The sequence below is a fragment of the Dipodomys merriami genome, unplaced genomic scaffold (genome assembly GCF_024711535.1).
Source record: "Dipodomys merriami isolate MVZ:Mamm:240054 unplaced genomic scaffold, mDipMer1.0.p SCAF_164, whole genome shotgun sequence".
Taxonomy (NCBI): Eukaryota; Metazoa; Chordata; class Mammalia; order Rodentia; family Heteromyidae; genus Dipodomys; species Dipodomys merriami.
In genome coordinates this window covers 2020483-2081430 of record NW_027202982.1, presented here as the reverse complement: position 1 = coordinate 2081430, position 60948 = coordinate 2020483, and the positions used below count along the sequence as shown (strand labels likewise).

The 60948-nt window shown below is 43.1% G+C and overlaps 1 long non-coding RNA gene across 1 annotated transcript; it reads right to left on the bottom strand.

Annotated features, from left to right (window-relative positions):
• Window positions 1-9076: 9076 nt before the first annotated feature.
• On the bottom strand, window positions 9077-26499 carry LOC138828795 (uncharacterized). Its single transcript, XR_011372364.1, has 3 exons — window positions 26415-26499; window positions 24555-24710; window positions 9077-9424 (listed from the first exon to the last, which is right to left on the bottom strand). It is a non-coding gene; the product is annotated as an uncharacterized lncRNA (long non-coding RNA).
• Window positions 26500-60948: the final 34449 nt, after the last annotated feature.

Here is a 60948-nt window from a genome sequence, read left to right as displayed (position 1 = left end):
CTATGGAAGAGGTGATATTGATCAAGATGCATAGTACTTACAAACTGATGTGTTAAATTGAATCTCCTTTGTACAACTGCTTAACTATAGAAAAAATTGAATTTAAAAATGCCTATCACAGCATTATACATATCAACAAAAAAACGACAGCTAACAACTGGATACGATAAAAATGATGCATCATCAGCAATGAACAGGGAAGAAGTGGTGATTCTGTCACAGCATAAACTTTAAAAGACATTATTCTGAGCAAAGGAATCAGACCAAGAACATTTCCTTATGCAATTCTTTTAAGATCTGATTTCCTCATAGTCTAACCATAAACACTGTCTTTGGTGAATAAAGACTAAAAAGATAGCTGTAAACAAACCGATGTAAACATGACCCGATGTCATCCCAAGCTCTGAACTTGCAGAGGCCTCACAGCTGTGCTTCCTCTGGAAGCTTCACCCAGCACAGGGCTGAAGGACCGGTCCCTGCAGCACCTGCTGACCTGCTTCTCTGCAGGCGCACTCACAGGCCAAAAGGTCACCGGGCCCGGACTGCGGGGCCTGCCAAAGAACCACTCACCTTCACCTTCCCGCCCCTCCCAATGCCCTTCCAAGCGCCTCAATCCCCCAGGTCCGGGGCTTTTCCCGAGCAAGCCTTGGGAATCCAGGCTCTCCACCTTCTTCCCGGGTGGGACAGGAACTCCGGATCCTCCTCCTCTTCTTCAGGAGTCCCAGGATTACAGGTGGGGCCAGGCCACAGCGAGCAGACAGCCTGGTATGTTCTGCTTTCTGCTGGCCCGGTCCACGCGCCGCCCCCGTACCCCTTGGCCCATGCGCAGATCCAAAGCATTGGAAATTCCCGCGCAGAAAAAGCTCACTATGGTGTGCGGGGGCGGGACAGGAAGGGGAATCCAGGGAGAGATGCTATGACTATGATGTAAGGTGGGGATGTGTCCCCGTGAAGCCCCGCCCCTAGCTTTCTTTCTCTGTGCCTGGTGCTGGGGTGAGGGTGGGGGCAAACTCTGGAGTGAGCTGTGATGTGAGGCATGGGGGGGGTCGTGTCCTAGTGAGTGCCGGCCCACTCTCCCTGCTGAGAGCTCCCGTGCCCCTCCCACCCGACACACCCCTCCCACCTACCCGGCCTGGGGGAGCTTCTTCCTGGAGTTGGAAAGTAGCATCTTGCTAGCCTTCCTGGCTGTTCTCCTCCCTCTCCAATCCTGGTGCCTCTGGCCTCAGCTAGATGGCCTGTCCCCCAAATACTAATATTGATCTGATAACAAGGATACTTTTTCTTTTTTGGACAGCACTGGGATTTGAACTAAGGGCCTTGCACTTATTAGCCTACAAGTTGAGCCATGTACCCAGTCTCTTTTGCTTTAGTTATTTTTCAGGAAGACCTTATGGCTGGCCTGTACCATGATAATTCTACTAATGCTTTTCTCAAAGATGGGAGGTTTTTTGTTTATATGGGGTCTTGCTAGCTTCTTTTAAAAATTATTTTTATTTTTATTTTTTGGCAAGATTGACCTTGAATCATGCATATCCTGCTGATCTCCATCTACTACTATTGTATTGCAGGCATGAGCCACCACATGCACTTAAAAAAAAAAAAAAGAAAGTTTGGCTTAAAAAATATTTTTATTGTAAAGATACTGTATAGAGGGGTTTACACTAAGCTAATGACTACATTTTCTATGGAGCATTTTTACCCCCTCTTTATTTTTCTCCTACCATCCCTTCTTACCCCACTTCTTTCCTCCCCACCACCCAAGTTGTAAAGTTCATTTTCAATATAGTGTCTTATACATATTTATCCTTATTTCAGCATTTTGTTATTTCCCTACCCCACTCCAAATTATAAAAATGTATATACAAGATGCAAGACACCGGAATCGAATGCAGTGAAAAATGGGGATATACTGTGGGGGACGAACATACAAATGAAACAAAAAAAAATCATGTAGTCTATTATAATTACATTAAAAACAACAACAAAGATAAAACCTTTTGTGTCTCTCTCTTTCGCTTAGAATCATCTTATATGGTTATATGTATAGTTTTTGATCTTTTCTGTTTGTCCTAGACATACACTAGTTATTGCACATAAGGGAAACAATGGGACCTATGTTTCTTTAGGCCTGGCTTACTTCACTTAATATTCTTTCCAAGTCTTTCCATTCCTAACAAATGGGGTAATGTCATTCTTTCTGACAGAGGCACAGAATTCCATTGTATATCTATTCCACCACATTTTCTTGATCCATTCATCTATTGATGGGCGTCTGGGTTGGTTCCATATTTAGTTATAGTGAATAATGCTGCGATAAACAGAGTTGTGCTAGTAGACTTACTATGGCCTCGTTTGTTCTCTTTTGGGAAAATGCCTAAAAGTGGGATTGTTGGGCCACAGGGGAGCTCTATGTGGAGTCTTTTGAGGAACTTCCATATTGCTTTCCAAAGTGGTTGAACAAGTTTACACTCCCACCAACAATGCAGTAGGGTTCCCTTCTGGCCACATCCCCTCCATCATCTGTTGTTATTAGATTACTTGATAATAGCCATTCTAACTGGGGTAAGGTGGAATCTCAATGTTGTAATGATTTGCATTTCTTTTATAGCTAGAGAAGTTGAATATTTCTTCATGTGTCTATTGGCCTTTTTATTTTCTCTTCAGATACTTTTTAAGTCATAAGATGTCTTCAGGTCTGGAGAAGTGTGGCTTTCTGCACTGTTTACAAGTTTGTTTTGTTTGTTTGTTTTTTTGGTCAGTCCTGGGGCTTGAAATCTGGGCCTGGGTTGCTGTCCTTGAGCCTTTCAGCTCAAGGCTAGTACTCTACCACTTGAGCCACAGTATCACTTCTGGCTTTTTCTGAGTAGTTTATTGGAGATAAGAATTTCACAGACTTTCCTGGCCAGGCTGCTTTTCAACTTCAATACAAGGATCTGAGCCCCCTCACTAGCTAGGGTAACATGCCTGAGCCACTGGCACCTGGCTTTGGATTTTACTATTTTATGTTTGAGTCTCATTACCTGTCTGTAATGCACTGGAATGAGTGATTTTTTTTTTCCTGTTCCTGGTGCTTTAACTCTTGGGCCTTGGCCCAGTACCCAAGGTTCTTTTGCTCAAGAGTAGCACTCAACACTTGAGCCACAGTACCACTTCTGGATTTTTTCTGAGTAGTTAATTGGAGATAAGAGTTTCACAGACTTTCCTGCCTAAGATCTAGGTCTATTGAATAGCCAGGATTGCAAGTGTACTAAGGCCCTGGCGCACAGCTGAATCTCCCTATTTTAAGCCTCATATTGTAGCTTAGACAGTAGGTATATGCCCCAAGAGCCAACATCTCCCAATTTTCTGCCAGTGCTGGCCTGGAACCCTGATCTTGACAATCTGAGCCTCCCAAGTAGCTAGGATTATAGGTGTGAGCTGCCAGTGCCTTAGATTCAAGGTCTGATATAACTGTTTAGAGTCCTGCTTGTCTTCTTACATAGGACAGTATTTCAGTAACAACTATCTTTTTCTCCCACTTCTGCACAATAAAGGAGGGATTGCAATAAAACTCAAGTGTGTTTTCCCCCTCTCACTGAGGAGGTTGAAACCAACTGCTTTTTCATGGTGTTGGCAGACTTGTATATTTACCATAAGGTGAGACTTCTGATAGAATGCCTGGAAAGGAAAATACCACCTCTAGGAAATTTTCAGGGATGTTCCAGTGGCAGATTAGGCTGTGATCAGATTCTAGAGAAATTGAGATTCAATCTCAAAGTTTCTATCACCAAGTAGAATGATATTTTCATTCATTCAGTACAGTGTTTAGGATAACCAAATTCCTAGATATTTTCTCAAGAAATAGCAAAGCCACTTAGACTCAAAGCTTTTACTTTCCAGCAAATAACTACATGGAAGGGGATGCTAGTGAATGGGAATGCTAGCTAGTGCTTTGGAAAATTGAGAGAGTACCTAATAATTAGATTTAGATGACTTTGGAGAAGGTGCAAAGAGGAATATAGGAATGTTGCACAAGAGATAGAGGAATGTGGAATGTTGAATGGAGGTATGACAGAAAAGCACTTCTGTGTTGTAGTTCATGTGCAGGAGGTCAGGATTGAATGAAAAGTTCACCTCTAGCTGGGTTCTGGTGGCTCACATCTGAAATCCTAGCTACTCAGGAGGATGAGCTCTGAGGACCTGGTTCAAAGCCAGCCCTGGCAGGAAAGTGAGACAGGTCTAATTAACCATCAGAAAACCAAGTGACACTGTGGCTCTAAGTAGTGGAGTTCTAGCCTTGTGTGGACAGTCTTAGAGAAATTCAAGAATAGGACGAGAGAGAAAGGTAATGGAAGGGAGAGAGGAGAGGAAGATGAGGGGAAGAGGAAGTAGAGGAGGAGATGGTATAGGTTAGAAGAGGAGGGAAGAGAGATGATGGGGGAAAGGAGGAAAAAGGGGTGAGAGTGAAGTGAACGAAATGGAGAATAAGAAATAATGCACAGACCTCAAGCCCCAGCTCTAGCACGCACTCACATACACACACTCAACTAAAGAAAAAGGGAAAAATCTGATAAATAGTACTTCCCTCCCATCCATCCTCTTCACTTAACACTGGCCCCAACTCGAACACTCCATGGAATTCAGGATTCTTCAGCTCCCTTCATTTCTACTGTCATTTCTCCTTTAGTATTACTGTGTACCCTGTCATTCACCATGTACCCATCTTTGCCATCTTGTGACTCTCATTGCTTCTCTCACTAGAATCCCATCCATTCTTTGAGGGAATCACTGCTACTCAAATATCCCTGAGCTGGACCAATGAAGCCCCAGCCTTCCTCCTGCTGAAAATCTCATCAGTCTGCTCTGCAGGCTCAGCCTCCTATTCCCAGTGCATACGTAGCAAAGGCCATGTCTGCCCAACTCCTCCCCATCACATGCTTGTCACGTAAAGGCAGAATCAGCCCTCCACATAACCTCTCTGTGCAAAGCTAATGTCCTGGCTGAAGCAACACAAATATGGCAGTGGTGAAGGATCATATCTAATCTTCCTGAATTTCTGTTGATATGAGAATGCAGTTATCCCAGGCAGGATATGTCTACAGGCAGAGTCCATCCAGGCCCCATCAATCCACAAGTACCACTATATCTCCATGGCTTCTCAGGTTTCCTGTTCCATCATATATTTCACCAGGTTTAGCTGAACCAAAGGGAGTATATTTTAATATATACACTTTGTGATTCCAAAAATGGACTCTTGGTGTTCAGCATGATTGACTATTGAACATCAGCTCCCTCATCAGCACGCTGGTTCTCCCAGCAGAAAAATTAGGGTCTATTCTTCCATGAGGCCAATAGTCTTTCCCTGTGAACTGCCAAGGTAAAGCACCATGTGCAAAGCCTGGTTCTCTTGGGAAGGCGTGTCAGCTGGTGACCTCTCTGGGGAATCACTGGCTCTCTACCAAGATAAGCTAACACTCAGTGCTGACCCTCTTGTACAGTGCACATGTCCCTCCCTCTCTCCCTATCAATTTGTATACCAGCCCACCACCCCCTTTCTCCCACAACCATTTATAAGGTGTCCCTCACACAGCTGTGCCTCACATATAAGTACACAAATCCCTTTCATAACAACACAGAAACCAAAGTATGCCACAGCAGACTAACAAAGTCAAATTCACTTCCTGATGCTGGAGGCTCTGCCTGTCATCCTAACTGTCCCAGCAGCCTGTATGGGAACTAGAACACTCACTCCATCTTCACTTAACTAGAAAAATGCAGGCCTGGAGCTATCATGTAGTGGTAGTGTAATAAAAAGCAGTTCCAAAGGCATCTGCCTCCCCCCACATGCTGAACTCATTGTTCCCCTGTGCCTAGCTGTAGCAGGAGGTAGGGGGGTGGGGTCAAGAAGGGATGGGACAGTGAACTTCGTGGGGCCAGGGCATGAGTGGAGGTTGAAACTGTTAGAGCTGTTGGAGTGGGGGAGGGGCCCAGGCTATATATTGTCTGTCTGTGCTGAGGAGGAGGGGCTGGGGAGAGACAGACAGCAAGAGGCTCCTATCAGAACAGAGCAGATCAGGGCTGGCCTGTGAAGAGGCTTGCGGCCTGTGGACAGGACACTGCAGAGGCAGATAAAGGAGGAGGAAGGAATAAAAAGGAAAAGCTTTCCCCTTTGGAGGTTTGCAGACTGACTATTTGGAGGTTTGCAAGTCTGGAGGTGTGATTAAAGTGATAGTTAACCAGCCATGACCATGCAAGCTGAAAAAGAGAAAGTGTGAGAGAGGGAGGGGAAACCAGAGAGAGTCAGAGTCAGATTCAAGAGCAGGAAGAGAAGGAGAGAGAGTGGAAGTGTGCGTGAAAGGAACAAGAAGTGGGATAGGGGAAGCAGAATAGGCGAAGGTATGGGGAGAAAGGAAACAAGGGAAGAGAATGGTAGAGGAGGGAATGTGGGGAAAGGGAAGAGAGGAAGGAGAAAGAAAAGGAAACAGAATAAGAAAAAATGACTGAGGTCAATCCCCCCAGTACCAGCACAAGGATACACACAAGAACAAAAAGGGAAAAAAGGCATGGAGGCATCATGGATATCAAATGAACTACCTTCCACCCACCCTCTTCACCGAACACTGGTCCATGTGGAATTCAGGAGTCCTCAGCTCCCTTCATAACCTGGCTCCTGTCATTTCTCCTTTAGATTTAGTGTGCATCCTGTCAATTACCAGGTACCCATCTTTGTCCTCTTGTGGCCCTCAGTGCTTCTCTCACCAGAATCCCATCTCATTCTGTTTGCTGAGCTCTGCACCCCAAATAGCCCTGACCTGGACTCCTCATTCACCAGGAGCCCCAAGCCCATCTCTTGCTGCAAATGTCAAGTCTTCTCTGCAGGCCCAGCCTCCTGATCCCAGTGTACACATTACAAAGGCCTACCTCCTCCATTCCACACTTGTCACCAAAGGCAGCATCAGCCCTCAACAACTGCCTCTGTGTGCAGACCTAATGTCCCTGGCTGAATCAACACTAATAACCCAGAGGTGGAGGATCACATCCAATCTTACCCAACTTCTGCTCATGTCCAGATGCAGTCATCCCAGGCAGGGTCCATCCTATATCTCCATACTTTCTTAGGTTTCTTACTACTTCACAGATTTCTCCACCTCTAGCTGAGAGGAAGGAAAACTATTTTAATTCATACATTTCTGTGATTCAAAAATGAGCTCTGGATGTTCAGAATGCTGCTCCCCAGCACTCTGATACCCCAAGAACAAAAACAGGACTCTGCTATTCTTCCATGAGGCTTAGAGTCTTCTCATGGGAACTGAAGGGGAGAGGAAGCACCATGCCCAATGTCGGGGAAAGGGATGTTACCTGGGAGACTCTGGGAACTCACAGAATCTCTACCCAGATAGGACATCACTCAGTGTTCACAACCTTCATTTGTGCACGTCCTTCTCATCTTGTGTATTCGGCACAGCAGCCCACCACACCTTTCCTTCACCAACCATTTTCAAGGTGTCCCTCACACCCCTCAGATAACTACACAAATCACTTTTGTCACATCAGAGAAGCCATCCTGTGCTATGCCAGTATAAGAAGATCAAAGTGTTGCTGATGGTGGTGGATCATGCCTGTAATCCTAACTCCTCCAGAAGCTAACACCTAGAGATCACAGTTAAAGCCAACCTGAGCAGACTTCATTTTAAATTAACTAGAAAAATCTTGGCTTGGAGGTGTGACTCAAGTGGTACAGCACCGGTTATGAACATGCAAACTCAAAGAGAAAGATCTAGAGAGGCAGGAGAGAAAAACACAGATTCATGAGGACAGATGAAGGTAGAAGGGAAGAGAAGAGGAAAAGAAGAGGATCGAGAAGAGGAAAAGTAGAAGAGGGAAAGCAGAGAATGGTCTGGAGGGAAGTTAGCTGGAAAAGGGGGGAACGGAAATGCGGAGAAAGAAGAGCTTTGACACAGAAAGAAAATCACTCAGTTCCAGTGCTGGGACCAGCACACACTCACAAATATATACCCACAATAAACAAAAAGAAAAAAAGGAAAGGACTGAGAAAATATGGAAATTAACACGATTTCCCTTCCCACCCACTCTCTTCAGTGGAATTCCATGTGGAATTCAGGAGTCCTTAGCTTCCTCCTCTCAGCTCTCCTTCCACATCAGTGTCAACCTTGTCTATCAGGAAGGTGCCCATCCTTTGCCCTCTTTTGGTACGCACTGCTTCTTTTCAATGGAATACAATCTCATCCTGTTAGCTGTGTTCTGTTCCCCAAATAACCCTGAGCTGGATCATTGATCCAACAGGAGTCATCGCCCACCTGCTGTTGCAAATCACATCAGTCTGCTTTGCAGGCTCAGCCTCCTGACCCCTGGGCACACATAGCAAAGATCAGGTGTGCCCAACCCTTCCCCATTACATACTTGTCAGCCGAAGCAGCATCAGACCAAAGCACTTGCTATGTGGAAATCTAATGCCCCTGGCGAAGCGAACATAAATAATCCAGTGATGGATCATATCCAAACATACCGAATTTCTGCTCATGTCCTGATGCAGTCATATCAAGCAGGGTAAATCCACAGGCACCAATATATCTCCATACTCTCTCATGTATCTTGCTGCTCTTTCCATGGATTGTCCACCTGGAGCTGAAAGGAAGGGAAATGTTTTAATTCGTATAGTTTATGGAACTAAAAATGGGCTCTGGATGTTCAGAAGTGTCTAATATTTTAGACTCAGGTCTCGCAGTAGTCTTGATCCCCTAGGGGAACAAAATGTACTTTGCTATTTATCATGAGGCTTAGAGACTTCAGCAGAGAAAAGCCAGGAAAACAGAAGCACCATGTTGAAGCATGGTGCCCTGGAGTAGGGGAGACACCTGGGGGGCCTCTGAGGGGACTCCTAGAATCTCAACTAAGATATCCCAACACTCAGTGCAGACACTCTTGAACAATATACATGCCTTGCCTCCCTGTCAATTCTACACACCATCCCACCATGCCCTTCCTTCAACAACCATTTGTAAATTGTCCCTCACAGAGCTGTCCCCCAGATAAGTACATAAATCCCTTTTTCCACATTAGAAAAACCAACCTGTGTCTCACCAGATGAACAATGTCAAAAGTCCTGCCAGGTATGGATGGCTCTAGTCTGAAATCCTAACTATTCCAGAACTTCACACCCAGAACAGTGCACTTAAAGCCAGCAAGAACAGACCATAGAAATGCAGGCTTGGAGGTTGGAATCAAGTGGTAGAGCACCTGTGATGCACATGCAAACTGAAAGAGAAAGACAGGAGACACAGAAGCAGAGGCAGAGAGACAGATTCATTCAAATTTCTGCTCATGTGCAGACACAGTCATCCCAGGCCTGGTCCATCCACAAACACCACTATATCTCCATGCTTTTTCAGGTCTCTTGTTTCTTCACAGGTTTGTCCACCTCTACCTGAAAGGAAAGAAAATTAGCTTAATTCACACATTTTTCCAGTGTAATCAGGGACTCTGTTTGCTCAGAATATTCTCAAATTTGAAACTCAGCTCCCTCAGCACTCTGATTCCCCTTAGAGAAATGTGGACTCCCAGGGCAGTTGCAATTGTAAGTAATCTGTATAGGAAAAAGGGTCTTTAAAATTTACTGTTTTTATTTTACTGTAAGTCTGAAATAAGAGATTTTTGGATGATGGCATTATGTTAGAATGGCAATTAGGTTTAGAGAGAACACACAAGAAACAGCTTGAGGCCAACTTTCAGCTTACTTTTCAACATTTAAAAGTCAGCTCCCTGTCAGCTCTCCTCTCACTGGAAGGAATGCTAGCTGGGGAATCCCCTAGCACTTGTCACTCAGCCTGGCTATGCTGGACTGAGACCTCTGCTGGGGATACTGGGTACACAGCAGTGTGAACATTCTGCATGACTCCCTCCCCTCCTGCAGATCTTCAATTCCACACCTCTCTGCTTTTCCACACCTTAGTGCTGTGGCTGAGTTCTACACCTCTTTCTCTGGAACAGCTTTGTTCTTAAGCTGTGGACATTACTTTGGGGGCCTTCAAACAGTAGCAGAGTTTGTGAAAAATGGTGACTATCCTGTGAGCCACGCTCTTCCAGCCCCATCACTTATTCCAGCTGGAGGCTATGGCCTCCCCCTGTGCCTGTCCAGAGGGAAGGGCATTTTCCACCAAGTGCCAACTCTCTAGTCTGCTCAGCCAGCTAAAAGAATCCTGGCCCCAGGTTAAGCTAGTACTGGAGCTGTGTGGGGAGCAGAGGGGAAGGACAGGCAGACTGGCACTTTGGCCTCTCTTCAGGCAACTGTTTGTCATCATTTTGCAATTGAATTTCTGAAGACAAACTGAATGTGTTAAGTTGTGCAGCTAAGCTGACTCTCCTTCATGGACAGAGGGCTGGTGGAAAGTGCCTGAGGAGTTGAGGTACAGTGGAATAGCCAAAGGCATCATTTTCCACTCCACACTTCTGGCACTCCCTTTTGAGTTTTCTTGGATGACCAGATAGGTACCCATGGCTTCATTGAACGCTCTGTCCTGGATTGCCTTTTCAATGTCAGCAATGTTGTAACCCATGTCCCATAGGACTGTGACACTAATGGGGTCCAACTTTCTGGGCAGTGGCTCATCAAGAAGCAGGCCAAACCCCACACCTACAGCCAGCCATGGCCATGGGTTTCTGATTGACATCCACAGTCAGCAGTTTGGAAAGGAGATAATGTCTCTTTGCAGATAGATAAAGGAGAGCTGTGTAACTGGCCTCAAGGATGTGTACCCATGTCTGCCATCTTCCTCCCCTCAAACAGCAACTTTCCTGTTGTCCTCACATACAGAAGCATACCTAGGATCCAAATGTCCTCTTTATAGGCATCATACATTTTGTATAGGAACATTTCTAGAAGTCTGAATATCAAGGCTCCACAAAACCCCTTTAGCAATTGCCCCAGCAACACCCTGATGCTCAGCCCCAAATTACTGACTTTGGCATTGCATTTGCCATCCACAGGATGTTCCTGTGTGTGAATCTATTCTTGTGAGGGTAGTGCACAGCACTCACCATCTCCTTGAACAGCCTCCTGGCTTCAAGGTGGTGACAGGAGGATTTGCCAGTCCACCCTGTCCTATACTGGCTGTTGTTACACATTTTGTCATGACTCAATTTCAAGGCCTTTTGAGTCAGGGTAGGGTGGAGATACTGCCTCTTGTCTCCTGAAGTGTTAGTCATTTGGTTTGGACTTTAAATGACATCAAGCTGAAATTATTTACATTGTTTCAAAACCAAACAAATTGATGTTCACATGTTTTTTGGTCATGTGTGGGACTTGAACTCAGGGCCTGGGCAGTATCCTTGAGCTCTAATGCTCAACCACTTTGAGCCACAATGTCACTTACAGTTTCCGGGGTTAACTGAAGATAAGTGTCTCATGGGCTTTCTACTCAGGGTGGCTTTGAATCTAGAACCTCAGGTCTCAGTCCCATAAGGAACTAGCATTACAGATGTGAGCCACCAGTACCTGGCACAAATAGGATTTTAAAAAGATGCCAAGTTTTAACCTTAGACAAGACCATGAGGTCTGAAGGGCTGAGACCTTATCACGACTTCTGCTTGGTAGTTCAAGTTCCTGTCTGCCATTGCTCTGTGAAGGACTCTATGTGTTTCTGAGTTAGCCCACGGCAATCTTTTTATTCCGTATTTTATTTCATTTTTAAAAGGTTTCAGTGACATTATTTTCCAAATATGTTTATGGAACAGCCACCATTGTCAACGGCTGGAAGTGGAACATTTCCCAGGGTGTTATTTTTAATAAGTCATTACTAACCATTATGATGCAGCATGGAACTCGTAATGGCTCTTGAAGGAAGGTGGAATCTTTCCTAATTAGGTTTTTATTATCTGTAAGTAATTGTACAGGACTGGGAATGTGGGTTAGTGGTCGAGTGCTCACCTAGCATGCACAAATCTCTGGATTTGATTCCTCAGTTTCATATACATAGAAAAGCCAGAAGTGGAACTGTGGCTCAAGTGGTAGAGTGCCTCAAGCAAAAGAAGCTCAGAGACAGTGCCAAGGCCAAGTTCAAGACCCAGGACTGACAAAAACACAGGAAGGGGTAAATGATCTGAATAGAAATTTCAAAAAATAAGAAATGCGGGAGTTCCGGGAAGATGGCAGAGGAGAAGCTGGAATCTGAACAAGCACTCACATAGAAAGCAGTTTTAGAGTTCCAGTGAACAGTCCTAAGCCAGAGAATCACACCAAGTGTGCCATCACAGAACAGAGAGTTAGACAAGAGAGGGGAAGCCAAGGCAAAAAGACACATCTGAGCGCCTGCCAGCAGCTGCCGCTGCGGCGGCAAGGTCGCGGCGGCGACCACCGCCGTGGGGTCATACCTGAGACACAGAGAGTCCGGGAGGAAGGAGCCAGATGCAGGGGACTAGCGGATTCTACTCAACCCCAACAAGAACTGACAAGGAAAAGACATCTTCATCCTGCAGTTTGCAGACCAGAGACAACCCAGGATCCAAGATTCGGCGTGAGTACAAGCCCGACGTCCTCACTCCTTCTCAGGGAGCAGAGAGGGGAAGGCCACCCCTCCCCCCCCCAGCACCGGTGATCTCCATCTTGGATACCGACAAAGCTCGGAGGAGCTGCTAGCTCCAGCTCAGGCCTTGGAATAAAACGAGTCATTTAGCAGGTCACAAGAACTTAACAGCAAAGTGACCTGCCAGACTCAGCTCCATCCAGGGAAAAGTCACCCAGCTCAGGCGTCAGCCATTGGAGTGGCTTTCCCCACTGGGTAACCAGAGCCAGAAGCTGCCCCTCCCTCTAGCAGCCACCACAATCAATTGAAAAACAGAAACCCTGAGAATGGCTCCAGGCTGGGCGCTGTGAGTTTTATCACAAAATAGCCCCAGGGATAAGCTACTGTTTGTTGAAAGGCCTCAACTCTACCCAGAACCTAGCCTCATCACTGCATCCCCCTCTTTTGTGATTCTCAAAGCTGATCAACCTCCCAGAAAACTAACCTGGGAAGGGGATCTCAAAATCTTGGGTAAAGCAGAGCATTTTTCTGCCTCTTCCAACAAACCGACTTAAGAAACAAATCAAGCCACAGGACCTCAAGCTGACCAGAGACTCCAACAAGAGTCTGGCTACAGACAAAAGGGAGATACAGGATTCTTCCCACATACACAAAAAAAAATAAATAAATAAAAGGACTTTTTTTTTTCTTCTTCTTCTTTTCTTTTTTTCGTTTGTTTTTTGTTTTTTTGTTACCATATATATATATATATATATATATATATATATATATATATAATTATTTTCTCTTCTAAAACTTTTATTAATATTTAATTTTTGCCTCTTCTGAAAAAATAATTGTTTTCCACTAGCTTTTTTTTTCTCCTCTTATAATTTTTATTTTAGGAATATGTGAATGAGCTTTTTTCTTTCTCTTCTTCTCTTCTTTCTCTTTTTCTTTCTTTCTTAATCATCTTTTTTTTTTGTCTAGCGCTACTGAACTTCTGATCTTTTCTTCTCCATTTCCCATCCTTAAAGTTTTTCACATCTCCTCTATGTCCCTCCCTTTCTGTCAACATATTCACATTCCTCTCTAAAGAGATGGTCTTTTAATCTCTATAATAACATTAATTTTTACGTTTCTATTTTTTTTCTGGTCTCTTTTCATTCCCCTTTCCGTCTCTTCCTTTTCTCTCTCTCTCTACTTGCATCCTACCCAACCCATTTCCTGCATTATGATTAGGACATAGTTAACTCTCCTTGTGCCTCCCCACACCAATCTATTCCTATTTTTTACCCACATCTCTCCCTAATCCTAATAATTTCAGGTTTTCCAAATTCTTTTCTGCAATACGAAGTCCTTTAACATATAGTTGTTCAATGTTGAATAGATGTATCTGTTGAACTAGATGCTATCTGTAGACTATTGACTGTACAAATGCAAACTTTGGTTGAGGGTTGCCTTAAGATAGTGTTCTAGCACAAAACTGGTGCTATCTTCATCTCAAATGGGCACAGTAAGCCGGAAAAACACAAGAAAAATGGCAAATTCGGGTATCTCAATTCCCAGTCCTGATAATCAGGGATTAGAACAGATAAAGAATAATCCAGAGGAGAGTTCCCAAATAGCTCTACAAACACTACTAGCAAACATGATAAATGAGAAGTTTGACAATGTACAAAGGACTCTGTATGAGTGTGATAGGGAGAGAGAGGAGGCATCCCAGAAGTTTATACAGGAATAACATAAGCGTGAGGAAGCTACTCAAAAACTGATACAGGATTTGCGTGAACAACTTGAGAATACTCAAAGAGAAAGGGAGGAATGGCGTGAGCTGGCAAAGAACACTCAAAGAGAACTGCAGGAATCCCAAGAAGGGGAAGAAAGAGAACTGCAGGAATCCCACAGACGGGAGGAAGCTAATCAAAGAGTAATTCAGGAATTGAGAGACCAGGTAGAGAATACACAAAGATCACTAAAGGCATTCATGGAATCCATTAAAAAAGAGCTGAAGGAAGTCAGGGAGACCACAAAGGGAATGCTGAATGGAACCCAACAGAAGGAATGGGAGTCCAAAGAAACCATAACCAATCAACTAAGTGATCTGAGAACAAACACAGAAAACCAAATTAAGGAAGTAAAGAAATTCATACAAGACCTAAAACAGAGCTTCAACAAAGAACTTGAAGCCATCAAAGCTGACCAATTAAAAGGAAAAGAGATAAAAAAGAAAGTAGAGAGTCTTGACAGCAGGTTAGACCATGCAGAAGATCGAATCTCAGGGATTGAAGACAGCCTAGATATTATAGAGAAAGTACATGCAACCATCTAAGACAAGTCCAAGAAATATGATAGGTCTATCCAACACCTGGAAGACACCATCAGAAGGCCCAATCTAAGGATAATGGGTGTAGAGGAGCACCTAGAAACATAAGTTAATGGTCTAGGAAATTTGTTCAACAGGATCCTAGCAGAGAACTTCCCAAACATACAAAAAGATAGGCCTATTCAGATAAAAGAAGCTTTTAGAACCCCAAATAGACCAGACCAGAATAGGACAACCCACCGTCACATTATAATCCACACAGGATCAACTCAGACCAAGGAAATGATCCTTAAAGCTGTCAAGGAGAAAAGGTTAATCACCTATAAAGGGACACCAATTAGAATTACCTCAGATTTCTCAGCAGAGACAATCAAAGCAAGAAGAGCCTGGAATGACGTATGCCATGCCCTAAAAGCAAACAACTATCAACCATGAATACTGTACCCAGCTAAACTCTCCTTCATAACTGAAGGCCAAATAAAAACCTTCCATAGCAAAGAAAAATTGAAACAATACATCTCCACCAAACAAGCCCTACAAAAGATTCCTTAAGATGTCCTACACATAGAAAACCAACAAGACCGCAACAAAGGCCCAGAAACTGCACCCAAACTGAGAATCCAAGAACCTTAGGAAGAACCCAGTTTTCACAGCCCCCAAGAAGGTGGATAACATGGCAGGAACTCCCAAATACCTCTCAGTCCTATCTCTTAACGTTAACGGACTGAACTCTCCAATTAAGCGACATAGACTGTCTAGATGGATTAAAAAAAAAGACCCTTCTATCTGCTGCCTGCAGGAGTCACATCTTGCCTGTAAAAACAAACACATTTTCAATGTTAAAGGCTGGAACAAATTCTACCAAGCAAACGGCCCTCATAAACAGGCGGGAGTTGCAATCCTAATATCAGATAAAATAGACTTCAAATTAAAATTCGTGAGAAGAGATAAAGAAGGTCGCTACATACTAATTAAAGGATTTCTCCTTCAGGAGGATATTACAATTCTAAATATCTATTCGCCAAACAATGGAGCACCCAAATTTATCAAAGAAACACTACTTTCGCTCAAATCCCATATAGATCCAAAGACATTAATTGTTGGGGATTTTAACACACCACTCTACCCACTAGATAGATCAACTCGGCAAAAACTCAACAGAGAAACCGCAGATCTAAACAGCTGCATAGGTCAACTAGATTTAAAAGACATTTACCGAACATTTCAACCAGCAGCATCAGAATACACGTTCTTCTAAGCAGCACATGGAACGTTTTCTAAAATAGACCACATTTTAGGCCACAAAGCAAACTTGTCTAAATTCAGAAAAATTGAAGTTATACCTTGCATTCTCTCTGACCACAAGGGAATAAAATTAGAACTCAACACCAAAAGCCACCAAAGAAAGTCTGGTATCACATGGAGGCTGAACAACACACTGCTGAATCACGAGTGGGTCATGGAAGAGATTAGAAAGGAAATTCAAATGTTCATGCTATTCAACAAAAATGAACACACAAATTACCAGCTCCTCTGGGACACAGCAAAAGCAGTACTCAGAGGCAAGTTTATAGCTCTGAGCTCCTACATCAACAAATTGGAGAGATCTGAAACTAACAATTTAATGACACATCTGAACCTCCTTGATAAAGAGCAGCAAGATAAACCCCAATCCAATAGACGGAAAGAAATAATCAAAATTAAATCAGAATTAAATGAATTAGTATCCAAAAAAAACTATAGAAAGAATCAACAAAACAAAGAGTTCGTTCTTCGAAAAACTTAACAAAATTGACAGACCCTTAGCAAACCTTATCAGAAAAAGAGAGAACACACCCAATTTAATAAACTCAGAGATGAGAATGGAAACATCACCATGGAAACAACCAAGATTCAGAACATTATAAGGGAATACTTCTCAAAACTTTATGCTAATAAGTTTGAGAACTTGACAGAAATGGACCTTTTCCTAGCAAATATTGACATGCCAAAACTAAATCAAGATGAGTTAAACGAGCTTAACAGGCCCATATCAAGCATTGAAATAGAAACTGCAATAAGAGACCTACCAGCTAAGAAAAGTCCAGGAGGAGATGGTTTTACAGCGGAATTTTACAAGGCCTTCAAAGCAGAGCTCACACCAATACTTCTCCAACTCTTCAATGAAATTGAAAGAGAAAGCTCACTACCGAACACATTCTATGAAGCCATCATAACCCTCATCCCAAAACCAGGCAGGGACTCCTCAAAGAAAGAGTACTATAGACCCATTTCTTTGATGAACATTGATGCAAAACTTCTCAACAAAATTTTCGCCAATCGACTTCAACAATTTATCCACAAATCATACACCATGATCAAACAGGATTCTTTTCAGGGATGCAAAGCTGGTTCAATGTATGCAAATCAATTAATATTATTCATCACATCAACAGGAGCAACAATAAGAACCACATAGTAATCTCAGTAGATGCAGAAAAAGCATTTGAGAAGATCCAACACCCCTTTATGATGAAGGTTTTGGAAAAATTAGGAATCCATGGAACATTCCTCAATACAATAAAGGCTGTATATGACAAACCTACAGCCAGCATTATATTCAATGGTGAAAAACTAAAGCCATTTCCTCTTAACTCAGGAACAAGACAAGGATGCCCACTCTCTCCACTTCTCTTCAATCTAGTATTAGAATGCCTAGCTACAGCAATAAGATAAGATGCAGACATAAAGGGGATCCAAATAGGGAAAGAAAAAATAAAACTCTCCCTCTTTGCAGGTGACATGATCTTGTATTTAAAGAATCCCATAGACTCCACTCCCAAATTACTCAAGGTGATTCAAAACTTTGGCAATGTAGCAGGTTATAATATTAACCCCCCAAAATCAATGGCTTTTCTGTATGCCAACAATGAGAAAAGTGTGGCTGAAATTAGGAAAGCAACTCCATTTGTAATAGTCCCACAAAAAATAAAATAACTAGGAATTAACTTACCTAAAGAATTTAAGGACCTCTACGATGAAAACTTTAAAATCTTGAAAAAGGAAATCAACACTGAACTTAAAAAATGGCAAAACCTCCCATGCTCCTGGATTGGCAAGATTAACATCGTGAAAATGGCAATACTTCCCAAGGCTATCTACAAATTCAACCCGATACCTATCAAAATTCCACCCTCATTCTTCAAGGAAATAGAAGAGGCAATCCAAAAATTCATATGGAACAATAAAAGACCCCGAATAGCAAAAACGCTCCTCAATGGAAAGAACACTGCTGGAGGAATATCAATACCAAATTTCTAACTCTACTATAAAGCCATAGTAATCAAAACAGCTTGGTATTGGCATAAGAAAAGACCTCAGGACCAATGGAATAGAATTGAAAACCCAGAAATGAACCTACAGACCTATAGCCATCTTATCTTCGATAAGGAAACTAAAACAATAGAATGGAAGAAAGACAGCCTCTTCAGTAAATGGTGCTGGCAAAACTGGTTAACTACATGTAGAAAACTAAAACTAGATCCTTATATATCACCCTGCACCAGAATCAACTCCAAATGGATCAAAGACCTTGAACTCAAAGCAGACACTCTGAAAACATTACAGGATGGAATAGGAGAAATCTAGGTCTCTTAGCTCAGGACCAAATTTTCTGAATAGAGACCCGGAAACACAACAAATCAAAGAAAGGTTGGACAAATGGGATTGCATAATGTTGCAGAGCTTCTGCAGGGCAAATGACATAGCTAGCAAGATCAATAGAATGCCCACCGATTGGGAGAAGATCTTTACTAGCCATACAACAGACAAGGGTCTCAAATCTAAAATATATTTGAACTCAAAAAATTAAACCACCCAACAACAAATCCTCAAAGAAAAAACTGCCCAATAAATCAGTGGGCGAAAGACTTAAAGAGAATCTTCTCTGAAGAAGAAAGGATGGCCAATAGACACATGAAGAAATGTTCAACATCCCTAGCCATAAAAGAAATGCAAATCAAAACAACATTGAGATATCACCTCACTCCAGTTAGAACAGCAAAAATCAAGAACTCTAACAACAACAGATGCTGGAGGGGATGTGGACAGAAAGGAACCTTACTTCATTGTTGGTGGGAATGTCAACTTGTTCAACCACTTTGGAAAGCAGTATGGAGGTTCCTCAAAAGACTTCACATAGATCTCCCCTATGATCCAGCAATCCCACTTTTGGGCATTTACCCAAATGTTTACAAACAAGACCACACTGAAGCTACCAGCACAACTATGTTTATTGCAGCATTATTTACCATAGCTAAGATATGGAACCAACCCAGATGCCCCTCAGTAGATGAATGGATCAAGAAAATGTGGTATATATACACAATGGAATTCTATGCCTCCATCAGAAAGAATGACATTTCCCCATTTGTTAGGAAATGGAAAGGTTTGGAAAAAATTATATTAAGTGAAGTAAGCCAGGCCCAAAGAAGCATAGGTCCCATGGTTTCCCTTATTTGCAATGTCTAGTATAGGTATGAGTCAAGCGGAAAAGGTCAGATAATGTGATTTTCGGAAAATGAACCCTTAAATATGTTTTTTAATGATTTCGTTTCTTTCATGCATGTGTTTCTAACGCATTTATAAGATTATTTCTTTGTTGCTTTGTATGTCCCTCCCCCACAGTGTAACTCCCGCTTTCACTATATTTGATGTCAGTATAACATGTGGAGGAGATGGGGACAAACAAGTGGTTTAAGGTTTCAGGTGGACCTGTTGCAACAATGAGAAGTACAAAATGTCATGTCAAAACCAGCTTTACAATGTCGGTGTGGGGGCAGGAGTGGGGTATGATTGGGTGGAGGGGAGGGGGGAGGCTGGGAAGGGAGGTGAAGGTAAACAAAGGAGGAGGCTGCAATGCTTGGTAAGAAATGTATGCATTATCCTGCCCATGTAATTGTAACCCCTCTGTACAGTATGTTCTCAAATAAAATAAAATAAAATAAAACAAAAAAAAAGAAATGCAAATAGCCAAAAATATATGAAAAAAATGTCCAGTGTCTTTAGCCATGCTGGAAAACTTTTTAAAAAAATCAAAACGATAGAAAGATAACATATGCTGGCTATGATGTAGAGAGACAGATTGTAAATTGATACAAGCATTATGGTAAACAATTTGAAGGTCTCTAAATAAATACATGAGCTCACGTACAATTATACTATGTCTATTTCAAGATTATTTATACCAGCTTGGCTATAGAATCAGTCTAAATGTCTATCAATGGAGAAATTGGTAATGATCTTTCTCTTTCACACACATATATACATGCACACACACACACACAAAGGAGAATTTTCCAGGCATAACAGTGATTGGAAAGCTATCATTTGGAGCACAATGGAGGCAACGATTAAGTAAAGTTATCGAGACAAATGGCCCAGGGTCGCTCAGATATGTAGAGAACAATGACGACCATGGACTAGTGCTGACCAGAGGTTGGGGAGGAGGAATGAAAAGGGGAAAGGTGAGGTTTGTTTGATCAGTGTGTCATGTCCTGTGTATGATTACTACTTGCTTATAAAAAGTATCAATATTAAGATTGTCATCTTCCATGACCAGAAGAGAACCGTTTTTTCCTGCCTACATGACTCCACTGCAGCCTAGGCCCCTGCCCCTGGCCCTAGGTGGTCTTCCCATTCGCCCTACTATGTCCCTCCCAAAATCATCCTTGTAAACACAACCCACAGCATACTATTGTCTGTGTGTATGTGAGTGTGTGTGGGTGCAAGCACAGGCCAATATGTGGACTTGAACTCCCTGTTCAGTGTGAATGCTCTACTCCTTAAGCCACAGCTCCACTTCCAAGTTTTCTGGAATCATGCAATTTTCTACCCAGAATAGATTTGAATAATGACCTGTCAGCAGCCAGCCCTAGAATACTTTATCTGCATGCATGTTCTATTTACTATAGCACCATTCACAATAATATAGGGAATCATTCAAGTGTCCATCACTGGACGAATAAAAAGACAGTACATACATATTGTAGTACATTATTCAGCCTAAAAAAATAAAAATAAAACTGCCTGGTACAGGTGGCTCCTGCCTGTCATCCTGTCTACACAGGAGATAGGAGGATTGAAGTCAAAGCCAGCCCAGGCAGGATATCCATGAGAGTCTTACTTCAAATATCCATCAGAAAACCAGGAATGGAGCTGTGCCTCAAAGTGGTAAAGTGATAGTCTGGAGCTAAATGCTCAGGGACCACTTACTGTCCCTAATTCAAGCACCAAAAAGGAACCAGAAAAAAGAAACCAACACTCAGACACTATGGATGGATCTGGAGGACACTCAGTTTCATGAAGTAATACAGCCAGAGGAACACCAATATCACACACACCCTTTCATATTTAAAGAAATGTGGCTTTAGAGTAGATAGGAGAACCACAGGACATTGTTGAAGCAGCCTCCTTTGGTGAAGTGGAGAGCCTCTGCTACCAAGAGGCTCCTGTGACTTCTCTGATCCTGTTCTCTCCACTGAGCCCAGGCTTCCTTGCTGCAGCCACACTGGCATTTGCACTGTAGGATCTGGGGGCCACTGCTATTCCAACTGCCTGGAATGCGTTTCCCGACACCCAGCTGCTCACTCCCCTATTCTTCCCCAAAACACCCTTGCCAAATAGGTCTACTCTGATACTTAAAAATACAACCTTGTGCACATGTGTACACAACACACATCTGCAAACACACAAAAACACAGAGTATTTCCAACACTCATCCTGATTCTTTCTGCCTTAATCTTCCTTTTAATATATACTATGTAGTACTTTTATAAGTTTGGGTATTCTCACTCTCCATGCTTGAGTGTAAACCCACAGAGATAATTTTATGCTGTTCTCAGCATTCTGTCAGTCTTCAGCATGATGTCACTCATCCTGTAGGCACTCAGTAAATGTCCATTGAATGAAAGCCTACCCATTCCCTCACACATTTAATCAACAAGTATACTGCCATACATGGTCAAAGCTCTTTCCTACTGTTTTCCCATGACTCCTCTACACAACCCCTGTCACCCTTGCCTCGTGGTCTCCCCACCTGTGTTCCCAAGCCCTTTGCCTAAAGCTTTGTGACCCTCAATTTTACATATGGAGATGGTGTGCACACACCAAATAACCTGTTCCTCCTCTGGGAAGCCTTTCCATACCATCTGAACTCCTTACTGGAGTTCTTCCAAGTCTCTCTGTAAGCCATGAACCCGTCCTAGCTAATGGTCTGTGTGACATTGTGGCTAACCTGTGGAACCCTCATCCTCAGGCCAACTTTTCGTCTTCTCTCCAAGTACTGAGCCAAATGCACTCCAGCTGTTCCACAAAGGTTTAGGAGTGTTCGAGGATGCCCATGCATCATACTGTCAATTGAAAAGTCAAAGGAATACCTGAGTTTTGGAGAGTGAGCTCATCTGGCCCCAAAAGACTGGCATGAAATCATAAAATGACTTGCCTCCTGGTTGGCACAAGGCCCTGCCCACAGCCCCAAGGGTACACAATGCCCCTCTCCCTCATCTCCATAATGCAACCCAACACTGAAATCCCACCCAGTGCAGCAGTGACGAGGCACCCTATCTACTGCCCTGGGACTACTAGAAACTAGCTTCAAGCCAAACCCACTGCTGGGAACTGAAACCTAGTCCCTCATTTCAGGACCCCTGAGACAACGAAAAAGAACTTAGAAACCATGGAAATTCACAGTACGTCCCTCCCCATCCACCCATTTCACTGACCAATGATCCTTGCGGAATTCAGAAGTCCCTAGTTTCCTCCTCTCAGCTCTCCTTCAGCATCCGGGTCAACCCTGTCTATCAGCAAGGTGCCCATTTCTTGTATATTTTTGGCTCTCAGTGCTTCTGTAACAAAAATCCTATCTTATTCTCTGGGAAGAGCTCTGTTCCCTAATTACCCCAGAGATATACCACTGTTTCACTGGGAGCCTCAGCCTTCTCCTGCTGCAAATCTCATCAGTCTTCCTTGCACGCTCAGTCTCTTGACTCCGGTGAACATACAACAGAGGTCCAATGTGTCCAACACCTCCCCATCACACACCTGTCTTCCAAAGGCAGAATCACCCTCAGTACTTCCATCGTGTAGAAATCTAATGTGCTGCTGAATGAATATCACAGTGTTGGAGGTTCATATCCAATCTTACTGAATTTCTGCTCATGTCCACATGTACTCATCTCCATCCACATGCTCCTATATTTTCATGCTTTCTTAGGTCTCTTGCTCATTCAAAGGTTTCTCCACCTCTAGTTGATAGGAAGGAAAAGTATTGTATTTCCTACATTTTTTGGTTCAAAAATGGGCTCTGGAGACTTATAGTGTGGTAATATTTGAAACTCAGCTTCCTCCACACTATGTGCCCTAGGACAATAATCAGGCCCTACTCTTCTTCCATGAGACCTAGAGGCTTCCCCTGGGAACTGACAAGGAAAAGGAAGCACCATGCCCAAGCCTGGTGCTCTGGGGAAGGTGGTGTCAACTGGAAGCATCTTTGGGGACTCAAAGGGTCTCTCCTAAGAATCTGACAAATCCCAGTGTTGAAACCCTTGTATTATGGAAATGTAATTCTCTATCTTTTCATTTTCCCCATGCAGCCCAACCCAATACCCTTTCCTTCCGCAAACATTTTTAAGTTGTCCCTCATACAAGTACACAATTTCCTTTTGTCATAACAGAGAAACCAACCTGTGCTGTACCAGATTCACAAAGTCTAGGTGCTAAAGGCTCACCTGTATAATCCTAACTACTGCACACGCTGACACTGAGAAGACAGTAGATAAAGCCAGCCTGAGCAGACTCCATGTCCAACTCTGTAGAAAATCAGGCCTAGAAGAGTGACTCCACTGGTAGAACATCAGCCAGAAAAACACCCACACTCAAGAGAGAGAAAGGGAAAGAGGGGACCTGAGGGGGAGAAAGAAAATGGACAGAGAGAAAAACAGAGGGACATGCATACATACCTAAAGACAGAGAGACAAAGAGACAAATTCAGGAGAAAGGATTGAGTGAGAAGGAATGGGATAGGGAGAAAGTGATTAGAGGGAGGAGAAGAGGAGAAGAAGAATGGTGGTGTAAAAAAGGAGAGATTAGAGACAGTAAAGGGGAGGATGGCCCAAGGAAAGGCCACAGAGGAAAAAGGAGACTGAAAAACAGAGTTCAAGCCAGCACACTCCGAAATGCATACACACAAAAACAAAAAGAGAATAAAAAAGCATTGAGAAATCATGGAAATTAATATTACTTTCCTCCCCAAATGCCCTATTCACTGAACACTGTTCCATGAGGAGTTCACCATTCCTTACTTTCCTCCTCAGCTCTCTTTGAGTATCAGTATCAACCCTGTCTTAAACCAGTTATGCATCATTTGTCTATTTGGAACCTTATTGCTTCTCTCACCAGAAACCTATCTCATACTTTGAGAATAGCATTGCTCCCCAAATACCCCTGAGCATTACCACTGATCCACCAGGAGCCCCAGCCCTCCTCTTGCCTCTAATCTCATCAGTCTACTCTTCAGGTTCAGCCTTCTGACCCAGTGTACACATAGAAAACGTCAGGTTTGCCCAACTCCTCCCCATCACACACTTCTCACCCAAAGGCAGCATCAATCCTCAGCACGGCCTTTGTGTGCAATTCTACTGCCCTGGGTGAACCAATACAAATAATCTAGTGTGAAGGGTCATATATAATCTTACTGAATTTTTGTTCTTGTGGGAAGGCAGTCATCCCAGGAAGGGTCCATCCACGGGTGTGGTCCATATACAACCAATGTCCGTCCAGGCTATGTCCTTCCACAGATCCCAGTTTATATCCATGATTCCTGAGGTTTCCTGTTCCTTTACCACCTCTAGCTGAAAGGAAGGGAATATATTTTAATTCATACACTTTGTGGTTCCAAAAATGGCCTCTTGATGTTCAGAATGTTCAAATATTTAAAACTTGGCTCCGATAGCATTCTTTATTCCACACGAAGAAAAATTGGGCTCTGCTATTCTTCCATGAGGCCTAAAGTATTTACTGGGAAATGGAAGCACCATGCCCATGCTGGGTGCTCTGGGAAAGGGGGCCTCTCTGGGGACTCATACAGTCTCTACTAATATTCTGACACCTCTCAGTGCACCTTTAAAGTGCACATGTCATCCTTCCCTGTCCATTTACACCAACCCATTACACCCTTGCTTCCACAACCAATTGTAAGGTGACTCTTACACAGCTGTCCCTCATATAAATACACAAATCCCCTTTCAAAACAGAGAAAGCAACCTTTGCCTCACCAGATTAACAAAGCCAATTGCCTTCCCTGATGCTGTAGGCTCATTTCTGTAATCCTACCTATCTGCCAAGTTGACACCTTGAAGATTGCATTTACAGCAAGTCTGGGAAGACTCCATCTTCAAGTAATTAGAGAAATGCAAGCCTGGAAGTGTAACTCAAGCAGGAGAGAACCAGACATATCCATGAAAACTGAGAGAGAGAGAGAAAAGAGAAAGACAGAGATGGAGAAAGGGAAAGAAGAAATAAGAGAGAAGTGTAGAGAGAGAGGAGTAGTGAGGGAGGTGGGGAGAGAGAGACAGGTTCAAGAGCGGGAAGAGAGGGAAAGGGAATGGTAGAGGGAAGTAGAACAGCAAGAAGAGGAACAGGAGAATTAGAATAGCAGTAGTTATGGGAGGAGTGAAAACAATGAAGAGAAATGGTGGGGAGGAGCAGGGAGAATGTGAGAAAAGTGGAGAGAGAACAGAGATGGCAAAGGATACAGAGCATAAGAAAAAAAAGCACTGAGGTGTAGCAGCACACACAAACACATACACACAACAAACAAAAGGAAACAATAAAAGAATAACGATTGAGAAATCTTACAAATCAACAGTTAATACCTTCCCAATCACTTTCTTCACTGAAGAATGGCACATGTGGAATTCAGGATTCCTTAGTTCCCTTCTTAACTTGCCTCCTGTCTTCTCCTTTACATTTAGTGTCCACTCTGTCATTTACTTTGTACCCATCTTTTCCCTCTTGTAGCTCATATTGGGACTCTTACGAGAATCCCATTTTGTTCTTTCAGGGGAGATCTGCTCCCGAATAGCTCTGAACTGGACCACTGATCCCACCTCCTGCAGAAAATCTCATCAGTCTGCTCTGCAGGCTTAGCCTCCTGATATCAGTGCACACATAGCAAAAGCCAGGTGTTGGGGCTGGGAAGGTGGTTCAGTGGTAGAGTGCTTGCCTTGCATGCATAAGTCCCTGGGTTCGATTCCTCAGCATTGCATAAGCAGGGAAAAAAGGTGGAAGTGGAGCTGTGGCTGAAGTGGTAAAGCGCTAGCCTTGAGCTGAAGAGCTGAGGGACAGTGCCCAGGCCCAGAGTTCAGGCCCCATGACAGGACCCCCTTCCCTCAAGAAAAAAAAAAATGTCAGGTGTGCCCAATTTCTCCCCATCACACAGTTGTCTCCCAAGAGCAGACAGCATCATCCTGCACCACTCCCTCTCTGTGGAAATCTAATGGCCCTGGCTAAACCAACACAAATAACCCAGTGGAAGAGGTCATATTCAATCTTACCGAATTTTCACTCCTGTCCAGATGCAGTCATCCCAGCAGGGTCCATCCACAGGCACCACTGTATCTTTATGCTTTCTTGGGTCTCGTGCTCATTCACAGGTTTCTCTGATAGGGAGAAAATGTATTTAATCCATACATTTTCTTTCATTAAATAATGAGCTCTGGATGTTCAGAATGTTCTCAGATTTGAAACTCTGCTCCCCTGGCAATCTGATTTACTAACCAGAAAACTTGGGCTCTGCTCTTTTTCCATGAGGCCTAAAGTCTTCACCTGGGGACTGCTAGGGGAAAGGAAGCACCCTGCCCAAAGCCTGGTGTTTGGGGGAAGTTGTGTCAGTAGGGGGACTCCCTGTGGATGAACAGATTCTCTACAATACCTCTCACTCCTTTCTGTGCTGACATACTGGCACTGTGCACAGGTTCTTTCCACCCTGTCCATTCTGCACAACCACCCACCACATGTTTCCCTCCTCAAACAGTTCCAAGATGTCTCTCACACATCTGTCCCTCAGATAAGTACACAAATCCCTGTGCTACACCAGATTAACAAGGTCAGAAACATTGCTGATGGTGGTGGATCATGCTTGTAATCATAGTTCTTCCAAAAGGTGACACCAGAAGATCAGAATTTAAACCAGCCAGGGCACACTCCATCTTCAATTAAGTAGAAAAATGCTGGCTTAGAGGTGTGACTTAAGTGATAGAGCAAGAGCTATGAACATGCCAACTCAAAGAGAAAGATCTAGAGAGGCAGGAGAGAAAAAGACAGATTTGTGAGTACAGTGGATGGGAGAGAGAATAGAAGAGGAAGAGAAGAGGAGAGAGAAGAGGGAAAGGGGAAGAAGAGACGGAGAGGAATGGCTTGGAGGGAAGTGAGCTGGAAAGGGGAAGAGAGACAGGAAATAGGGAGAAAGAAGAGACAGAAAAGGAGACAAAGAGAAAATCACTCAGTTCAAGTGCCAGTACCAGCACACACTCACAAACACATGCAAACAACCACAAAATAACCCAAAGAAAATAAAATCAAACGAGAGACACAACATGGAAATCAACAGTAATTCCCTGTCCACCCGTCTTCACTACAGATGGTTCCATGTATAATTCAAGAAACCTTAGCTTCCTCCTCTCAGCTCTCCTTCAGCATCAGTGTCAACCCTGTCTATCAGCAAGGTGCCTATTATTTGCCCAATTTTGGCCCTCATTGCTTCACTCACCAGATTCCCCTCTCATTCTTTCAGCTGAGTTCTGTTCCCCAAGTGCCCCTGAGCCAGCCCACCTCCTGCTGCAAATCTCATAAGTTTGTCCTGCAGCTTCAATCTCCTGGACCCAGTGCACATATAGCAAAGGCCAGGTGTGCCCAAGTGCTCCCCACGGCTCATCACCTAAAAGCAGCACCAGCCCTCAGCATTGCCTCTGTGTGGATTTCTAATATCCTAGCTGAACCAACACACATAACCCAGTGGTGGAGGATGATATCCTATCTTAACAAATTACTTTTCATGTGGGAACACAGTCTACCCAGGCAGGGTCCATCTTCAGGTAAAGCCCATCCAGGCCCTGACCATCGGAACTACTTATAAGCAGAAGGACACAAGCAACTACTATTATCCACACTTTCTCAGGTCTCTTGCTCCTTCAGAGATCACTCTCACTCTGGTGAATGGAAAGAAAAAATGCTTTAATTCATATACTTTGTAATACCAGAAATTGACTCTGGATGTTAAAAATGTTCTAATATTTGAAACTCAGCTTCCTTCCCTCCATGGTTCCCATAGGAAAAAAATCAGGCCCTCCTATTCTACCATGAGACCTATATTCTTCCCTTGGGAACTTACAGGGAAAACACCATGGCCAAAGTCTATGCTCTGGGGAAGCAGGTTCAGCTGGGGCCTCTTTGGGGAGTCTCACAAGGTCTCTACTAAGAACCAGACACCTCTCAGTGTTGACACCCTTGCACTGTGGAAATGTAATTCTCTGCCTATTGTCATCCTACACACTAGCCCACCATAGCCTTCCTTTCTAAACACTTGTGAGTTGTACCTTACACAGCTATCCCTCACATAAGCATACCAATCCCTTTTGAAACAACAGACTAACCAACCCGTGCTCTACCAGATTCACAACGTCCAAAGAACTGCTAGCTCCTGGAGGCTCATGTGTGTAATCCAAACTATTCTACTAGTTGACATTGGGAAGTCTGCAGACAAAACCAGCCTGTGTAGACTCTACTTATTGCAACCAGAAAAATTCAGGACTAGAGGTGTGACTACAGAGGTAGATCACCAGCCAGAAACATGTAAACTGAAAGAAAAATGAGAGTGAGAGACTGAGACAGACAGAGAGAGAGAAAGAGAGAGAGAGAGAGAGAGACAGACAGACAGACAGACAGACAGACAGACAGACAGACAGACAGACAGACAAACAGACAGACAGACAGAATCGGCGGAAAGAGACAGAGACAGATTCAGGAGGAAGAAAAGGGTGAGATGGAATGGGAAAGGGAGAAGAGGGGAAACATCAGAAATGAAGGAGAAGAGGAAAATATGAGGGAGTAGGAATGAAGAGAAATGGTAGAGGGGGGAGAGCAAAGAAAGTCCAGGAGGAAAAGGAGACTCGGAGAGAAAACCAGACAAGTATAGAGTACAAGCCATTATACCACCACACGCTCACAAATGGATCCAATAATAAAGAAAAAAGAAAGACAATAAAGAAAAATCATGGAGACATCATGGAAATTCACAGTTCTTCCCTCCACACCCACCCTCTTCAATGAAGTCTGGTCCATGTGGAGTTCAGGACTGTTAGCTTCCTCCTCTCACCTCTCCTTCAGCATCAGTTTCAACCCTGTCCATCACCAAGATGCCTGTCCTATGACCACTTTGGCCCTCACTGCTTTTCTCACCAGAAACTCATTATTTGAGAAGAGCTCTGTTCCCTAAATACCCCTGAGGTGCACCACTGATCCCACAGGAGCCCCAGCCCACTTCCTGCTGCAAATCTCATCATTATGCAGTGCAGGCTCAGCCCTCTGAGCCCAGCCCCCCCCATAGCAAAGGCCAGCTGTGCCCAACTCTCCCCATCCCACACTTGTTACTCAAGGGCAGCATCCGCCCTCAGCACTGCCTCTGTGGGAATCTAATGACCTTGCTGAATCAAAACAAATTTCACAGTGGAGAAGGCTCACATCCAATCTCACTGGATTTCTGTGGAAATGCAGTCAGCCCAGGCAGGGTCCAGCCACAGGCACCACTATATAGCCATGCTTTCTCGGGTCTCCTGTTCCTTCACATAATTCACCACCTGTAGCTGAAAGCAAGGGAATATATTTTAACTGGTACACTTTGTGATTCCAAAAACGGACTCTTGCTGGTTCTCCCTGCAGAAAATTAGGGTTTACTTTTCCATGAGTCCTACAGTATTTCCCAGGAAACTGCCAGGGGAAAGGAAGCATCATGCCCAAAGCCTGGTGCTCTCGGGAAGGGGGTGTCAGCTGGGGGCTTCCCAGGAAACTACCAGAATCTCTAGAAAGATATGACAACACTGAGCGCTGACCCTTTGTGCAGTACACATGTTCCTCCCTCCCTGTCCATTTGCACACCAGGCCACCACCCCCTTCCTTCAACACCATTTGTAAGGTGTCCCTCACACAGCTGTCCCTTACAGAACTACACAAAACCCTTTCAAATAACAGAGAAGGCAACCTGTGCTACACCAGACTAACAAAGTCTAATGTGTTGCCTGATGCTGGAGGCTCTTGCCTGTAATCCTAGCTATCCCACAAGTTTACCTGCAACATTATACAGACAGCACTTTGGGAAATTCCTTCCTCAATTAACTAGAGAAATGAAAGCCTGGAGGTATGACTCAAGTGGGAGGGAACTAGTTATGACCATGTAAACTGAAAGAGATGAAGAGAGAGATAGGAGAGACAGAGAAAAAGACATTGTGAGAGACTGATTCAAGAGCAGGGAGAGAGGAAGACAGAATGGAACAGGAAGATTCATGAGGAGGGAATAGGAAGAGAAGAAGAGGGAGAAGAATGAAAGGGGAAGAATAGGAGGAATGTAAGAGGGAGAAAGAAAATTAAGGAAGGTAGTTGGGATGGGGTGGAGAGGTGAGAAGGTGAGGATGAGAAGAGAGTGCAAAGGAGACAGAAAGAGAGAAAAGCAGAGTTCAAGCTCCAGTACCAGTACACATGCAAAACACGTACACACAACAAGCCAACATGAGATAAAAGAAAAAGCATGAAGAAATCAAGGAAAGTCAGAGAACTTCCCTCCCCACCCACCCTCTTCACTAAATACTGGTCCATGTGGAGTTCAGGATTCCTCAGCTCTTTCCTGACCATCCTGAGTTGTCATACAGCATCAGTGTCAGTCCTTTCTTTCAATAAGGTGCCCATCCTTTACCCTCTTTTGGCCTTCCTTGTTTCTCTCACCACAATCCCATCTCATTCTTTGAGGGGAAATTTGCTTCCCAAATGGCCCTGAGTTTGATCTGATTCACCCAGAGGTCCAGGCCACTTCCTTCCACTGTCTACTCTGAAGGCTCAGCTTCTTGACCCAGAGCACAAATAGCAAAGGCCATGTGGACCCAACTCCTCCCCATCACTCCCTTGTCACCCCCCGAAGCTGAACCAACACATATGACCCAGTGGTGGAGGGTCACATCCAATGATACCAAGTCTCTGCTCATATTCAGAAACAGTCAGCCCAGTCAGGGTCCATCCACAGACAAAGTCCACCAAGCATCCATCCACAGGCACCACTGTATCTCCATACTTTCTCAGGAATTGTGCTCCTTCTCACGTTTCTCCACCTTTACCTTCAAAGAAGGGATATTATTCTACTTCATATCCTTGGCCAGTCTAAACAGTGGCGCTGGTTGGTCAGACTGTTCTCTTATTTGAAACTCAGCTAACCCAACCTTCTGCTTCCCCTTAGAGAAAATGGGGGCTCATGGGAGGAGTTGCAATTCAAAACAACCTGTCTAGGTAATAGGGTCTCTTTGATAGTGAGCAAATAAACAACTCTGAAAAAAGAGATTCTTGGATGATGGTTTTATGTTGGGATTATGATGAGATTTAGAGAGAAATCACACAGGCAGGAGAGTGCATTGAAATGGAGGAAAGTAGGGGAGAAAACATTGAAAGTGCACTGGGTGAATGGCGACAGGTATCTCTCCATTCCCAGTGAAGATTTGCCTTTATGCTCCAACCTAGCCAGGGTAACTAGTGTGCTCAGGTGTTGTACCCAGTCACCTAGAGACTGCGGAAGGAGAAGCAGAGTCCAGGATGTGTCCTGCCCCTCATATGCATGGATTCCTATACCAACAAGCTCAAAGGCCTCACCTTGAACCGAACTAAAGAACTCAATAAACTGGCAAGTCGGGACACAAGCAACCTACCTGGAAGGTTAGATGACCCGCTGCAGAATTTGGGACAAAAACACCTTAGTGTTGAGGGCACAAATGGGAAAGGTTGTTCAATGAAGTGACAATACTCAAGTAAGGGATCAATGTGGATATGCCCAGCTCAGAAGGTACAGGCAGCTTGAGGCCCCTTTCAGCTTACCTTTCAGCATTGGAAAGCCTTGGTGATGTCAGCTATCCTTTCTCCAGAAGAAATCCCTGCTGGTGAATCACACAACCTGGCCATGCTGGCCTGAGACGTCCGCAGGGTGAACTTCCTGCACGACTCCTTCCCCACTTGCAGCTCTTCAATTGCACACCTCTCTGCTTTTCCACACACCAGATAGTCACCCCGAAGGTCTGAGTCTGGTGGGTGGTTTTCAATTTTGCTGTTTCAGAGTTCTGTACCCATTTCTCTGGGCCAGCTTTACTCTCAATCTGTGGACATTACTTTGGGGCATTCATGACTTACAGCTCTTCAATTCCACACCTCGCTGCTTTGGCACACCCCAGTTAGAGTTACCCCAAAGGTCTGAGTCTGGTGGGTGGTTTTCAATTCTGCTGTTTCAGATTCCTGTCCCCCTTTCTCTCGGACAGCTTTACTCTCAATTTGTAGACATTACTCTGGAGCCTTCACACAGCAGCAGATTCTTCAAAAAATAGTGACTATCCTGTTAGCCACCCTCCTCCAGCCCGTCTAATGTTCCACCTGGGGCCTATGGCCTCCCCCTGAGGCTGCGCAGTGGGAAGAGCATTTCCCACTGAGTGGGAACTGTCTAGTGTGCCCGAGCAGCTAAAATAATCCGGGCCCCAAATGAAGCTGGAACTGGAGATCTGCAGGGTGTATAGCGGAAGCACAAGCAGACTGGCACTTCGGGTTCTCTTCAGAGGTAACTGAAATTCTGAGGACAAGCTGAAGGCCTGAGGTGCAGAAAAGGTTGCTCTTTTTCATGCAGGGAGAGGGCTGGTGGGATTTTCCTCAGGAGTTAGGCATGGTGGACTAGCCAAAGGCATCGTTTTTGGTTCTACACTGCTAGCATTCTCCTTGAAGTGTTCCTGCATGAGCAGGTAGGTGCCCATGGCTTCATTGAATTCTCGGCCCTGGATTGCCTTTTCAATGCCAGCTACGCTGTACCCCATGTCACACATGACTGTGACAATAATGGGGTCCAGCTTTTTGGGAAGTGGCTCATCAGGAAGCAGGCCAAATCCCATACCTAGAGCCAGCCATGGGTGCTGCATTATTTTCTTAATAGCAGGCCTCAGATTGAAGTCCACAGTCAGCAGTTTAGAAAGGAGATCACGGCCCATTGCAGATAGGTAAAGGGGACCGGTGTACCTGGACTCTAGGATTTGTTTCTCTGAGTCATCTTATACCCCTCAAATGGGAACTTTCCTGTTGTCATCATATATAACAGGATGCCCAAGTCCCAAAAGTCCACCTTGTACCCATCGAACATGTTGTATAGGAACACTTCAGGAGGGTGGAATATCAAGGCTCCACAAACCCCCTTTACCAACTGCCCTGGGGACACCCTGATGCTAAGGCCAAAATCACTGACCCTGGCATTGTGGTTGGTGTCCAACAGCAAGTTGTCGACCTTCAGATCTAGGTGTGCAATACCGTTCTCAGCTCTTTCTTGAGAAGAACTTTGACCGCCACTGTGGTGTCTGTGAGGCAGTGATGGGCCAGTTTTACATAGCCAAAGCTGCCGTAACCAATGACCTCTCTTAAATTGTACTTTCCAATGACAGTGATCTCCTCCTCCCTGGGGAAGGAACTAAAGTTGTATATTAACATCTTGCAGCTGGGATGGCAAGTGATCAAGAATAAGAATTATCTAAGATAATCTAAATAGAGTTAGTAACTTATAAATCTTAAAAGGAAACTACCAACGAACAAGTAAATACAACCCCCACCCCTGACAAGTAAATGAAATCCCCAAACCCAAACAACAAAACCACCACTCCTCCCCACACCCAAAGAAAGCAGCCAAGTAGCTCGTAGTCCATCCAGCGGATCAGCAAGTAAAAGCTCCCAGCGCTGTAACTGACAAAGCTGGAGAGCAGCTGCTTCTTATATACCCTGCTGGGAATGCCTCACAATGCCCTGTGATGTCAGGGGCAGATGGACCAATCACAAGTCAGGCCATTGACATAAGTGAGGAAGTGGACCAATCAGAGCCCAGTTCACACCCGCTGGCAGTGGGCACATGGCAGGATGCTCTTCCTGCTACCATGGCAGCCACGTGGGAATCATGAGGACATTGAGCAGTGGCCCTCATATTTCTTGGGGTTTGGGCATCCTAGGATGGTCCCTGGGAGGGAATCACCCACTGGCCTCTTTATGAGACAATCCAGAGAGCAAGACAATCCTTGCAGGCACCATAAGAAGTGAACAAAACAAGTTTACACTATTAACCCCAGAAAGGTCTCTTGAGACTACCTTGTCCGGGGCTAGATACCCAGAACCAAGAGCAGCCTCAGCCACCAAACCTCCAAACCTCCAATAGGCAATTCTGACCCTCCAACCTTTATTAGTTAGTCTGCAAACCACCCATTAGTCGGTCTGCAAACCTCCAAACCTCACACCTCCAAAGCTCCAAAGCTCCAACCCTCCAAAGGGGAAGGCTTTTCCCTTTCTTCCCTTCCTCCCCCACATGCAGGCCTCTCCACTGTCCATAGACCTCCTGGAGGGAGGTCCCAAATGGCCATTCATGCTCCTCCCCCAAGCTGCCCAACTACAATCCCAATAGGCAGCTTGCTATGTGCATGCCTCTAGAAGCAAGCCCCACCCCCTTGTGGTGGCATGCCCCTCCAGTGCCCCTTGGGGTGGTGACACCTTGAAGATTGCATTTACAGCAAGACTGGGAAGACTCCATCTTCATGTAACTAGAGAAATGCGAGCTTGGAAGTGTAACTCAAGCTGGAGAGAACCAGACATATCCATGAAAACTGAGAGAGAGTGAAAAGAGAAAGAGAGAGGGAGAAAGGGAAAGAGGAAAAAAGGGAGAAATGTAGAGAGATAGAAGGAGTGAGGGAGGTGGAGGGAGAGGGAGACAGATTCAAGAGTGGGAAGAGAGTGAGAGGGAATTGTAGAGGGTAGTAGAACAGCAAGAAGAGGAACAGGAGAATTAGAATAGGAGTAGTTATGGGAGGAGTGAAAACAAAGGAAGAGAAATGGTGGGCAGGAGCAGGGAGAAGGTGAGAAAAGTGGAGAGAGAACAGAGATGGCAAAGGATACAGAGCATAAGAAAAAAAAAGCACTGAGGTGTAGCAGCACACACAAACACATACACACAACAAACAAAAGGAAAAAAAATAAAAGAATAGCGATTGAGAAATCTTACAAATCAAGTTATTTCCTTCCCAATCACTTTCTTCACTGAAGAATGGCACATGTGGAATTCAGGATTCCTCAGTTCCCTTCTTAACTTGCCTCCTGTCTTCTCCTTTACATTTAGTGTCCACTCTGTCATTTACTTTGTACCCATCTTTTTCCTCTTGTAGCCCTTATTGGGACTCTTACCAGAATCCCATTTTGTTCTTTCAGGGGAGATCTGCTGCCGAATAGCTATGAGCTGGACCACTGATCCCACCTCCTGCAGAAAATCTCATCAGTCTGCTCTGCAGGCTTAGCCTCCCGACATCAGTGCACACATAGCAAAAGTTAGATGTGCCCAAATCTTCTCTATAACACAAGTGTCACTCAAGTGCAGACAGAATCAGCCTGCATCAAAACCTGTCTGCAAATCTCATGGCCCTGGCTAAACCAACACAAATAACCCAGTGGTAGAGGTCATATACCAACCTACCGAATTTTTGCTCCTGTCCAGATTCAGTCATCCCAGGCAAGGTCCATCCAGAAGCACCACTTTATCTACATATTTTCTCACCTCTACCTTCAAGGAAGGAATATTATTCTACTTCATATCCTTGCCAGTCTAAACAGTGGCGCTGGTTGGTCAGACTGTTCTCATTTGAAACTCAGCTAACCCAGCCTTCTGGTTCCCCTTAGAGAAAATGGGGGCTCACGGGAGGAGTTGCAATTCAAAACAACCTGTCTAGGTAATAGGGTCTCTTTGATTGTGAGCAAATAAACAACTCTGAAAGAAGAGATTCTTGGATGATGGTTTTATGTTGGGATAATGATGAGATTTAGAGAGAAATCACACAGGCAGGAAAGTGCATTGAAATGGAGGATAGTAAGGGCAGAAACCATTGACAGTGTACTGGGTGAATGGAGACATGTACCTCTCCATTCTATTGAAGTTTTGTCTTTATGCTCCAACCCAGCCAGGGTAACTAGTGTGCTCAGGTGTTGTACCCAGTCACCTAGAGATTGCAGAAGGAGAAACAGAGTCCAGGATGTGTCCTGCCCCTCAGATCCATGGATTACTATACCATCAACACCAAGGGCCTCACTTTAAACCTAAATAAATATTTTTGCATTATTTACCATAGCTAACATATGGAACCAACCCAGATGCCCCTCAGTAGATGAATGGATCAAGAAAATGTGGTATATATACACAATGGAATTCTATGCTTCCTGCAGAAAGAATGACATTGCCCCATTTGTTAGGAAATGGAAAGACTTGGAAAAAATGATATTAAGTAAAGTAAGCCAAGCCCAAAGAAACATAGGTCCCATGGTTTCCCTTATTTGCAACAACCAGCGTATGTCTTGTGTCAAGCAGAAAAGGTCAGATAAGGTGATGTTAGGGAAATGAACCCTAAGATATGTATTCAAAGATTTTTTTCCTTTCGTGTGATTGTTTCTAACACATTTATAAGATTATTTCTTTGTTGTTTGTATGTCCCTCCCCCACATTATAACCCTTGCTTTCACTGTATTTGATGTCGGTATAATTTGTGGAGGGGAAGGGGAAAAACAAGTCATTTAAATAAGGATACAGGTGGACCTGTTGCAGCAATGAGAAGTACAAGTTGTCATGTAGAAAACGAACTTTACAACTTTGGTGTGGTGGGGGGAGGTTTCGGTGGGGAGGCAGGTGGAGGCTAGGAAGGGATGTGAAGGGTAAACAAAGAGGAAGCTACAATGCTTGATAGGAAATGTACTCAATATATTGCCCATGTAATTGTAACCCCTCTGTACAGTATGTTCACAATAAAAAAAATCTAAATAAATGAACTAGCAAGTGGGGACACAAGCAACCTACCTAGGTGAGATGACCTGAAGCATTTGGGACAAAAACACCTTAGTGTTCAGGGGACAAATGGGAAAGGTTGTTCAATAAAGTGACAATCCTCTTATGTAAGGGATCGATGTGGAAAAGCCCAGCTCAGAAAGTACAGCAGCTTGAGGCCACCTTTCAGCTGACCTTTCAGCATTGGAAAGCCTTGGTGATGTCAGCTGTCCTTTCTCCGGGAGGAAGCCTTGCCAGAGAATCCCCTAGCAGCTGTCACACAACCTGGTCATGCTGGCCTGAGACCTCCACAGTATGAACTTCCTGCAAGACTCCTTTCCCACCTGCAGCTCTTCAATTCCACATCTGCTTTTCCATACCCCAGTTAGTGTCACCCCGACGGTCTGAGACTGGTGGCTTTCAATGGTGGTGTTTCAGAGTTCTGCACCACTTTCTTTGGGACAGCTTTGCTCTCAATCTGTGGACATTACTTTGGGGCCTTCACACAGCAGCAGAGTCTGCGAAAAATGGTGACTATCCTGTTAGCCACCCTCCTCCAGTCCTGTCTAATGTTCCACCTGGGGGCTATGGCCTCCCCGTGAGGATGCCCAGAGGGAAGACCATTTTCCACTGAGTGGAAACTGTCTAGTGTGCCTGACCTGCTAAAAGAATCTGGGCCCCAAATGAAGCTGGAACTGGGGCTCTACAGGGTGTAGAGGGGAAGGACAGGCAGACTGGCACTTCAGGTTCTCTTCAGAGGTAACTGAAATTTTGAGGACAAGCTGAAGGTGTCACGTCCTGCAGAAAAGGTGGCTATTTTTGTGGAGGGAGAGGGCTGGTGGGATTCTCCTCAGGAGTTGTGTATGGTGGACTAGCCAAAGGCATCATTTTTGATTCCACACTTCTGGTATTCTCCTTTAAGTTTTCTTGGATGAGCAGGTAGGTGCCCATGGCTTCATTGAATGCTCTGTCCTGGATTGTCTTTTCAATACCAGCTATGGTGTACCCCATGTTCCACATGACTGTGACAATAATAGGGTCCAGCTTGCTGGGCAGTGGCTCATCAGGAAGCAGGCCAAATCCCACACCTAGCACTTTTTCCTCCCTTTCGTTTGTCCCTCCCTTCCTTTCTGAGATAGAATTGGGTGATGTAGCCCAAGCTATTCTGATATTTAAGTTCTTCCCGCCTCTCACTGGCAGTACTAGAGGAGTACACTGGTATGACTGGAAAACTCCCAATGGAGAGAATACTGGCCCATTATCTTTTTCCATAAAGTTCTCCCTAGATTCCCTAGACTCTTCACACTCATTAGGCTGTTTCATGTCTTCTATATCTCTTAAACTTTTTTTCTGAATTTCCTTTTTGTTCCTGTCCCATTCAGTGGCCCTTAGCCTCAGGGTGGTTCTAACCAGTGCCAGGCACACCTAACCTTCTCTGAGACCAGGTACCTTGGGCACAGACTCATTCAGGCAATAGACAGAGCATAGATGAGGTGTAGATTGTCCCTTCACTTCAGGATCCATGAGCCACAAGCTGAGCAGGTCCCCTTAAGGTAACACACTCTGAAAGGAAGTTCCAGGTCAAAACCATACCAGTCCTGACAATCACCTGCAATCTCTCATTTTTCAGAGATGGCCATGTCTAGTTATCATTTCTAGTGAATAGAACGTGGCAGAAATGAGAGATATCATTTCTCAGATTGCAATATAAATAGCTATTGCTCTCACAGTACTATCTCTCTCTCTCTCTTGCTCTCCCTTGCTCTCTCCTGCTCTCTCCCATTTTCCTATACCCTTTGCTCTGGGTGCAACAAATGCATGTGTGAGCAGTCTATGGAGAAGGCCCCATGACAAGGAGCTGCAGCTTCCAGATGACAGCTGGAAGACATGAGTGGGAAGTAGTCAAGCCTGGAAATGATTCTGACATAAGTCCAGGTTTTTTCTCTATCTCTTTTGGTTTCTGAATAATAATCATCTGGGCACAACTTCCCCAATGAGAAAATAATACCCAAGGGCAGCAGATGGCCATTCCTACAGACTATGCAGAAACCATGTTCCGAATGGCAAAAAGTAGACTTTTTTCCAAGTCTCATGGCTTAGCAGACAGTCTCCTCCAGCAGAGACTCTCATTCCTATCATGCAACAGAACCAGGCTGCTGCATCTTTCCACTGTAGATGAGTGCCCTGCCGTGATTGAAACAATGGTCAGAAAGAGGATGAGAGCACCTTCGTAAAATGCATCCAGCTGTAACAAGGTCAGCAGCAGGGGATGTTACATTCTGAACTCGCTTTACTGCACGCAGAACCAGAGACTGTGGTTCCAAATAGTATGGCCTTTTGCTTTGTGAGACAGAAATCTTAACTTCCATCCAGAAAGATGGGTGAAGAAAAAGAGGTCCTTGGCTAGGTTTCTTATGACAGAGTAGTTTGAGACCAGATGAGGCCAAGACTCACAGGTATTATATCTCTGCAGAAACCTGTCCCCAAAGAAGAGTGATGGATGGAAGTCAGCTCAGAGAGTGAGTGAGTTTCAAAGTGGTGCTGACTAGCATCTGGGGATGGCTCCTGGCTTCTGGCTTGATTAAGCATCTCTGCTAAGTGTGTCTGAAGATGTATAAGAACAGGCTTTCTAAATCATAGAGATAAATGATACACACAAACAAAAACTCCCACAGAGCAGGCAATCTGTCAACCTTGTCCATTCCAAGTCGATTGACCTGATTCAACAGTTCAAGTACTTCAGTGTTTATAAAAGTGCCTATGAGCCAGGTGCCAGTGGCTCATGTCTGTAATCCTAGCTACTCAGGAGGCTGAGACCTGAGGATGGCCGTTCAAAGTCAGCCTGGACAGAAAAGGCCATGACACTAGTATCTCCAATAAGTCACTCAGAATACTGGAAGTGTCATGGTTGCTCAACTGGTAGAGTGCTCGCCTTGAGCTAAAGAGCTGAAGGACAGCTCCCAGGCCCAGAGTTCAAGCACAATGACTGACAAAAAACAAAAAAAAGGGCCTATGAATCAATTCTTACATGTTGTTTTTCCCATATAGAAAATCTGTAAGAACACATCAGTAATGCTTTTTGAATGCAAAAAATGATACCTGTTGTTGCAGAGAATAATTACACATGTTTGAAATCTCCAAATCTTGGTTTTCTATTGTGTAAGGATCACACAAATCTATCTACATTGGTTCATTTTATTCTTAATAATCATCCCAAGAATTGTCTTTTATTTATTATTATTCAAACATACACACACAGAATTGTGGCTTAAAATTACAAGTCAGGTATTTAAGTGTGGAATCTAGCATTGGAACCCAAATCCAACCACACTCATGTCCACTACTCTATGAAGAGGAATGCAAGCAAGCAATTACTTGAGGTTGTTTTTCTTTCTTTTAATTTTGCTCTACCACTTGAATAACAGCTCCAATTCTGGCCTTTTGGTGTTTAATTAGCAATAAGAGTCTTAATGGGCTTTTCTATCTGGGTTCACTTCCAAATGTGATCTTCAGATTTCAGCCTCTTGAGTAGGTCTGCTTTAGGTGCTTTGCTTTCCCTGAAAGCTAAAATAAATTTATAGGTCTAAGAGAGGATGGAGGTCGGGGAGGATGTATCTCATTGTTAGTCAAGCTCCAAGAGCCAAGTATCACATTTTTTACCCATCCAGACTTAAAAAGAACGGCAAAAATCAAGAACTCTAACAATAACAGATGCTGGAGGGGATGTGGACAGAAAGGAACCTTACTTCATTGTTGGTGGGAATGTAAACTTTTTCAACCACTTTGGAAAGCAGTATGGAGGTTCCTCAAAAGACTTCACATAGAACTCCCCTATGACCAAGCAATCCCACTTTTGGGCATTTACCCAATTGTTTACAAACAAGACCACACTAAAGCTACCAGCACAACTATGTTTATTGCAGCATTATTTACCATAGCTAAGATATGGAACCAACCCAGATGCTCCTCAGTAGATGAATGGATCAAGAAAATGTGGTATATATACACAATGGAATTCTATGCCTCCATCAGAAAGAAGGACATTGCCCCATTTGTTAGGAAATGGAAAAACTTGGAAAAAATTATATTAAGTGAAGTAAGCCAGTCCCAAAGAAACATAGGTCCCATGTTTTCCCTTATTTGCAATATTGAGTATATGTACGAGTCAAGCGGAAAAGGTCAGATAATGTGATGTCAGGAAAATGAACCCTTAGATATGTATTTTAATGTTTTTTTTCTTTCATGCATGTGTTTCTAACGCATTTATAAGATTATCTCTATGTTGCTTTGTATGTCCCTCCCCCACAGTATAACCCCTGCTTTCACTATATTTGATGTCAATATAACTTGTGGAGGAGATGGGGAAAAGCCAGGATACAGATGGACCTGTTGAAACAATGAGGAGTACAAGTTGTCATGTCCAAAACGAGCTTTACAATGACGGTGCAGGGGGGGGGAAGGGGGGGAGAAGGTGAAGGATTGGGATGGGGGGAGGGGTGAGGCTGGGAAGGGATGTGAAGGGTAAACAAAGGAGGAGGCTGCAATGCTTGGTAAGAAATGTACGCATTATCCTGCCCATGTAATTGTAACCCCTCTGTAAAGTATGTTCACAAATTAAATTAAATTAAATTAAAAAAAGAAAGATATGCATATCTAGATATAAACATGTTTATAGACATGACTAGATAACATGATTTAAATGTGGATCTATATTGGAATGAAAGGGAGAGAGAATGATAGGGTATAAATAAGATTAAGATACATTGTGATTAGGTAAGAAAATTGTGTAACGAGACACACTGAAAGCTACTGAATGTTGTGGTAGAAGGATATGGAAACAAAGTGTAATAAAAGAGAGGAATCAGAGTAAATTATAATATATGTACTGGTGAAAAGGCACATACAAAGCCCACTGTTGCCCTAAGTTACACTTAAAAAATGAAAACAAAATGAATGATAGGAAAGTAAAATATGAGGGAAGGCCAAGAGGGAAGCTGAATGAGAGTGAATATGGTACAAATGCTTTATGAGTGTATTAAAATAGGACAATGAAACCTGTTGAGTTTGGTAGAGAGAGTGGGGGGGGGCTTGAACTCAGGATTCAGCAGGCCCTGCTCCTGAGCTATTCTGCTCAAAGCTATTGTTCTATCCTTTGATCCACAGGTCTACTTCTGGCTTCTCGTTAATTCATTGGAGATAAGTGTCTCACATACTTTTCTGTCCCAGTTGGCTTTGATTCAAGATCCTCCAGTCTCAGGTTTCTGAGTATCTAAGATTACAGGTATGAACCGCCAGTGCCTGCCTACATTTGTTTCAAAAAGGGAACAAAAGAAAGTGATGGAGAGAGTGTTTAACTGAGATGCATTGGATGCATGTATGGAACTATCATGAGACCTTTCCTTAGACAACCAATTACATGCTAATAAGAATGGTCTTTTAAAAAAAGTTTGTTTTGGGTGCCTGTAACTCACTCCTATAATCCTAGCTACTCAAGAACATCAGTTTGAAGCGAACTCGGGCAGAAAAGATCTTTAAGACTCTTATTGCCAATTAATCACCAAAAGGCCAGAAGTGGAGCTGTTATTCAAGTAGTACAATGCTAGCTTTAAGCAAAATAAAACCAAACAAAATCAAAAAAAAAAAACCCACCAAGCTCAAACACAGCTCCCAGGTGCTGATTTCTGGCTCCAGTACTGGGGATGGGGATGTGGGGGTTGGGGATATTTTGTGGCTATGCATGAATTTAAGTTCCTCCAAATGAAATGCATAAGATACTTTGGAGAAGTCCAGGAAACATGGAACCAATATCTACTATATAGTGAAGTACAGTAAACAGAAACGAAATAATTCATTCATTCATCCCTCATACTGGCTTTCTAGGGTTAAGAATATGAAATATGTGTCTCATACCCCTAATCCTAGCTATTCCGGAGGCTGAAACATGGAGAATCACAATTCAAAACATCCTGGGCAGCAAAGTTTTTGACACTCCATCACCAAAATGCTGGACTAAATGCATGGCTCCATTGGTAAAACACCAGGGCTGATCCAAAGAACTGAACAAGAACACACACTCCTGGGTTCTAGTCCAAAAACTAGGCCCACTGATGTTCATTTCTTCAATTTTGTATATCTAAAAATAGTGTTTATGTGAAGATGTATACACTCTATACACTGGCGGACAGTTTGCTGCATTCCTAGCTCAACCTTCTCATACTTTGGACATCAACAGAGGGATGAGTATGCTGTTTGTTTGGCCAGGACCACTGCTGAATGTTGCACAGATTTTGTATTTTGCAAGCCTACAGGCTACCATGCATATTCCCACTCACTTCTACTTGTTCAAGTGTCATGGTGACTTTCTGGTACACTCCATCATTAAGTGAATAAAGTCCAAATAGAAAGAAAAGGAAATATTGGGTGATAGTAGGGATTTGATTTGCCTTGGAACCAAAAAGGAACAGGGAAACTTCTCTGGGAGCTGTCATTAATGACGGAATAAAAGTCCTAGGGTAGGAGATAAAAATGAGGATGTATCCCAGAATCGTAAGACTGATCCTTTCTTGCTTTCTCTCCCCAGGTGTTAACACATGAACTTGGTTCAACTTGACAGACTTCTTTCTGCTCTTCTTACCAAGCAGCCAAGCATCTCTGGGAAAATTCACTTTACTGAGAAATCTGGGGTCTCTACAATTCCAGGAGAGGAAGCTGGTAAGTTATCTGTTTTTGTTGGTTTCTTTTTATTCTGCAAGTCCTGGGACTTGAACTCAGGGTTTGGGCACTATTCCTGAGTTTCTTTATCTCCTCAAGACTAGTGTTCCACCACTTAAGCCACAGTTCCACTACTAGCTTTTGCTATTTATTTGGTACTGAGGAATCACACCCAGGGTTTCATCCATGGTGGTAAGCGCTTTACCACTAAGCCACATTCCCAGTCCAAGAAGCTCATAATTTCTTAATATGATCTTCATACTTTTTTTCATCCCCATCCTTCCTGTTAAGTTTGCAAACTTCTACCCTTTTATTCAAGCATAGTATTTAGTCTTCATTTTGCTCCCTTAGTATATGGCCTATCTTTTTAAAAAATTAACTATGGCTAAGTAGCTAGCATTACAGGTGGGAGCTACCATCTCCTGGCTTTGTCATTTAACCTCCGGAAATTCAAGACAGTGTATAATTCTCTCCACACACCTCTCAACTCTGATGGTGGGATTTTGAAAAGCTAACCCCTCCTACAACAATTTTCTGTCTGACACTTCTTCCCCCAATTATCACTCTTGGTGAGAATCTTCTAGGATATCACCTTCTCCAGGAAGACTTCCCAAGCACTGTTGTTACCAGATCATGTGAAAGAATCATCCCCAAGTAGCCACTTTTTGGTGTTCTCAGACATGTCATTATGGTTTCTATTTTGTTTCCTCTACTCCAATCCCGCTTTTAAGCAACTGGTACGCTGTAGCCAGTAAACCAAATGCATCCTTCCACCTTCTTGAGTAAACCAAGTTCCCTAGAATGTTGTCAGGTCCATTCATGTACCTACCATGAGCTTTCCCATCATGACAGCAAACCAGAGGGACTGTGACAGAGACCAACCACGGAGTTTCATATGCAGCCCTATGCTGAAATGTTCATACCCTCTCTCTTAAGAGAAAAGGAAGTGGACAGTCCATATTTGTATTCACACCTCCTTCTTCGGACATTGGCATAATCTACAAGCATAGTTAATTACTTCAAAAATGTTGCTGGATTAATGAAGGTAATACAGAAATTACTTGACCTCATATCTTTCAAATTGATCAAAATAAAATTGATCAAAAGTAAGAATTGTTCAAGATTATATTCCTTAGATGGAAGCACTTCATGTAACTTTTAGGGCAAGATTCCATATACAGGCAATTGAGCAGCATCCTTATAAAAACACATAGTTAAAAGGCACATAGTTAAGAGAGGTCCTCCCAGATAAATACCTCCTTGTTCTTTTTCTTTAGTCACATTTTTCATGACCTAATAATACTGTGTGTGTGTGTGTGTGTGTGTGTGTGTGTGTGTGTGTGTGTGTATACACTAGGGCTTAAACTCAGGACCTAGGAGGACCTGTCCTTTAGCATTTTAACTCAAGAATAGTGCTCTAAAACTTGAACCACACATGCCAACATTTCTGCCTTTTTATTCATTCATTAGAGATGAGAGTCTCAAGGATTTTCCTGCTTATGTTGGCTTCACACTGTGACCCTCAGATCTCAGCCTCCTCAGCAACAAGGTGAGAGCCACCAGCACTTGGCAATAAACACGTTATTTTCAATGACCTCTTTTCTCCAGCCAGACTGATGCTTCTTAAGAACTCAATTTGTTTTCTACAGCAATTCCACATTGGTGCTCAATGTGTCATGGATAACTAAAGACCCACAGAGTGCTCAACACTGTTGGTTCATGCCTGTAATCCTAGCTACTCAGAAGGCTGAGTTTTGAGGATCATGGTTAGAAACCAGCCTGGGAGGGCTGGGAAGATGGCTCAGTGGTAGAGTGCTTGCCTCACATGCATGAGGCCCTGGGTTTGATGCCTCAGCACTACATAAGCAGGAAAAGCCAGAAGTGGCGCTGTGGCTCAAGTGGTAGAGCACTAGCATTGAGCTGAAGAGCTGAGGGACCAGAGTTCAGGCCCCACAACCACCACCACCAACAACAACAACAAAAGATAGCTACAAGGGATTGGGCAGGTGGCTCAGTTGTAGAGTGTTTGCCTTGCATGCCTGAGACCCTGGGTTTGATTCCTCAGCACCACATAAGCAAAAAGAAAAAAGCCAGAAGTGGCATTGTAGCTCAAGTGGTAGAGAGCTAGCTGTGAGCTGAAGAGCTGAGGGACAACGCCCAGGCCCAGAGTTCAGGCCCCATGACCGGACCCCCCCACCAAAAAAAAAAAAGAAACCAGCCTGGGCAGACAAATCCATGAGACTCTTTATCCCCAAGTAGACCACAAGAAAAACAAAAGTAGAGAATGGTCAAGTAGAAGAGTGCTGTCTTGAACAAAAAAGCAAATGAGAATGTGAGGCTCTCAGTTTAACCCCACAAAAATAAAATAAAAAGACTCATCAACCTTTCTCAGTTGAATGTGTAGCTTATTTCTCCAAACATCTAACTTTACCTTCGGAACACTGAAGTCCTACCAAACATGTAATGCAAATTTCTATTTTAAGATACAGCTGTTTATTGACTTAACACTAAGTGACATGCTAAGGAACTGAAATGTTTATGCACAAATCAATGTGGAATCAAAGTTGTGACATTAAATACAGGTAAAGGTATTGAGTTTTATAAGACCTATGATGATTTTTTTTGTTTGGGTTTTTTTTTTGTTGCTGTTGTTCTTTTTGTATATCTTTTTTTTATGAACCCCAAGAAAAGGACTCAACTGTTTTTCTCTTTCTTGCTATTGTTTCTAACATATTTATAAGATTTTCTCTGTTGCTTTGTATGTCCGTCCCCCACAGTATAACCCCTGTTTTCACTGTATTTGATGTTGTTGTTCTTTTTGTCAGTCATGGGGATTGAACTCTGGGCCTAAGCACTGCCCCTTACCTCTTCAGTTCAAAGTTGTAGGTTAGTCTACTTTATACAAGTCCATTAATTTTATGAGTGGATGCATAAAAACCAATAGCCAAACTACACTGAGATGTTTTTCCATTTATCACAGAATAAGCAAATGCATTATTACCTTGAAATTAGATTTCTACAAGTATTTCCTTGACTGAGAGCAGCAAGGTAGATTGTTCAGATTGTTCTGATAGTTTTTAAAGTGAATAAAACAAGCAAATAACAGGTGTTATTTACTTAAGTTGTTACCTGGATATGTCAAACATTGGGAGAGTTACCTGTGAAGAATTTAAAGAAAGAAAATACTGATCTGTAAACTAGGCATGGTACTAAATGCCTGTAATCCCAGCACTTGGAAAGCTGAAGATACAGGAGGATCATGTGCTTCAGGCCAACGTAGGTCAACAGGGTGCTATACTGTCTGACAAGAAAGAAAGAAATGAAAATAGAGGGAAGAGATACTGGCATGTATTTTGTTTTAGCCTTGAGGCAGCCCGGTGAAAAGTTACTATTAGCACATTTTTCTCCACAGAATATTGATATTTAGAGAGGTGAGGTCTCAGAGCTCGTGTCATATAGAACTGAGACTAAAATCAATTCTCCTGACTACATAGTTGACACTTGTACTTCTCCACCATAATTAAAGGTCTTTTTACATCTCAAATCAACCCTACTGATGATCAAGGATTACGTTGGGATTGTAAATTCATCAACCATAATCTGAATCTGGCTACACTATATTTATCTAAGGCCATTCTTGCAACCAATTTTAGGGAAACCAGTGCACATCTACATTTAAAAAGATAATGTAATTCCTGAAGCCTGGAAAAAAAGTAATTCCTAATACATGAAGCCTGGTGCTGTTCCTAGGCCAGCCAGGAGCCTTCCATGCATAGATGGGTTTCACCCAAATGGAGTCTTAAAGAGGAATCTGTAAAGCAGGTCTTCCTACATGGTGCATGATGTCAGTTTCAGCTCTATTAAACTGAACTCAATTCTCAACCTCCCTGTTTAAATATTCCACAAGAACAAGAACATAATTAGTTTTCCATGCAGTACTTAGAAAGGAATCTCATTTCGTACTCATAAGCACCATAAAGAAATCTCCAAGGAATAAGACCACGCAAAGGCTGTCAGATGGCATTGGACAGAATGAATTCAGCTCTAGGCTTGAGATACCATTCACTGCCACCTGGTGGTCATAGGTAGGCAACAACGGAGTCCCTGAAGGACCTGAGACAGTGCCTGGCACAGGGCTTTTGGTGTGATCTATGGTGATTTATGAAGCCCTTTTCTCCCTGTTCACCCAGCAATTGCAGGACCTTTCAGTCCTAAGTTGATTTGGCAAAGACATATGTCTCAAAACACATATGCTCCCTTTAAGACATGTACAATTTCTTCTGTGTTAAAGCATTCACTTAGTTATCATAAAAACATCTAGTTGACAAATATTTTCAGATTGTCAACTAAGTGTGCAGATTTTTTTCTGGTCACTGGGGGATTGTCTATAGCAAAGACAGATGTAATCTTTGTTTCATGGTGTTTATTTTGGGAGTAGTGAGAACATCGCTGTTAGTAATTAGGGCCAGAGTTTACCAGTGGCACGCAATTATCCCCATAGATGTGAAAAGGAACGCCACTCTAAAGAAAATGCTATCTGTGTGGGAAGGGTTCCAAAGGCCATGGAATCAAGGCCTTCCCTTTGCAGAGGTGACAGAAGGGGGCTCCCGGGACAGGGTGATCCTCTATCTCTATGATCTATACAAGTCATTTAATTTTTCTGAGTCTTTTTGGTCCTCCTAATGGACATTGTAAAACTAGTTGTGACCCAGGTGCTGACAGCTCATCCCTGGAATCATAGCCTCTCATGAGTCAGAAATCCAAAGGACTATAGCTCAAAGCCAACCTGGGAAGATAAGTCCCAGAGACTTAATCTTCAAAGCAACCAGCAAAAAGCAAAACAGGAGACATGTCACAACTGGTAGAGCACCAGTCATGTGAGCAAACCTGAAAAGCATTTGTGAGGCCATGAGTTCAGACCCCAGTACTACCCCCCCAAAAAAAAGAACTCTGTAGATTTGCATGTGGCTTGGCAGACTTGTTGCAAGTTGGCAAGGGAAGGTGGGGTTCATTCAGAGGTGGCACCAGAATGTTGCTCCATAAACCACTGCTCCTTGTCCCTCTGCTTCTCATTTTTATCTACAGGGGGTAAAATATGATCTTCACACTGCTACAGAACACACAGAACTGTGACTTTGCTTTTGGGTTGTTCTTTTGTGTTCTTTTGGAAGACTTGGCACATTCCACATTATCACATTTCCCTCTCCTTTAGCACAGCAAGGAATAAGCTAGGATGTTATTGTCATGCTAAGTCACTGGGAGGGACATGTGAAGACCCCTGCAACCTGAGTGATAAGGCATGACTCTATCCAAGAAACATTAGTTGTTCATTCAAACATTACTGTTCATCCTCACTATGTCTTCTTATGATTGATTCATGCCTACTGATTAATCACATAATTACAAGAATGATTACAACTGCTTTGTGTGCATTTGACCTCAGGCAACAAAACCCTAAAACTCATGAGCTTAGTTTACCGTGAATCATATCCAGGTTATTTTGGATACTGTTCTGAAACTGGTCCTATTTGGAATCAGGACATGTAATTCAAGTAAAGTGCCCCGGGATACTATGAGTGACTGAGGGTTCTGGCACTCTGCTCTTTCTTTTCTCTCCCTCAACAGTACTGTTGTTTGGTATGCCAGGACTATGACTTGAACTCAGAGCCTCAAACTCTCACTTGACTTTTCTCCTCAAAGCTGACACTCTACCACTTGAACCAGACCTCCTTTTACACGTCAGGCTTTTCGCAGGTGAATTCAAGAGTTACTCGGGGTTTGCCTGCCTGGGTTAGCTTTGAACCATGATCCTGAGATCTCAACCTACTGAAATAACTAGGATTGGCCATGAGTGGCTGGTGTCATTACACCTCTTCTGTGCCTCAAAGGCGGGAGATGTTATGAGGATGGAAGGAAGAGGCATCAAATCCCAGGAGCAGAGAGTAAAGAAAGGAGAATGAAGGTCATAGATATTATTCATGAGCCAGGCAGAGAAGACATATGAATGAACAAGTATACCATGGAACTGATAGAGGTCAGAGGACAACCACCAATCACAGCCCATTATTGTTTAGTGGACTACACACAGCTAGGACCACCACCAATCACAGTCAGACACTTTTTAGGGCAATACCCACATGCTGGAGAAGCCAAAACTCTACAACTCACACAACACTTTCAATCTCTACAGCCACACTTTGTAGTCACAAAGCAGCTAAACTAACACTGTTTAACCACAGATTGCCTGTTTGTCATCCTGATCTAATTAATTATCCAATTGACCCTTTTAAATAAATTGTCCCTTTTAAAATAAAATAAAAAGTAACATCGAATTTCATAAGGAAAATGATACAGTCAATCAGTTTATAAAGCAGGCTGAAGAACAAGATGCTTATTAAATCACAAAAGTGCTAGGTATTTATTTTTCATGTACCATCTTTTTATTCTCATACAGCTTGCTATAAAACTGGCATTTGTGCATAGCCTCAACCACAGTGGCAGGGCAGAAAATATCTCACATATGATTAACCTCTACAGTTTTCCAGAAAGCAAGTGACAATGCCAGAAACAAACAACAGAAATAAAACGACAGCAACAACACAAACTGAAGGTGTTAGTTTAAGAAAGAAATGCAACCCTGATGGATCAAAAGGCACTGTGGAGGGGCTGGAATGTGGCTTAGTGGTAGAATGCTTGTCTCCCATTCATGAAGGCCTGGGTTCAATTCCTCAGCACCACATAAACACAAAAAGCCAGAAATGGTGCTGTGGCTCAAGTGGTAGAGCCCAGAGAATAGCTTTGAGCACAGAGAGGCTCAAGTTGCCCAGGCCCAGAGTTCAAGCTCTAGGACCAACAACAATTAAAAAAAAAACATACAGATAGAATAGTTATGCAGTTAATGTAATGAGATTTGGAACTATAATTATCTTTAAGTAGGAGAAAGGAATTCTGGAGGAGCTTAATTACCAATCTAAAACTCCTGCTGAGATTGAGGAAATTTGCATTCTAGCCCCATCTTGAGAGCTAGCCCATGACTTGGAAAAGTTACTTTGTCTCTAACTTTCCCTGGTTGCTTAATCTCTCCTTACTTCTCAACTCAAAAAGCAGCAGGTTGTTTGTTGGTGGTTGTTTTTGTAATGATTAAAACAAATAGCTAGCAAATCTAGCATGTAGAATAAACAAGGAAAAGACTCAGTGTGACACTAAAGAAAGCCAGGAAGGAAGTGACATTCTGCCCCCTGCCTTCCATCTTGGGTATTGGCATCCTTTGTAACTGCTTTCAAGAAATTGTCCAGGGACTGAAGACCTGAGGCCAGAGGCCCGAGACTGGAGGCCAGGGACTGGAGCCTGTTTGCTGAGCCTGTGTTTGCACTTGAGAAGCTCATGTAGAGAGAAAGGGACAATTCCCATGAGAAGCTGGGCATTCATACCTACCATCCCATGTAAACTTTTATCATGATTATCATTTTTCATTACTACAGATGGTATCCAAGGACTCTCCTACATTTCTACTTTGAGCTATGACCCACAGACCCTTCTGTTTTCAAGAACCTTAATATTTCTATGTAGGGGGGCATCAAACTTGTGATTGTGCTCTCTGCCTGCTGGGTAACAGTAATAACAAGCATGAACATTTATTTCTTTTATGCCTACTGGGGCATAAACTCAGGGCTTCATGCTTAGCTTTGTCTGCCAGGTATAACCCTGAACCATGATCCTTTCTGGGTCACAGCTAACATTTTACCACTTGAACCAGTCCTCCAGCCCAATGTTTTGCTGGGTAATGGGAAATTGAGTATGGATGATTGTCTTTCCAGGTTGATTCTGAACCTCAATCCTCTAGGTCTCAACCTCCTGATAGGTAGGATTACAGGTATGAGGTGTCAATCTGTTTTACTAATTTCTTTTTTTGATGCCAGTGCCAGGACTTGAACTCAGGGCCTCGCCATGGTCCATGAGCTTACTTTGCTCAAGGCCAGCCCTTCAACCTTAGCTCTACTTCTGGCTTTTTTTTTTGTAGTTTAGTGGAGATAAGATTCTCATAGGCTTTCCTGCCCTGCTGGCTTTGTATTGCAATCCTCAGATCTCAGCCTTCTGAGTAGTGAGGATTACAGACATGAGTCACTGGCACCTGGCTGTAAACATACTATTTTTTAAAGAAATCTGTATCCTCTTGATTTCTGGGTCCTAGATCTCCAAGCCAGTTCATCACTACCTTTGAAAGGAACCATTTTGCAGACACAGAATGATGCTTTCTTTGCCATTCTAAGTAGTGTCACATAGAATTTTCCCCTCAGATAAGAGTAACAGAGCCCTGGGAACTGGAAGAGGTGGAGACACAGACACACTAAGCAACATACCTCAATCGTGGAGCTATGAAGATGGCTGCCACAATCTTGCTGTGACACCAACACCACACCCAGCTCCTCCCTGTCCAAGAGCAGAAATTCCCCTCCGTGTCCATGAGATCAAAGGGGCTTTGGTGACATTGTTCTTATTTCTCATGGGCCACTTTTCATTCTACTGCAATGGTCTAATTAGGACAAGAAGGAAGGAAAGCAAAAAAATGACACTTTGCAACTGGCAGAGAGGAAGAGGAAATGAGAGAAGGGTTAATTGCCTCCTACCTGTCAGTTCTGTAATTATATTCAATTTGTGGATTACAGGCTTCCTTTGATGATGTGAAACAAATCACCAAATACAGCCAATCTTCTGCTGTATGCTGCTTTTATTTCAAAAGTAAAGTGGCCTCGACACAGCCTGGGCTAAACGGTATGTTTTTGGCTAGTGGCCAACTGTAACTAAGTTTCTGATTGCTGGGGTTAGATTGCTTGCCTTCTGTGTTCTAAAAGAAAGTGAATGGGGCTGTGCAATGCGGCCATTAGAGTGATCTCAGCCCACACGGCAGGAATCAGAACACGGTTAAGTTCAGTAAACCCACGGAGTCATGAGAAATTGTAGTTGATGCTCTAAGAGGCTAAGTGCTGAGAGAGTGCATTGCAAAAGAGGCAAAGATGGCCTCACAAGGCCATGCATGCTCACCCACTTCTTCAAGGTGGCGCCTGCACACGGGACTCTAGGTCACATGGAAATGCTGAAACAACCGAATCCCAATGTAGGACAAGTATAGGCCCCAAACCCCTCCTGAAGCTATGCTGAGTCAGCCTGGCTTACTCCACTTAATCTACAGGTGGCAAGAAATATCTAGTAATCAGAGACCAAACAAAGGATCGCTAAGCAAACACTGTCCACACAAGGACCTGCCACTCCTACGAATAAGAATGTATTTCAGGTTTTCTTCCCTCCTGTTTATGACCATACCATTTCTTTGCCCACACTCTGGAATGGTTTCCAAACACCTTTATTTCACTTGAGAACTTCCCACATGGTGTGGTCCTGACGTTTTTTAGTTTTGTTTTTTAATAAGCTTTTTTTCTGGTGAAAATACTGTACAGAAGGGTTACAGTTACAAGAGAAAGGTAATGAGTACATTTCTTATTAAGCATTGTTGCCTCATCCTTTTTTTCCCCTTCCCATCCTTTCCCATCCATCCCCGCCCCCCCCCCACCCCGTACCAAAGTAGTAAAGTTTGTTTTTCGACATAACGTCTTGTACATCTCATTGTTGCAATGGGTTCACCTGTATCACTATTTAAGCATTTCGTTTTTTCCATTCCCCTCCCCCAATTATATCAACATTGAATACAGTGAAAACAGGGGTTATACCATGGGGGAGGAACATACAAAGCAATAAAAACCACACATAGTACATTATAAATATGTTAGAAACAGTAGCAAGAAAGAAAAAAAACACTTGTGTCTCTATCTTGGGGTTCATTTCACTTAACTTCATCTTATCTGGTCATATGTACATAGCTTTTGACCTTTTCTACTTGTCACAGACATAAACTATTTATTTCAAATAAGGAAAATCATGGGAATTATGTTTCTTTGAACCTGGTTTACTTCACTTAACATAATTTTTACCAAAGCTTTCCATTTCCTAACAAATAGGGTGATGTAATTCTTTTTGATGGGGGCATAGAATTCCAGTATATACATATTATATATCATATAAGTAATATATTATATATCACATTTTCTTGATCCATTCATCTGTTGAGGGGCATCTGGGTTGGTTCCTGACTTCTTGTACTATTTTCTCCTTTGGCTACTTGTTCTTCCATCATGGTTATGATGACATTCCATTTCCTTGCTCACACTCTGGACTGGTTTCCAAACTCTCCCTTATTTCGCTCCAGAGCTTCCCACATGGTATTGCCCTGACTTCTTCCACTATTTCCTCCTAAGGTTACTTGTTCCCAGTTACTAATGTCTTTTCATCATTTATGTCTGGATCCTGGCAGCTCATTCTAGCTAATCTTCCCTCCTTTCTCAGTCTGGTGTAGCTGCTTCTGCTATGAGCTCTGGGGTGTCCTAAATTTTCTGTTTCTGTTCTGTGCTATCTGTTCTCTTGGATTCTCTGCATAACTCTACCAGTCTCTTCACAAGCACATGTGCACATGTGTGCGTGTCCACACCTGGAAGTGAGCATCTCTTGAGGTGGAAGAGGCAGCATGCTGTAGAGTTGGAAGTGCCCCATTCCTCAGCCCCAACTTCTGTGTGTGTATGTGTGTGTGTCTCACACTAAAAGTTAGTATCAATTCCTCACGTGGCCAAATGAGTAACTTAAGTACCTCCACCTGTGTTCTTCTGCAGCTGATTCTCAATGGCTGAATGTCAGGATGACGCTTGTTAAGAGTGGTCATGTCACCACTCTGCTCAAGGCTCAAGGGTGTTTTAGTTCATTAGGAGTAATACCCTCAGGATACCCTAGACCTCCAGATCCATCATAGCATCCTCATCTCTGCCACTACTCAGCCCTCACATACCTTCCACCCCTTGCCCCTCACAGTCATAGGCTTTGTCCTGTTTTCGTAAACCATTCTTCCCTGGTTATACCCTGGTAGACACTCTCCCCGATCAAATGGTCACATGACTCATGCCTGTCTTTTTCATATCTATGATGTGCCTCTCTCAAGAAGTACTACTGATATCTGGCACCAGTGCCTCGTGTACCTAATCTTAGCTACTCTGGAAGCAAAGATCTAAGGGCCCCATTTAAAAACCAAACTAGAGAGAAAAGCTCCCGAGTGTAGAGTATCATCTCCAATTAACCAGCCAAATGCTGGAGGTGAACATGTTGCTTAAATGGTATACTATCAGCCTTGAGTAAAAAAAAAAAACCTAAGGGAGGGCTGGGAAGGTGGCTCACTGTTAGAGCACTTGCCTTGCATGCCTGAGGCCCTAGGTTCGATTCCTCAGCACCATATAAGCAAAAATATAAAAGCCAGAAGTGGCAATGCGACTCAAGTGGTAGAGTGCTAGCCTTGAGCTTAAGAGCTGAGGGACAGCACCCAGGCCCAGAGTTCCGGCTCACAATCGGATCCAAAACAAAAAACAAACAACAACAAAAAAACAGAACCAAAAAAACTAAGGGACAGCTCATGTACTAGACCTCAAGCCCCAGTACTAGTACTAAAATAAAATTAAAATAGAAAGCCAGGCACCAGTGACTCATGCCTGATAACCTAGCTACTCAGGAGATATCTGAGGATCATGATTTGGAGGCAGCTGAGACAGGAAAAAAGTCCATGAGACAATTATCTCCAATCACCTTCAAAAAGCCAGAGTGGATCCTCTAAGGAGGATCCTCCTCTAAGGCAGAGGATAAGGAGAAAGTTGAGGAAGAGAAAGAAAGGAAACTTGGCACCAGTTGCTCATTCCTTTAATCTTTATCCCACAGGAGGCTAAGATTTGAGGTTGAGTTTTTTGAAGACAGACTGGGCAAGAAAGCCCATGAGACTGTTATCTTCACTTAAGCATGAAGAGCTTGAGTGGTAGAGCAGCAACCTTAAGCAGTGAAGGCTAAGGGACAGCACCTAAGCATGAGTTCAAGCCCCCGTATCAGCATGAAAGAAAAAGAAAGAGGAGGACATGAGAAAAAAACTGTAAAGAATTCCATTGTGTGGTCAGCTCTGTGCACACATCATCCACTCTCCCAGAGCAGCAGAGGTGTCGTCAGGTTCTCTGTGAGAGAGACAGATGAGCTGGACACTAGTGTCTCACACCTGTAATCCTAGGAACTCAGGAGAATAAGATCTGAGGATTACAGTTAAAAGCCAGCCTGGGCAATGAAGTCCATCAGACTCTCCAATTAACTACCAGAAAATCAGTAGTGGAGCTGTGGCTCAAGTGGTAGAGTGCTTGCCTTGAGCTGAAGGGCTCAGGAACTGCACCCAGGCCAGAGTTCAACACCCTCCCCTGCCACTGACAAAACAAGAACAACAACAAAAGAAGAGAAGGCCCCATGCTACCTCTCTCTGGGACTATTTCAGAGCTATGCAATGATCAGAGGCTTGTGGAAAGCTTGAAAGAACTGTCCACATTGTAATGGTCTCACAAAACACTCGGATAGCAATGCAGTCTCTTGTAGAGACCAGAAAAACACATCACTCAAAGAGAATAAATGTGCCTGCCTGGTGCTGAAGTGGTCAAGATGGAAAGGGTATGCAGTCCTTCTATCAGCATTAGTCATTACAGAGTAATAAGCAGCACCTCTGTCACACACAGTGCCATTTCGCAGCAACCTTCTCCACAAGGAAGCAAAAGACATTTTACAGTCTTTCTCCTTCATTTAAACATGACATTCTGGGATCTGCACCCAAACTAACATGCTGGGATTCTACAGACAAATATACAGAAACACAGAAACACACACACACACACATACATACACTCAAAAAATTCTCATTAGTACAAGTGATAAGGTTCTTATACCTAAAATATACCTGGAACTCAAACAATTAAATCCCCCAACAAGAAATCATCAAAGAAACAACTGCCCAATGAATAAGTGGGCTAAAGGCTTACAGAGAAAATTCTCTGAAGAGGAAAAAAAGATGGGCAATAGAAACATGAACAAATGCTCAACCTTTCTAGCCATAAAATAAATGCAAATGAAAACAACATTGAGATTCCACCTCACCCCAGTTAGAATGGGTATAATCAAGAACTCTAATAACAACAGATGATGGAGGGGATGTGGACAGAAGGGAACCTTACTGCATTGTTGGTGGGAATGTAAACTTGGTCAGCTACTTTGGAAAGTAGTATGGACATTCCTCAAAAGACTCCACATAGAGCTTCCCTTTGACCCAGCAATCCTACTTTTGGGCATTTACCCAAATGATCCCAAACAAGACCATACTAAAGCTACCAGCACAACTATGTTTATTGCAGCATTATTTACCATAGATAAGATATGGAACCAAAAAAAAGACATGGAACCAAGCAAGATGCCTCTCAGTAGATGAATGGATCAAGAAAATGTGGTATATATACACAATGGAATTCTATGCCTCCATCAGAAAGAATGACACTGCCTCATTTGTTAGGAAATAGAAAGAGATGGAAAAAATTATATTAAGGGAAGAAAGATAGGCCCAAAGAAAAATAGGTCCCATGGTTTCCCTTATATGCAATAACTAGTATATGTCAGACAAGCAGAAACAGTTGGATAAGTTGATGTGAGGCGAAATGAACACCACGATAAGGATTCAAATGTTTGTTTCTTCTTGTGATTGTTTCTAACATATTTATAAGATGATTTCTTAATTACTTTGTATTTCCTCCCCCAAGGTATAACCTCTACTTTCACTGTATTTGATGTTGGTATAATTTGTGGATGGGAAGGGAAAAAAACAAATCGTTTAACTAGGGATACAGGTGGATCCATTGCAACAATGAGATGTATAAGTCGTTATGTCAAAAAACGAACTTTACAACTTTGCCTGGAGTGGAGAGGTGGGAGGGTGGGGGTATGTGCGAGATGGAAGGGATGGGAAGGGGAAACAAAGGAGGAGGCAACAATGCTTGATAAGAAATGTACTCATTACCTTGCCCATGTAATTGTAAACCCTCTGTACAGTATTTTCACAATATAAAAATAACAAGAATAATTGGAAAAAATTAACATTAGGAACTTAAGTTCTTGACCACTTCTAAATTGATGAAGCCAACAAAAGTGACACCTGAAAAACAGAGCTATCTGCCTCCACCCTCAGCCTCAGCAATCCAAACTGCAAAAGTCCTGGTGTCACCAACAAACCTAGCATGTTTGCAGTCTGCGTGCCTACCCCCTTAGACAACAACTCCACAGCAATAGCTGACAGATTTAAAAAGTCAAATTATTTTTATTTATTTCGTTTTTTATCGGTTGTGGGAGCTGAACTCTGGGCGTGGGCGCTGTCCCTCAGCTCTTCTGCTCAAGTCTAGTGCACTACCACTTGAGCCACAGTGCCACTTTCAGCTTTTTTCTGCCTGTGCGGTGCTGAGTAATTGAACCCAGAGGCTCATTCATGCAAGGCAAGCACCCTACCACTGAGCCAACTTCACAGCCCAAGTCAAGTTATTTTTAAGGTGATATGTCAGCTCTTTTCTTTCAAAACCTTTTAGTAAATAAACATTCTGGGACTTTCATCAGTTAGCTTTCTTTCCTAGTAAGATGCTTATATATGTGCATATGTATATATTTACATATATGTATATATTTATGTATGTATATATGTTTACATATATAAATATATTTACACAAGAAGAATTCTCTATAGTTAACTACATCCTTGTAATATAGAAAAAACTAACTGCTTATATATAAGGATGTTAACTTACATATATGTGAGTTTATATATGTGTATATAAATATATACACATATGTAGAGAATAATATACATACTGAGTGAATATTTTTCTTTCAATTTTGACCATTTATAATTGATTACTGTGGTAGATATAAACATTTATTAATTACTATTATTATGACTTTTTGAGGGAGGGCAGTCATGGGGCCTGAACTCTGGGCCTGAGCACTGTTCCTCAGCTCTTCAGCTCAAGGCTAGCATTCTACCACTTAAGACACAGTGCCACTTGAAGCTTTTTCTGCTTATGTGGTCCTGAGGAATCCAACCCAGGGCCTTATGCATGCAAGACAAGCACTCTACCACTGACACATCTTCCCAGCCCCTTATTACTCATTTTGCTCAACTGTCTTTTGCTTTTTCCTTTTTATTGCCAGTCCTGGGGCTTGAACTCAGGTCCTGGGCACTGTCTCTAGACTCTGTTCCCTAGGCTAGCACTCTACCACTTGAGCCATAGTGACACTTCCAGCTTTTTCTGAGATGAGAGTCTTGTGGACTTTTTTGCCTGGACTGGCTTCAAACAGTGATCCTCAGATCTCAGACTCCTGAGTAGCTAGGATTATAGGCATGAGATACTGGCACTTGTCTCTTTTCTTTTTGAATTTTGTGCCATTATTGGGGCTTGAACTCAGAGCCTCATTCTCTCCCTTGGCCTTTTTACTCAAAGCTGACACTCTTACCATTTTACTACCTGTACCATGTCTGCTGAAGACATTTTGCTTGTAAATTGGAAATAAGATTTTCACAAACTTTCCTACACAGACTGGATTTGAACTGCAATTCTCAGATCAATTGTAGCCTCCTGAGTAGTTGCATTACAGGTTTGAGCCTCCAGCATGCAGTTTCAGCAGAGGTATCAATGTTTTCTAGCCGGGGGTGCTAGAAAACACCTGCAATCCTAGCTTCTCAGGAGGCTGAGACCTGCGGATTGTGATTTAAAGCCAGCCTTGTTAGGGATGTCCGTGAGACTCTTACCTCCAATTAACCACCAGACAACCAGAAGTGTGACTGTGGCTCAAAGTGGTAGAATGATAACCTTGGGCGAAAGAGTTCAGGGAGAGTGCCCAGGCTGAGTTCAAGCCTCATGACCAATAACAACACAACAAAAATGTCTAGCTGAAGATTTTGCTCCATGGTAGACATTGATAAATGAAGAATCAAATAAATGATAAATCATATAATACAGTGTGCAAGTGGGTATGTATAGATGGCAGTTTTTATGTAGCTCTGTTAGCCATGCATAAAATAATAAGTCTATCCCAGAGGAAGTCCCATAGTTTATGGGCCTGAAGTTAATTCTACTTGACAGGTCTTTTAAGGAAAATAATGAGTTGGGCACCAGGTGTTTATGCCTGTAATTTTACCTATTCCAGAGACTGAGATCTTAGGATCTGGGTTTCAAGGAAGCCTTGACAGGCAAGTCCATGAGACTCATCTTGACAATTAATCACCAGAAAACCACAAGTATCCCGATGCCTCAAAGTGGGAGAGGGCTAGCCTTAAGCAAAAAAAAAAGAAAGATAGAAAGAAAAGAAAAGAAAAAAAGCTGAGAATGCGCCTACATCCTGTGTCCTGATCCCAGGACTGGCAACAGCAACATTAAAATGAGATACTCAAATAATGCTATATTCACAGAGATGCAGAAAGCAGAGGCAGAAGGTTTAGGGATTGAGGTCTACTTGGTCTGTATAGTGAGTTCCAGTCTAACCTGGGCTACAAAGCAAGATTTGGTTCAAAAAACCATCCCACTTCTCCTGCAAGAACACTCAGAGAAGAATCTCAGAGAGCTGTTCCTCTATAACCATATTTCATTTTCTCAATTATTGTCACCTACTACTTTATTCTCTTTAAAAACTCTCCATATTTAGTTGCTGTCATTTATCATTGTTGGTTCATACATGAGGGTTCTTTACACATCCTAACATATACTTTTCCCCTATTATTGGTTCTTCTAATTCCCTCCCTTCATTCCTGGGTTTACCCCTTCCTTTTCTTTTCTAGTTCCTCCTTTTCTTTCCCTTCGTTGCATTTTTCCTCCCTTTGCCTCGCCCTCCCTTCCTTTTTGAGATAAAATTGGGTGATGTAGGCAAAGCTATACTGGAATTTATGATCTTCTTGCCTCACCATTCTGTCATGACTGCCAAATTCCCAATGTGGCAGAATGATTGGCCCTTACATTTCTCTTGTGCTCTTTTGTTTCCTGTCCCGCTCAGTGACCCTTAACCTTGGGGCGGTTCCAGAATATGCCAGGCACACCTAACCCTCTCTGAAACCAGGTTTCTTGGGCACAGACTCATTCAGACACTGGTTATGACAGAGCATAGATAAGGTGTAGAATGTACCTTCATTTCAGGACCCATGATCCATTAGCTGAACAGTTCCCCTTAAGGGAACACACTCTAAAGTAGGTCCCAGGTCAAAACTACACCAACTCTAAAATCATCTGAATTTATATTTTTCAGATGTGGCCAGATTTAGTTCGTCGTTCTAGTGAACAGAACACGGT